The sequence below is a fragment of the Nylanderia fulva genome, unplaced genomic scaffold (assembly GCF_048542155.1).
Source record: "Nylanderia fulva isolate GAGA-0341 unplaced genomic scaffold, ASM4854215v1 Scaffold107, whole genome shotgun sequence".
In the NCBI taxonomy this organism is placed as follows: Eukaryota; Metazoa; Arthropoda; class Insecta; order Hymenoptera; family Formicidae; genus Nylanderia; species Nylanderia fulva.
Window position 1 is genome coordinate 59,333 of NW_028189269.1, and position 60,948 is coordinate 120,280.

Consider the following 60,948-nt stretch of genomic DNA (forward strand, 5'->3'; position numbering starts at 1 on the left):
AAAGATTCCTTAAAGAAATATAATTAATATTAAAATAAAATAAAAATAAAATATAAAAATAAAATAAAATAAAAAATAAAAATAAAATTAATATTAAAATGTTACATGCATTATATACTTCTCTTCCCTATAAAATTTAATCATAGAAAAATTTATAATATATATTTAACAAATAAAATTATACAGAATTATACAGAATTATTTACGCTGTTAAACTTTTGAATATTTTTGAACTTCACTTTGCACAGTTTTCATAATGACAACTATTTTTGAAGTATTTACAATTTAGTACGCACGTATATTTCGAATTTGCTTTCTCCACGTATTTAAAAAAATTTATTTGTATTAAAAAACGTTATATAAAGTATTCAGTGTAACGGTTTTTGAAACATTTTTGAACAATTTAAACAAATTATATTATAAAAATTAATCCATATTACGTATGCTATGCTTTACACATATTGATTCTCTATTAATACAATAAAATATTTAAAGAGAAGATCATCAGAAAATAAATATTTTATGAGATTTTTTATTGTTTATGTAAGATTATGTGTCATTTTAAAGTATAAAATATTTCGTAAATTATTCACTTTTGGACATTTCTACTTTTATAATTTTTTATACAAAGATTTATGAGGAATTAATTTATATTAAAAAAAATAGAACAGTTCTATTTAAAAATTCAAGATGTCATTGTTTTTATAAATTCTTTTCAAGTTACTGCTGCGATAGTTAATATAAAACGCATTAATTTTTACTATATAATTTGTTTTAATCATCAGAACGTCTTAAAAATTGTACAAACGTTACGCTGAATATATACCCTGTACATATATGTATATAGAGGATGTGTCAAAAGTCTGGATACGGTTAAATATTTCCTATACAATGCATATTAGAAAAAAATGTTTTAAATAAAAGTTGTATGGCTTAAAAAATGTATTAGCTGAGATGGTATTTATTTGACCTTGAGATGACCTTGAAAAACAATCCTTGTCAACATAAAAATTTTAAATGGAAATCCCCAATTTTTATTACATATTCTTGTAGCTTAACTCGAGAGCTTTTCAAAACACTGTAATAAAATATTTTTCTCTTACGTACTTTTCTACTTATAAAGGTTTGAAGTTGACAACTTTCTGACATAAAATGTAAAATATCTTGCAAAATATTCAGTTTTCGGTAATCATACCTTACTATTTTTATGCCCCGCATAATGAGACCAATCTATTGATGTAAAGAAAACACATAGTTGCTTTTAAAAAAATATGTTGCAAATTACATATATCTTTTTTAAAGAAACTATGTCTTTTGTTTACACGAATTGATTCGTCTTATTATTTAGCGCATAAAAATATTAAGATATGATTACCGAAAACTGAATATTTTGCAAGATAGTTTACATTTTATGTCAAAAAATTGTCAACTTCAATCCTTTATAAGTAGAAAAGTACATAAGAGAAAAATATTTTATTATAGTGTTTTGGAAAATTCTCGAGCTAAGCTACAAGAATATGTAATAAAAATTGGAGGTTTTCATTTAAAATTTTTATGTTGACGAGGATTTTGTTTTTCAAGATCATCCCAAGATCAAATGAATACCATCTCAGTTAATACATTTTTTTAAGCTATACAACTTTTATTTAAAACATTTTTTTCTAATATGCATTGTATAGGAAATATTCAACGTATTCAGACTTTTGGCACACCCTGTATAGAGCATTTTAAAAATCTAGAAACAGTCGCATATATCATATAGATAATACATTTAAAAAAAAAATATTTCAGACAAAACATTATAGGGTTTAAATATTTATTTACTACTTTGACCTTGGATGGGATTGCCGAATTCAGAGAGAACAAAATTAATTTAAATTTTTTAAATATAACCTCCATATTTTTTTATATAAATCGATTCTTCGCTATATTCTGTATTAAATATTATAAGAATAGTATAATAAAAAAATGAATAGTTTAGATATTTTATATTTTTATTAGATATATAATCTTACATAAATTATAAAATATATAAATCTCGTAAAATATTCATTTTTGAAATATCTTCTTATAATTTTTTAAACAGAATATAGTAAAGAATCGATTTATATTATAAAAATATGGTAATTTATTTTAAAAATTCAAGATGCTCTTGATGTTGGCAATATTATTCAAAGTCAAAATTATAAGATCTGTATAGATATTTTTAAATGCTACAATTTTTATCTAAAATATTTTTTTAAATGCATTGTTTATGAAATATTCAACTATTTTCAGACTTTAAACATTTTATATATACAGACTGATTTATTTTAATTTTTGCAAGCAAATATCTTTAAAATTAAGCGAAGTACGAAAAAAAATTTAGACAAAAGTTGTAAGATTTTATAGAAGAAATTTTTGGCGTTACTAATTTTTTCCTAAACGGCAATTTTCAAAGTTATTTGAAGATCAATTTTTTTTTAATTCAAGAGAAGGAGAAATGCAAATCACAGATAATCCTTCCGTTCCTTTTCAGATTTTACATGCGGATCATTTTGATCCAATCGTTGAAACATCTCAAAGTTTCAAGCACATATTGCTCATTGTGGATGCATTTACACGTTTTACGTGGCTCTGCATTAAAATCCACCGGATCTAAAGAATCGATTAAACATTTTCAATATTTATTTTATATTTTTGGGAGATATTTTATGTATTTATAGAACACAATTTTACATAAACTATGAAATATTTTAAAAAATATTCATTTTTTATCAATTTTACTTCAATATATTTATACACAAAATAACGAAATGAATCAATTCATGCAAAGAAAATACACATTAGTTGTTTTTAAGAAAAAGTACGTAGCTGCTACTTGAACAGTCCTTTTTTTTCTTAAAAAAACTGTTTTCTTTACATCAAGCGATTCTTTTTATTATTTTGTATACATATAAAAATATTAAAATAAGATCATCAGAAAATATTTTATGAGATATTCCATAGTTTATGTAAGATTATGTTAAAGTAAAGTATAAAATATTTCGTAAACTACATTATCTCATATACTATTTTGGCCATTTTACCTTTATAACTTTTATTTACAGTGAATATTGCGAGAAATCGAATCATATAAAAAACAATTAATGTAGTTCCATTTAAGAAAACATAAATAATCTTTAAATGACTTTGAAAATCGCTTTTTAAGAAAAGGTCAATACCACCAATTTTTTTCTTTCCTCGAAATTCTATAATATCTGTAACGGTTCACCTTTCCCGACGCCGCGGATCGGCTCGCCGGTTCCAGGATTCGGGAGGAAGGGGGAAATTCAGACTCGCTTATTCCTTAATATAAAAATAGTGGGTTTATTCAAATAAAAAGAACAACGAAAAGAATGTTTAATAGCAGAGTACAGGTCATCCTACGGGTTTAGCGGATCGCTGGTATACGTAGTGAACGGTGATCGCACGGAGCGTCCGGTGGCGTGAAGCCTGAACAAAGAACTTAAGAGCTACCCGGTATATGTACAAAGCGTGAGGATCGAACGGAGCGTCCGGTGGCGTAAAGCCTGAACAAAGAACTTACGAGCTACCCGGTATATGTACAAAGCGTGAGGCTCGAACGGAGCGTCCGATGTATTTACAAGCTCGGAGGCGTATAGCCTATAACGGTGTCCAGATGGGACTTACAAGTTACCCGGTATACGATACTGGAGATACAACAGGCGGAGGCGCATAGCCTATAGCGGTGTCCTGATGGGACTTACAAGTTACCCGGTATACGATACTGGAGATACAACAGGCGGAGGCGCATAGCCTATAGCGGTGTCCTGATGGGACTTACAAGTTACCCGGTATACGATACTGGAGATACAACAGGCGGAGGCGCATAGCCTATAGCGGTGTCCTGATGGGACTTACGAATTACCCGGTATACGATGCTGGAGATACTAGGTACGGGCGTAACGCCTTTATTCCAAACGGAGAGCGGTGGAGCCAACGTACGGCGGCATATAGCCTTATAAGGATGTCCGGAAACCGGGAAACCCGGTATAACGACGAGAAGCCCGTCGCCCGGATGTTAGCAGGATGAACCGGAAACTGGGAAACCCAGTGTAACGACGAGAAGCCCGTCGCCCGGCGTATTACAGGAGGAGACCGGAAACCGGGAAACCCGGTGTTACAACGAGAAACCCGTTGCCCGATACTAACGGTAGGAACCAGCGACCGAGAAACCCGGCACTTTCACAACGAGAAGCCCGTTGCCTGGTCTGGGAGATTTGGGAACGGGACTGGTGCCAGCTCGTCCGCCGAGCCGGCTTATATACCCGTCCGGCGGTCCCCCACTCCGCGTCGAATTCGTGGCGGGGGTACCGCGCCGGGATCGCGGTGGGGCGTCCCCGGGGTGGGGCGGCCCGTGTGGAACGATTAGGGGCGCCTTTAGGCGCCAAAGCCTCACGTGGCGGGCGGCTGATCGGCCCGCGAGGCGTTAGTAACGGCTGCGCCGTTACATTACCCCCTCTCAAGACGGCGGATCATACGCGGCCGACCGAAACGGTCGAGGTTGTTATGGAGGGCCGCGAGATGGCGGGGGGGGGCAGGGCGGTGTGCTGGAGCGGCTGCTGGTCCGGGGGCTAAGTCCCGCTAATGTCCTCGTCCCCTTCCTCCGGTGCCGTCTTGAGGTCCTGCACGTGGATGTGGCGGTGCCATCGTCCTCGGGCGTCCTTCAGGTCGACGATCACCGGGGATATAATCCGTCGAACCGTCATCGGCCCGCTATATTTCGGGGCTAACTTGGCGTTAAACGCGTCGGCCTTGTTGGATAGGGGGCGGTCCCGCTTCCATACGCGGTCGCCCAGCTGCGGTCGCCAGTCTCGTCGCCGCATGTTGTATGGTTTTTCTTGTCGGTGGAAGGTCCGTGCGAGGTGGATCCGGACCACTTCGTAGGCGTCCTCCAGCTGGGTCTGGCGGGTGCTGGGTCCTGGGGCCGGTGCGGTTCCCGGTCGGTCCTCCGGGTGCGGTCGGGCGAGCTCCCGGCCGTGTATTATGTAGGCCGGGGTGTATCCGGTGGCCTCGTGTCGGGCGGTGTTGACGGCGAATTGCAAGGCGGGAATTCGCTCGTCCCAATCCTTGTGCCGTCGGCCGACGTATTGGCTGATCATTGTTTTGATCGTGCGGTTGGCTCGTTCTACCGGGTTACATTGTGGCGTGTATACGGGGGATGTCCGATGCTGGATCCCATAGGCGGCTAGCAAGGACTCGACGCGTCGTGCGATGAATTGGGTCCCGTTATCGGACACGAGGGTGGTCGGGCATCCGTGTCGGTATATTAGCCGGTCGGTAAGCGCTCGGGCCACCGCGACGGCGGTGGCTTTCCGGAGTGGGACCATCTCGACCCACTTGCTAAATCGGTCCTGGATGGTTAACAGCCAGGTATGGCCGCTATTCGATCGAGGCAGGGGGCCGATCAGATCTACGGCGGCTTGTTCCCAAGGTGTTCGGACGGGGGTGGCCATCATCCGCCCAGCCGGTCGTTGTTGGCAGGCCTTATGCTGCGCACAATTAGTGCATCCTCGGACATACCGGGCAATCTCCCGAAACATGCCGGGCCAGTAATAGAGTTGGGCCACCCGAGCAAGTGTTTTAGAGATGCCCAGGTGTCCGGCGGCCGGGTCGTCGTGCATTCGTTGCAGTAGCGCAGGCCGTTGATCCGTAGGTACGCACCGCTTCCACTGTTCCTCAGCTGGCGTCTCCCGGAAGTCCAGATCATGGAGGATGTGCCGATATAACTGTCGGTTCTGTACCTTGTAGTCCGGGTGCTCGGTCGGGTGTCTTTGTACCTCGGTTAACTTTCGGTGGTACCATCGGCATTTCGGCCGGGTCACGGCTAAGGCTTCCGGGAGGCGAGAGAGAGCGTCCGCCACTTGGTTGAGCGTACCTCGCCGGTACTGGATGTTGAAGTCGTGCTGCTGCAACTCGAACATCCAGCGGGCCAGTCGCCCGGTAGGGGCCTCGATTCGTTGCAACCATTTTAGAGCTTGGTGGTCGGTCACGACGGTGAACCTGTAGCCCTCGAGGTAATCCCGCATTCGGCGTATGCCCCACACGACGGCCAAGCATTCCAGCTCGGTGGCGCTATAATTTCGCTCTGCCGCGTTGAGGGTTCGGCTGGCGTACGAGATGACTCGCTCTCCCTCGCCGAGGTGCTGAGTCAGCACGGCTCCTAACCCGTGGGTGCTGGCGTCGGTCTGGAGTACAAATGGTTGGGTAAAATCCGGACAGGCGAGGACGGGGGCGGTGGTTAGCGCCTGTTTTAATTTCTGGAACGCGGTTTCTTCTTCCACGGCCCAGTTCCAGCGTGCCCCCTTCTTGGTGAGGCGAGTGAGGGGGGCGGCGATGGTGGAGAAGTCGGCGATAAATCGGCGGTACCACGACGCTACCCCCAGGAACTGTCGTACCCTGCGGAGGGTCGTGGGGACGGGCCAATCGGTAATGGCCCTCACCTTCTCTGGGTCTGTCCGGATTCCGTGACGATCGATCACGTGCCCGAGGTACCGGAGACTTGGTCGGCAGAAATGGCACTTCTCCGGGTTGAGGCGCAGTCGGGCGTCTCGCAGGCGGCGAAAAACTTCGGCCAGATGGCCCAGGTGTTCCTCGAAGGTGCGTGATGCGACGACTATGTCATCCAGGTAAACGAGGACGTGGGGTTCCAAGGCAGGTCCCAGCACGGTATCGAGTAATCGCTGGAAGGTGGCTGGGGCTGAGTGCAGTCCGAACGGCATGACACGGAACTGCATCAGCCCTCTCCCTGGCACAGTAAAGGCGGTTGCGGGGCGGCTCTCCGGCGTCAGCGGTACCTGCCAATACCCGCTGCGTAAGTCCAACGTGGATAAATAGTGTGCGCCTCGCAGCTTATCCAACGTGGCGGTAATATGAGGCAGCGGGTAGGCATCTTTCTCGGAGGCCGCGTTTAGCCGACGGAAATCGATGCAAAACCGGTAGGTCCCGTCCTTTTTCTTGGCCAGTACTATCGGGGAGCTCCAGGCGCTGGTGGAGGGCTCAATGACCCCTTCGGCCTCCATCCTTCGGACCTCCTGGTCGATGACGGTCTGCATGGCCGGATTGCGGGGACGGTACCGCTGTTTGATAGGCGGCCCCGGCTTGAGCCGAATTTGGTGGACGGCTTTGTCAGTCGGGCCGCGGACTGCTTCGAATTTTGGGAGCTCGCTACTCAGGAAGGCTTGTAGCTTTAGCGCTTCACTGGCGGTGCCCGGCCTGATGCTGGCCGTGGCGGCCCCCTCCTTGGTCGTGGCAGGAGTGATGGACTTGGGCGGTGGGCGCAATTCTACCCCTAGTTTTGCCCAGAGGTCCACGCCTATCAACACGGCATTGTCCAGTTGCGGGAGCACGGAGAAGCGGTGTCGGTGCGATTTTCCTTGCAACTTAACCGTCGTCTCGATAGTCTCGACGATAGGGACCTGGGTCCCGTCGGCCAGGCGTATCTCTGCTGCCCTGGGGTCTGGACTCGATGATGTACGGCTAACTCGGCGGGCTGTGTTGGCATTAAGAAATGATATCTCCGAGCCGGAATCGAGGAGGCCCCAATACTGCTGCCCGGCGATCTGGATCAGGAGGTGCGGTCTTGGATTATAGTTTAAGCAGAGTCGGGCTGGACGACGGCCGCGACGTCTCCGGCCCGCGCCCCGTTTCCCGTCGGGGGGTGACAGTCGCGGGTAAGGACCCCGTCTTTGCCGCATTTGGAGCAGAATTTCTTAGGCGGTCTCTTACAATTTATGCGGGTATGCCCTCGTTGTTTACACCGCCAGCAGCATTCCTCCCGACTATAGGTCGCGGAAGCTACGACCGGGGTGTGACTCGGCAGGGTGTCCTTTCGCCGTTCTTGCCTGCGTCGGTCGACCTCCTCGTATTCGGCGGCTCGGAAGCTGAGGTCTCCGACGCTGAGCACGTCGGTTCGACGGATGTGCAGTTGGTACTCCGGGTCCATGTTCTCATATAACTGTTCTAATTGATCCAGGGGTGAATATCCCCCAGCCCGTCTCATCATTGTCAGGACCTCGGTAGCGTACCTCTGGAAGGACTCCTTCGGGCGCTGTTGTCGTCCCTGGATCGTCCTTTTCATTTGCCGTTCGTACCCGCTCGGCAAGTATTGCCGACGGATGGCTTGTCGAAAGTCGGCCCAGCTGGCTATGGTATCGCGGATGTTGCGATACCATAGCAGGGCATCTCCCCGTAGGAGTTCTGGTAGTCCCAGTAGCATCTGGGCGTCGGTGTATCCGTACCCCAGGCACAGCTCTTCTGTGCGTTCGAGGAATGCCAAGGGGTCTTTGCCATCAAAATGGCACCCCCATTTCCGGATCTGATTCATGACCTTAGCTGGTTCGATGAGTGTCGGGGAGGTAGGTCCTTCGTCCTTGGTTGGGCCTTCAGTGGCCATCCCGACGCGAATAGTGGGCACGGTCATACGAGTTTGGAATAACGCGGGGTTTTGCCCGACAAATCGGCGGAGGAGTCGGCGGATCTCGTCAAGAGTCCCCTGACTCTCGAGCCCGTGCCTCTCGGCCAAGGCAATGGCTTCGGATTTTGACAATCGGTTAATCCACGCGGGCATTTAAACAGGTCTAAGCGAGTCGGAAGATCCACTGGGCAGGTCCCTGTTCGGGCGCCATGTAACGGTTCACCTTTCCCGACGCCGCGGATCGGCTCGCCGGTTCCAGGATTCGGGAGGAAGGGGGAAATTCAGACTCGCTTATTCCTTAATATAAAAATAGTGGGTTTATTCAAATAAAAAGAACAACGAAAAGAATGTTTAATAGCAGAGTACAGGTCATCCTACGGGTTTAGCGGATCGCTGGTATACGTAGTGAACGGTGATCGCACGGAGCGTCCGGTGGCGTGAAGCCTGAACAAAGAACTTACGAGCTACCCGGTATATGTACAAAGCGTGAGGCTCGAACGGAGCGTCCGATGTATTTACAAGCTCGGAGGCGTATAGCCTATAACGGTGTCCAGATGGGACTTACAAGTTACCCGGTATACGATACTGGAGATACAACAGGCGGAGGCGCATAGCCTATAGCGGTGTCCTGATGGGACTTACAAGTTACCCGGTATACGATACTGGAGATACAACAGGCGGAGGCGCATAGCCTATAGCGGTGTCCTGATGGGACTTACAAGTTACCCGGTATACGATACTGGAGATACAACAGGCGGAGGCGCATAGCCTATAGCGGTGTCCTGATGGGACTTACGAATTACCCGGTATACGATGCTGGAGATACTAGGTACGGGCGTAACGCCTTTATTCCAAACGGAGAGCGGTGGAGCCAACGTACGGCGGCATATAGCCTTATAAGGATGTCCGGAAACCGGGAAACCCGGTATAACGACGAGAAGCCCGTCGCCCGGATGTTAGCAGGATGAACCGGAAACTGGGAAACCCAGTGTAACGACGAGAAGCCCGTCGCCCGGCGTATTACAGGAGGAGACCGGAAACCGGGAAACCCGGTGTTACAACGAGAAACCCGTTGCCCGATACTAACGGTAGGAACCAGCGACCGAGAAACCCGGCACTTTCACAACGAGAAGCCCGTTGCCTGGTCTGGGAGATTTGGAACGGGACTGGTGCCAGCTCGTCCGCCGAGCCGGCTTATATACCCGTCCGGCGGTCCCCCACTCCGCGTCGAATTCGTGGCGGGGGTACCGCGCCGGGATCGCGGTGGGGCGTCCCCGGGGTGGGGCGGCCCGTGTGGAACGATTAGGGGCGCCTTTAGGCGCCAAAGCCTCACGTGGCGGGCGGCTGATCGGCCCGCGAGGCGTTAGTAACGGCTGCGCCGTTACATATCTATCGAAATCTTCTTTGTATATATACAGGATGTTAAAAAAACATTCAGAAATTTATATGGTAGATAATACATATAATACTGAGTTGAAAAAAGTAACATTTAATAAAAATAGATTGAAAACCTAATTGTTTCAGTGATAAAATAATTTTATATATTACTATCATGATTAATTATTTTTTACGTGTCGCAAATGAAGGTTTACCTCTGTGTTTACAAACCTATATTTACAGAAGACGTTCTATATGTCCTCCTTTTATTACAATGCACGCTTGATAGTTTCTTCTTACAGAGTTACATATGCTTATCAAATAATTCGACATAGACTTCAAATTTTCGAGAATTCGCAACTTTCTAAAAAGAAGATGCATTGTAATGGATAAAGAATATAGGTATAGAACATCTCTTGTAAACAGTTTTGTCAGATATCACAAAATTGAAAGTAATATATAAAACAGTACTATATACAGGGTAGGCCATTTTAATCTTTCCACTAAAATTTCTCAAAATCCAAAAATTTAAGACAAAAATGTTTCAGATAAAAGTTGTATGGTTTCAAGGGGGACATGAGATGGTGTCATTGATTTGACCTTGAATAGCCATTTGAAGGTTACGTAAAGGTCAACTTCAATTTCTTAAATGGAACACTATATTTTTTCTTGCATACTTTTGTAGCTGACTTCGAGATCTTTCCAAAACACTACAATAAAATATTTTTTCATAAAGTATTTTTCGAGTTATTAAGGCTGCAAATTTGCAGTATTTTGACATAAAATACAAAATATCTTGGGAAATATTCATTTTTCGATTATCATACCTTAATACTTTTATGCACAGAATAATGAGACGAATCAATTGGTGTAAAGAAAACACATAGTTGTCTTAAAGAAAAATTATCTAACTGCTTATTGCAATTTTCATATTTTTTTTTAAAGGTAACTATGTGTTTTCTTTACATCAACTGATTTATCTCATTATTCTGTGCATAAAAGTATTAAGGTATGATAATCGAAAAATGAATATTTCCCAAGATATTTTGTATTTTATGTCAAAATACTGCAAATTTGCAGCCTTAATAACTCAAAAAATACTTCATGAAAAAAATATTTTATTGTAGTGTTTTGGAAAGATCTCGAAGTCAGCTACAAAAGCATGCAAGAAAAAATATAGTGTTCCATTTAAGAAATTGAAGTTGACCTTCACGTAACCTTCAAATGGCTATTCAAGGTCAAATCAATGACACCATCTCATGTCCCCCTTGAAACCATACAACTTTTATCTGAAACATTTTTGTCTTAAATTTTTGGATTTTGAGAAATTTTAGTGGAAAGATTAAAATGGCCTACCCTGTATGTATAAGACAGTACTAATAATATCTTATCGTTCATTTATATTATTTACACAATTGCACAATTATCTTTTTTTTGCATAAGTATTTTAATTATATAATTTTTCTATTTTTTTATTAGTTGTTATGTTCTTAAGAGAGAAAATTTTATTTTTAGAATAAATTAAATAAATTATTACTTTTATTATTACTATTATTTTAACATAAATTATTATTAATCAGATTTAAAAAGTAGAAAGTTAAATAAATATTTCCTTATATACATAATTTTTTACGTATCTATTATTATGTTGATTACCAAGGTAAACTTTTAACGCTTGCCAAGAACGAACTCGCGAAAAAGCAACATAAAGTTGCCCATGATTAAAAACATCTTTACGAAGATCTAGACCAATTCTATCAAATTCTACGTTTGTTCTTGTGATTTGTTAATTGTCATAGCAAAAACTAATTTTATCGGAAATTGTCTTCTAGAAAAAGTAAAGGGATATACATTTTCACAAGATAATGTTATACGATTCAAAAAAACAATATCTCCTGCTTTGTCACCTGTTAAAATCTTACACTTTAATAAATGATCTGCAAGCTCTATAATCATTACTATAGTACCATTACAAAGACCTTCATTGATACTAAGATTTCTAATCAGCATAATGATACAATTTGGCCTTAAACGCAATTCATGAGGAGGAAGAGATGATGGAGATAAACTATTCAAATATTCCGGTAACAAAGCTTCACCAATGTCACCATTGTCATCATTTACAGCACTGTCTATACTTGTATAAATTCATTCATCAGTTACATCTAATAATTCAACAACTTTTTGATTTATTTCGTCTACATCAACATTTCTTGCAGAAAGTATCGCACATTTAGCTACTTCAACAAACTCTTTTTTTTTAATTAATTCACCATATATATCTTCCACAATATCAGCATCAATAGGTGCTACACAACATTCAGGAATTTGTATGTTATCATTGAAATCATTTAATACGCCATCTCCCATATTTAATAAAAACTTTGCAAATTCAATTTCTTCTGGAAGAACTCGCATATTTTGTGTTAAAGAAAATTTTACAAAATATCTCTAAGTAGAACTAAATTTAATAGATAGATTCACAATTTCACTTCGAGTAGCATGTACTTTTATTGGCAAAAGTTGTCTAAAATCACCACCTAATAAAACAATTTTTCCGCCGAAAGGAAAATCATTATTCATAATATCACGCAATGTTCTATCCATAATCTCTAAAGCATATCGTGGTGTCATTGGTGCTTCATCCCAAATATAAATATCAGTTTCGTTCAAATATTGAGCTTCTTTAGTTTGTATTTTAATGGCAGATGATGAATCAGCAAATAATGGCACCGATAATTTAAATGTCTTATGAACTGTTTTTCCAGTAGGTAATAATGTCGCTGCAATACCTGTAAAAGCCATTGTGCACACGCGTTTCTTTCTAATTCTAGCTAAATGATAAATAGTTGTGTATATAAATGTTTTACCTGATCCACCCGGACAATCAATATAAAAACAATTATTATGATTATTATTATTATTATCTAATCTATTTAATAAAAGATCAACTATCTCTTTCTGCTTCTCATTTAATTGTTGGTATTGCTTGGTGTCTATTTCCATAGCTTCTTCAAGTGTCATATAATCCTCCTCTGCACTATTTTCTATTAACTGTTCCATTTGTGGGAAATCAGCAAAACTTTTACCTTCAGCACGAAGCATACTATTAATTTGCGCGTAAGCTTTATTTTGTCCTTGTAACATACCAAAATGTCGAACGTCATCCTCAGACATTGTTTCTTTAAAATTTTCCCACAACTCTTCAAGATGTAAGGGTTGACAATGTAATAATATGCGTACAAATAATCTACGAAGTTGTCGAGGCATCATCCATCTAACAGCTTCATTCATAGCTCGTTTCCATTCATCATCATCTTCGATTACACCTAACGCCAAACAAGCCGTTGAAAATGATTGATAAAATTCTCCATTTACAGTTCTCAAATCATTAAAACTTGTAGCACCCTTTACTGTGAGTAATAATAATCGTAAATGATATAATTCTGTTTGTGCTGGACTAACGGAATATATTCGTCCTAAACAATTATAATGACTTTTACGTTTAACCCAATGCGATACATTTCTGCCATTAATTGTTTCTTTTTTAAATGTATAATAGCGTGGAATTTCTATATATAAATACTCTCTTGCTTCTTTATCTCAAAAGTTTAATGAGAAATAATCTATTAACATAGTCACTTGATTTAAAGCAGAAGTCATTATGTCGTCAATGTTTTCATTTTCAATTATAATATTTTGTTCATTAGGAAGATGGACTGGCAAACGCATTATAAAATGACTTTTATCTTGTAATTTCTTACCAAGAATACGTCAACTGACTTCTACAGGTCCAATATAACGAGCTTCAATATAATTATGTATCTCATCATGATCAATAATTACATTTTCTGTTATTGGTTCAATGGTTATAGCAGCAATATCGTGTCCTTTATAAATATATTTATACAAATATTTAACCGATTTAATACTTGAAACTACCTCAACGTTAATATGACAATTAAATATAATCGATAAAATAGGGCAATATGGAACAACATAACGATTATTAACTATATATCGGCCAGGACGTTCAAAATTTCTACCATTATTTCGTCGACGATAATAAAGATAAGCATCTTCATCCATTTTAGTTTCTTCAAGAAAAGATTTCGGATAGTGTTTCGAACAACGTCCATCTACCAAACACCAATCACCACAAGGTCCATGAATCATATGTTTCATGATTATATCATGTAAAATACGATTTTCACATGGATCAGGAATTTCAGCAGAAATGTATTTATCAACAATTTGTGGAGTTGTTATTTTAAAATTATATTTTAAAGTAATTAACATATGAATATGTGGCAAACCACGTTTTTGAAATTCAATGACATACACAAACGCTGCTACTTCACCAAAACATTTTTGCTTAACGATTAAATCAATTAAATAATCTTTTTTAATATTAAAAACACGAGCACAAATGTCAGGTCTATCAGAAGCTTGTTGACCAGGCAATAGATTTTCCTCAATTTCACGCCATTTTGGATTGCAAGTCATTGTGATAAAAAGAGCTGGCTTACCAAATTTACTAACAATTGCCATTGCATCTTGATAATTTTGCAACATTACGCGGCGACCCAATAAATGTGGAAGGAAGTATAACCATTTTTCCAATACGTCCATTAAGTTATTCGCTGTAGTTTGTAAATAATCTCTTAAACCTTGATATGTTTCGATACGTAATTCTTTTTGATGATTTTTACAGTAATCAATTCTATCTTTTTCCATTTTTACATAACTATCTACAAGCCATTGCTGAAATAAGCGACGTCCTAATAAAAAAACATTAAATTCATCACGGATAGCCATACGATATTTAATATACTGTCCTCTAGTTATTCGTCTATGACTATTTAATTTTGTTAAATCGCGATGCCATCCTGAAGTACCATATGGATAAAGCAATGGATATATCCATGGCTCAACATTTGGATCCATAATACTAACTTTTTGTAAAGTTTTAGTATTTCTATTACGTATTGTAACGTACGATTCTGGAATTTCCCCATCAGTAGTTGTACAAAAAATAGCAGCAACTTCATTAGTTCTTTGAGCATTATATTGACGTCGATCCATACCTGGTTTTAAAGTAAATAATAATTGTAATTCCGATAATAATTCACCAGATTCCATTTCTAAACATCGTTGATTTTCTAATTCTTCACCCATCATTTGATAAGATTAAGAAAATACATTAAATTCTCGCATTATATGTTCAAGGTTTTGTACAATTTCAAAATCTAAACACGAATTTTGACTAAGACGATGATTAATCGCTTCATTTGAATCCACAATGAAAAGTTGACCATAAGTGGGACTTTCATTTTGCGCCGCATACAATGCTGTATTAATTTGATAATAAATTTGTCCTTGTATTTTAAAACAATATGGACCAGGACGTCTTCCTTGCAAATTAACCAAATTTGCATTAAATGAAGCAAATGAAAATAAACTATTATAACTACGAATATGTTGAAAAAAACGATTAGATTTTACATGACTTCCGTCAAATAAAGAATAAAGAAATTGAGGAAGTTCTGGCATTGGTTGCAAATACACTGCACCATGATTACAACAATTATGAAATGAATTTCCTCTATTAGATATTTTTTCAGATACAAAATGCTTTGCATTACAATGAACGCAAAACACATTCATAGAACCAATATAATATTCAACAACATTATTTACTGACATAGTATTATTTAAACAAGGTTGATATTTTTGTCGTGATCGATAACAAGATTGCCATTCTGCAAAACGTTCCTGGCATACTGATACAGTATTTCCCGAATTTTGTTCTATAACTTCATTATCTAATTCTATTACATGATTATCACGTATTGTACCAGAAGTACAAACAATTTGTTCGTGTAATATTATATTATTTGATGATTGTTCTTCAACATTATCATCTAATTCTATTACACGATTATCACGTATTGTACCAGCAATACAAATAGTATGATTTTTATTATCAACTGATTTTGGTATATTATTTATTACTTTTGCAATCTGACGACGACGATGTTGATTTTCTGCTTTTCTTTCACAACGTCGTCGTTGAAATTCTTCTTTTTCTTCTATAGTACGCTGTATTTTGCGTCTCGGCATTTTTATAAAAGTATTAATAATATATTAATAAATATACTAATTAACACAGATACGCTAATTAAAAAATATGCATACACACGTATTATAATTCCCGTCAAATATATTTATGTATTATACTATTAAAATTCACACAACTAAAATTTAATCTTTTACNCTTTACAAATATAAATATATACAAAAAAATATGTAAGTGTAATTCTTTGTTAATTAAAATACATAAATATATATTAACTATTAAACTTTAAACATATAAAAATTTAAATATACAATTCAAAATTTAATTTTTAAAATTTTAAACGACAAAAATAATATTAATATACTACACTAATAAAAACAAAATTGCATTAATTATTAAAATTTAAATAAACTACTGAACTACTAAAATTTTTTAGATTTTTAATAAAAATATGTACAAAGAAATAAATAGAAATACTATGTTAAAATGCAATTTATGAAATAAATATTGTTTATTAGAACTTAAACAAATAAATTAAATTATGCAAATTTAAATTATTAAAATTACAAATTAAAATAATTGAAATTGAATTTTTAGAAGTTTAAACGCAAATCTATAAAAAATCATCATCATCATTGTCATTATCATCATCATCATCATCATCATCATTATCATCATCATCATCATTGTCATCATCATCATTATTGTCATCATCATCATTGTCATCATCATCATTGTTATCATCATCATCATGTTATTAAAATATATATTAAATTATTTACAATTTATGTACAAAATCTATATTAATAATTCATACAAATACGAAAAAATATAACAGGAAAAAATATAAAACAAATACAAGTAATATAAATACAAACATGTAATATATATATATGTACAATTACAACTATAATACTTAATTTCTTATATAATACTTAATATAATATTATAATTGAATATTATTAGAAATAAGTCCGCGTTTTTACTCCATACCTGAAAATAAAATAATAAATATTAATGTTAAATAAATAATAAACAGTTATCTTTTATAAATTTATAAAAAAAAATATAATATTTTGTTATATTAATAAAATATTGTACGAAAATTATAAAACTACAATATATAGGATAATTCAAAACGAGTGTAAAAAGCTTTAAGAATATTTGATTTTGCTTTTGCATTCATAATAATCTCTTCCTTTTTAAATGAGAAAAGAATATATACCATATATATATATATATATATATATATATATATATATATAAAAAGCGACTATTACCAATAGGTTAGGCATGTCTAAAGATGAAACTGTGCCAAATATTAATTCCCACTGTGTACCAGGATTCGAGTAATCAAGTTGCAAAAACGGTGCTGTGATGGTACATTTTGGGGTATTGTTGCGCCTACTTTAGTGACAATAAACAATTTATACAATAACTTTATATATATATATATATATATATATATATATATATATGTATATATACACATACATACGTGACCCACATGATAACAATGTATTGAAATTATACTTTATTGCTGTCATATTTTTGGATGACATTAAAGTTAAAATAATTTTGAAAAAGAATTTAATTACATACATACCATACTGGCCATTATTATTTACAACGTGTAGCTATTTAATGGGCAGCTTATCAATTCCGGGCGCAAGACAATTTTTATTTTTTTAGTACGGTGGATCAACTGTAAATAATTATTACACAGTTATTATATATAAAAATAAAATATATATGTATTTTATTATACAAAAGTTCATGAAGATCAAAAAAATAATATATAATATATAATATAAATATATAAATATATATATATATATATATATAAATATATATATATATATATATATATATATATATATATACAGGATGGACCATTTAAGTTGATAATGTGAAATATTTCAAAAACGAAGCGTTGGAGAAAGAAATGTTTTAAATAAAAGTAAATTGACTTTAAGGGGGAAAGCGAATTGCATGATTTATGTTTTATTTGGAGGATATTTTCAAGGTCATTTAAGGTCAATCTAATTTTTTAAAATAAAAATCTATATTTTTTATTTTTTTATTTATTCCTCGTAAAAATATAAGCAACTTTTGTAGGAACCATTTTTCAATGTAGCACTGTAAATTTCACAAATATTTGAAAAGTGAAAATTGATAAAAGAAAGTAATACCGTACTGTACTGTACAATTTTATAAGCATCCGCTGTACATTTTATTATTATTAGTTGAAACAAAAAGACATTAACATAATTCAATTAGATTATAATAAATGTTCAAAGTGATGCCCTTCTACCTTAATGCATTTTACAATTCTTTGTAGAAAAAATTGATGTGTGCGTAAAAGTGCGTCTCTTTCAATATTTGCACAAGCATTTCGTATGCGCTCTTGCATGTTTTCTAGAGTCGTTAGTTCATCGATGTAAACTTTATCTTTGAGATAACCCCATAAGAAATAGTCTAGGGATGTAAGATCAGGAGATCGAGCTGGCCAATGTACTGGACCTCCGCGTCTTATCCAACGACCAATGTAATTCTGATTTAAAGTATCTCTAGCAATATGTGCATAATGAGCAGGGCATCCGTCGTGCTGGTACCACATGGTCTGCCTTTCTTCTAATGGTACATCTTCCAACAGTAACGGCAACTCTTCAGTTACAAAGATTGTGTACATTTCTCCTGTTAATGTGCCATCGATAAAAAAGGCCCAATTACTTTTTCTCCCAAAATTTTACACCACATATTAACAGACCAAGATCTCCGATGCTCCACTTTTTTTAACCAATGTGGATTTTCAACAGCCCAATAGTGCATGTTATGCCGATTTACTTCACCATGATTGGTGAAAGTACATTTGTCACTAAATAATACGGATAGAAAAAGTTATTATTATTCCGCATTATATCTTGTGCCCATTTACAAAATGTTATTCTATTCACAAAATCGTCACCATGTAGTTCTTGATGCAACGACACATGGTATAAATGGAATTTGTGCCGTTTTAATATTCTAAGAATACTGCTTTTAGAAATTCCTGAATTGGTAACTAATTTTCGGGAACTTATACGAGGATCGTAATTCACTGCAGCTAACACTGCAGTTTCCTTATTTTCGCCGATAGCGGTTCTTTTACGGCTCCTTTTTTTTGGCTGAACACTTCCTTCTTCTGAAAACTGCTTTATAACACGATAAAATGATATTTGTGATAGAGTTCTTCTATCAAGAAACAAGGTTCGGCATACAGGAGAATAGACTGTTGCACATTTCTCCTAGATTTTCCATAAATAAGAACCATTTTAACTTTTTCCTCTACAGATAAACACTCCATTGCTGAGTCTAAATAATGGCAATAATTACTAACAATCGAATTATTGAAATTGCCAAGAATTATAAATAATAAGTAAAACAATACTCTTCTATTCGACACTCTGGCATATAATTTTTATTAAATTGCTATGTTTCGACCTCAATTTTACGTCCTTTTCAAGCAGATCTAAAATAACAATAAAGAAATATAACAGCATAAGTTCATCTAAAATACAATCAAGTACGCAGAAAAAAGAAATAATACTCACATTATGTAGTAAATAATAACACGATTGGTCAATAGTGGAATAAATTATTAATAAATAAACACATAGACGCAAACAAATTTCGTTCAAAAATTAATAATAAATAAATTAAAAATGAGCTATTGCCGATGTCAAGAAACGTATTAGATCGTACGTTCGAACGGAATGGCAATACAAATAACTAATAACAATGATAAGCCCGATGTACACAAAATAAGTCATACCTTAGAAGAAACTTATACGCTGTGTCTAAATATTGTATAAAAGAACGACGTGGAGAATAAAACTCCTTATAATAATTACTAACACTACCAACAATCTAATTGAATTATGTTAATGTTTTTTGTTTTGACTAATAATAATAAAATGTACAGCGGATGCTTATAAAATTGTACTGTACAGTACGATATTACTTTCTTTTATCAATTTCCACTTTTCAAATATCTGTGAAACTTACAGTATGTGCTAAATTGAAAAATGGTTCCTACAAAAGTTGCTTATATTTTTACGAGAAATAAGAATAAAAAATAAAAAATATAAATTTCTATTTTAAAAAATTAGATTGACCTTTAAAGGCCTTGAAAATATCCTCCAAATAAAACATAAATTATGCAATTCGCTTTCCCCCTTAAAGTCAATTTACTTTTATTTAAAACATTTCTTTTTCCAACGCTTTGTTTTTGAGATATTTCACATTATCAACTTAAATGGTCCACCCTGTATATATATATATATATATGTGTGTATTTATTTATTTTTTATGTTCCTTTTGTATGTTTCTTTCGTAAAAAAATCGAAAATTTATATTATTTAAAAAATTCAAAATTTCATGAAAAATGATCACCGAACTTCATTAAATTTAATATCATTTTTTATTCTTTAATGATACTCTATTCAAGTAAAAGAATTTACCTCGATATGTCAAAATTTATAGAAGTTAGAACAATCACAAACATTTATCGAAAAATTAAAATTGCATTAAAATTTAAAATACTATATTAATTTTTATAAAAATGGTAATAAATAAAAGTATTGTACTATTTTACTTGTATGCCAAAGTGGAGTACTGTAGCTCAAACAATTCTTGAAACGTTTAAATTTTCGGAAAAGTGAGTCGGCAAACATATATACATACATACACACACATAGATATTTTTTAATGTGATTTTTTGATGGTTTGGAAAATTCTGAACACATAATATAATATGTAATTAAGTTTTATATAAAAGTATTATACTTACCGCGTATCTTTCGAAGTTTGCACTCTTAAAAATTCTTCTTCGTAATTATTTTCTCTTATTTTATTTTTGCATTGCACTGTCAATATAACCTTCGCGATGTCAAATGACAAATAATACTTAAATAACATGTAACACCGTAAAAACCAATCAGAGCGACGGAAAAGAGGCAACAATACACTTCGAGACTTTCGAGAGGCCTTCGATACATTCGAGAATCGACTTAACATGCCTTTTTTAAAGAAGGATTATTATCTGTTTTTATAGTAATTCGGCTTAACAAATAAATACAATATATATATATATTTGTATGTATGTCAGCTGAGACCCTACCACGATGTCTTTTGCGGCCACGAAAATTAATTTTTCGTTGATTAGGAATAGTATCTTTAGTTTGGATCCCTAATTCCTGTGTTACTCCATTTTAATTCCTCTGTAAAAGCTATAGGCGAGAAAAATATTGGTCCGAAAGTCGGCTGAATCGGGAATCGAACCCGACCTTTCGCTTGCCGGGTAACACAGAAATTAGGGATCCGAATTAAGGATACTATTCCTAATCAACGAAAAATTAATTTTCGTTGACGCAAAAGACATCGCGGTAGGCTCTCATCCGACATACATACAAATAAATATATATATATATATATATATATATATATATAAAAAGTAAAAATCTCTCGACCGTACTGGCAAATATTATTTATTCAATCACAACGTTTCGACCCTTCTTTGAGTCCTTATCAAGTGATCTAGATATACATAAACCGAGATTAATACATTAAAAAACAAAATTACTTCACTAACAATATTACAAAATTATAAAAAGAAAAAGAAGCGAGACTTACTTGTGAAATTAAAAATAAAATTATAATTCTAAGATGTCAAGAACGAACATAGTGTCGGTTTGACAACACGTCAAGCCTCTTAGACGAGTTATTGGAGACTAAACGATCTTTATTATTTTGTCGTAGATATTACTTAGATTGTCAGTATCCTTTTGTAAATTAATAGCGTTATTATTTCCCTTAATAAAGAACATTTCAGCGATTTCTCTTTTTCTTGCGTGTTTTTCACTATGCAAGATAACAGGTGAAGTCCAGTCCAATATTTTTAAAAATTCGATCGATATTGCCTAAGCTATTAACATAAGGTAGTGAAATGAAAGGAGACTTATCAACAATATTTCGCTCATTACTCGATTCATTCATGTTTCTGTGTTTTAAAAAATTAATCCTTTTTTTAACCCAACGATCGATTACATGTTTAGGAAAGCAGTTATTAAATAAAATCTGTTTCACGATATTAATATTCTCGTCGTGAAACTGGTCATTAGATAAAAGAATCGCGTGATCTACAAGATTAAAGATTGTGTTCATTTTATATTTAAAAGGGTGGTTGGAAAAGAAATTTATATATCTGTTCGAACACGTTTCCTTCCTGTACCAATTTGTTACAAGTTTTCCACTTGACCGAGAGATCGTTGTATTCAAAAAATTAAGACATCCGTCTGATTCCGTCTTAAATGTAAAGGTTAAACGGTGGTGATAGTTATTAAAAGTATCAATTATTTCATGGATTTTTGTCTTTGGAATAATAGCGAAAATATCGTCAACGTATTTATAATAAGTCGGAACATAAAAACTAAGTCGACTCAAACACTGCGTTTCAAGATCATCCATCATCATGTCTGCCAAGATGGGTGAGAGAGGAGATCCCATGGGACTGCCAAAGATTTGTTCATAATATTGTTCGTTAAAGCTAAAACTAGTAGAATCTAAAATAAATTCGACGGCATTGTGACGTGGTCTTTTTGAGCCCGTCACAAGGGCGGACGCGCCCGGCCGGGAAGCGTCTAAGAGCGCTATATTATTTTGTGTCTCGTGCGGGTGAGCAGCGACCTTTTCGCTAGCTCGCCCGCACTCTGTATCGGGATCGAGGTGGTAGGCCAGGAGAACGGCCATTGTTTTAGGGAGAAGAGGACCCGGACAGGCGACGGAGGAACGACCTCGAAAGGGGAGGAGCAGAGACTGAGCGACCGGCCCGGTGAGTATTACGAACGATAACCTATACACGGTACCGAGAAAATAAGGAAGCGATACTGCAGAGAAACTCGTTACAGCTTCGATGGGACGAACAGGAGCAGTCCAGATCAGGGAGTAAAAGGCGCCTACATCCCTCGACAAGGATGATGCCCTGAGGGGCCCGCCACCACGCCTCGAGAGAAACACGGAGATCTAACGGGATTGATCACCCCGGAACGACTTCCCTCAGCCAAGAAAGGTCGTTTGGAACATCAGCATACGGCCATACGAGGTGTGGACGGGACCGCCGAAAATGGACCTGCTACATCATCGCTCCCGAGGGCTGGAATTTGAATTTGGCGGCGGAAGTCCGCGACCAGCCGCGAGACACCGGAATCGATACGAGGATCGATTCCGGGTCCGGCGCGGGGCGCAACGCTGCCGCGAAACCTGGCAACCGGGCCGGGGTGGCGCGCATTGTCTTTCCCCCTCCCCACCAGCGTACCTGCCGAGGTCCCGCCGGCCCGAAAGGAGATCACTGTTCGGCAAGCCGGTGTCCTGCGAGCACACCCAGGGACAACGACCCACTACAGCCCACTGCGACGACGAAATATTGTAAGGCCACCTCCTCGATCGTCCGGTAAGCGCGGATTCGGCAGAGATCCGTGAGTCATTAGGGAAATATAACGATACCGAGCAATTATGCTGTAGATAATTTAGTACCGAGAATTAGTTGGGAGACTCACGGAACTCACGTCGATTTCCGCGTCATTAAGTTATTGCGTAAATCTTTGCCTTCTTCGCCTCTCCGAGGGGCACCGAAACGAGTCGACAGTCATATCGTAGTATATTATATTTGTAGCATTGTATCGAGTCATTAATTAACGAAATTTGAGAATAAGTTTCGCTGGATTGGTATATGATCCCTTCGATTCCGAGCCGGTTACAAAGGGAGGAGAGTAACGATAACTAAAGATTTCGATAACACCCAGCGATCTCCCAACGGCTCGATAATAAAATTATAGCTACTTTGATTCACACCATTTATATACTATTAACTGAAAATATATTCTTATTTTATCCTATTTCTGAGTACAATCAATATCGAGATTTCCTCTCTCTCTCCGGGACTGCGATTCCGAATCTCCTTACGGAAAGAACCACGACACTCTACCCCTTGTTGATACCGAGCTACCGAGGCCGAGCCGTCGTGTCCGCTGATTATTAGTTGAGCTATTGTTGAGTGGTGCGGCCTGACCGCACCTGGCGCCCAAAAAGATACGATACCGAGCAATCAGTGATACCGAGCAAGTATCGAGAGAACGGAGAGCGGCACGACGAGGTTGCGCAGCAGTCTCTCTCGCCCTCTCTCTCTTAGTTTGACGAGAGAGGACGGAGAGGCGGTCGCAAATTTGGCGCCCAACGTGGGGCCCTCTCGAAAGAGAGGATAATTAATAAAGGAGAATACGTGTCGTTTCGGGTAACGGAGAGACAGTAGGGTGAGAGAAATACTTCTCTTTTGTTTTTCTTTCCTTTTTCTTTGTCTATCGGGCGCTGACTTGAGTCTCGCCCGAGCCGGGGATCTCCGTCGGAGATTCTCCGAGTATTATTTGACTTAATACAGTCGATGACTTTTGTTTATTGCATGCATTTGTATTACTTTGTCCCCAATTATTATTGTTCCCGCGTTATTAAGATTGTTCCCATTGTGCTTGTCTCGATATCTCGAGACTTCCCGTCACAACGGGGGGGACCCGAATTTGAGGTGCCATCGCGTTAAGTGCACGTGTACGGAGGAGCGCTACGCGTATGACAGAGAGCGAGCACCGACACGTTTCTTTGTCGCGCGCGGCATCGTAAACCCGACCGCGTAGTATAGTATTACAAAGGTAGCGCGCTCATACGCCTTTTACGACTTTCTTTGATATATCGAGTGAATTATAGGCACCTGATTGATACCGAGTTTTTCGTCGGATACAAAGTCGGCGAATATTCTTGTCCCAATATAGGGAATAATATTGAAGAGCGACGAATTTTTTTTTTCTCTTCTTTCTTTCTTTCGACCTCTTCGCGGAAATATTTACCACTCGTCGAGCCGAGTCTAAAAGCGGGTAAACACGTATTGTTCTTGAAGGATTATCGCGTCCTCAAATATTATTGTCAAGATACCGAGAGCTAAGAACGAATATTGGTGAATAGATGTTTACGCGAATTCCCGAAATTCCTTAGCGAGACTCGACTCAATAACAGACTTCCGTGTATACAAAGGAACATTTTCTTTTTTTTTCTCGCTTCTCACTTTCTCGCATACGTCACCTTTCGCGAACTTGTTATTTTCTTTCTGTTTATCGAATTCGGAATAAGAGTTGAATTTTTTTTTCTCTCTCTCTTCTTCTCGTCCCTTCTTTATCTCCTCAAGAGATATTCGCGCCGAGTATTCACGCCTGTGAGTGACTTTCCTATTAACTAGGAATTTATAGAATATCGTTCGCAACATATTTTCGGGTTCTAGGAGGGGGGGTATCGAGACCGAGCGGCGTAATCAAGGATTGACGGTGTCTAATTTAGACAACGCTCACAAAGATACCGAGAAAGAGTTAGTTGGCAAGACAGTTGAGGGAGGGAGCGTACGTTTAGTCAATCCGGTCACGGTCCGCGTACTATCTATCTTCCCCTTCGAGATCTCATTTCCCTCACACCGTCACTAACCATAAAACGAAATGTCGACAAAAGAACAATTTCGGTGGATTCGAAAGTTATCAAAGGAGGAAGTGAGGTGTGCCCTCGCGGAGAGAAAGCTGTCCGTCAAAGGGATCCTCCCCACCCTTAGGGCTCGATTATTGAGATACGAGGCCGCGCAATTAATAGGGCGAGAGCATATGCCGACCCCTGAAATATCGGAAGCGTCAGACGAGGAGTCGGATACCGAGGAAGGTGCTGTCGGGGGCGAAGCCCTAGCGTGGTCCTCGAAACCGCGAATCAGGATACATCCCCCAGAGCCAACAGAGACGCACCCGGAGCCGCGGAGAAATCCCGAGCCGTATCGCCCTCGCGTAAAACCGAATTTCGCCGTGGACGCGTATAACGTAATGCGAAAGTGGAATTTAAATTTTTCCGGGGCACGCGACGGGGAGGCGGAGGCCTTCCTCATTCGTATAGAGCAGGGTCGGCAATTAATTCCCTTAGATGACGACGAAATTTTTAAATGTCTGCCGTTCTTTTTATCGGGCACCGCGGCCCATTGGTTTCGTCTGAATCAACATCTTTGGCGTACCTGGGGGCAATTCGAGGCCGCGTGGCGTGCGCGATTTGGATGCCCGAACTTCCAATTCACCTTGCGGGACGAGATAATGCGACGCAAGCAGGGGGAAGACGAACCCGTCGCCGATTATATAACCTGCATGCAGGCCTTGTTCGAACGATTGGACCCCCCATGGCAGCTAAACGAACAGCTAAATTACGCGCATAGAAACATGATACCGAGGTTGCGTATAGCTGTGAGGCGTAACGAAATTTATGATTTTCGGTCATTAGAAACCCTCGCGTCGCAGATCGAGGAATGTTACGATCTAGATAGACAGCCGACATCAACGCGGTCTATTTTTCCGGAACTCGCGTATAGGGGAGCATCGCGATCACCTAGACACCCGAAAACGGTCGCCGCGGCCGCAGTCCCCGCGACCGCGCCCAAGAAAAGGGGGAAAGCTACCGAGACGAAGAGGCCTCCGGTGGCCGCCGTGAATAACGCGGGTACGGACACGACACCCTCCTCATCCACCGCGAGTAGCCGATTAGCCGACATGAAATGTTGGAATTGTGGACAAAAGGGACACCGATCGCGAGAATGTACGCAGACGCGAAGTCTGCATTGTTATCGGTGCGGAAAGAAACAGCACACGACGCGAACGTGTCCAAATTGCGCGGGAAACGAGGGAGAGAGTCGGTAGATCGGGTCCTATCGGCTCAAAAGGAACGGACTCGAGAAATTACAGGCACCGGGGGTATAGAATCATACGTGACCTTAGACGATACCGAATTTCCCCCGTTGCAATATTTCGAAGTATACATAAAAGGACGACCGTTAAGAGCTCTTGTCGACTCAGGCTCGAGTAGAACGCTGATAGGGACGGAGGGAATTAAGCTCGTGCGATCTCTCAGATTACCAATATCGCGATACCGAGGCGGAAAAATCCGGACGGCGAATGGCCAAGTGGCAAAAATAGATGAGGTTAGCGAGGTACCACTCAAGTTAGGCGGCATAGAACACACCCTTTTCGTGGGATTATTACCCAATTTGGCAGTTTCGTGCATCCTAGGGATGGATTTTTTGTGCAAGTTTGGAATAGGGTTAGATCTAGCCAAATCCGAGTGGTTCTTCTCGCGAAGTCCCTCACATAGGTACCGTTTTACCGCTACCGAGCCGTCCGAACACGCCTGTAGCGGGCTACCCGAGCTTGACTTCTCCCAACGCGCACAGATAGAGAGCGTATTGAAAGAAGCGGTGATAGTTCCAAACGACAACCCGGGGGTAACCACCCTGACAGAACACCGCATTGACGTCGGGGCACAGAAACCGATCAAACAACGGTGTTACGTTGTATCCCCGAAAATACAAGACGCCGTGCGCGAGGAAGTTGATAGAATGCTAACAAGCGGAATAATCGAGCCCTCTTTCAGTGAATGGTCTAACCCAATTGTGATGGTGAAGAAACCTTCCGGAAAGTATAGGTTCTGTTTAGATTTCCGGAAGGTTAATGAGATCTCGAAGAAGGACGCGTATCCCCTTCCGAACATGAACGCTATCCTCGACAAATTAAGAGCCGCGAAATACATCTCCACTTTGGACCTCAGTCAGGCGTATTTTCAAATACCCCTGGCTAAGGAGAGCCGTGAAATAACAGCCTTCAGCGTAGCCGGCAAGGGACTTTTTCATTTTACGCGGATGCCGTACGGGCTCACGGGAGCCCCGGCCACATTTCAACGGCTGCTAGATAAATTAATAGGACCGGAAATGGAGCCTTTCGCATTCGCCTATTTAGACGACATTATTATCGCGACGCCGACATTCGAGGAACATTTGGCGTGGCTTAGGAGGGTCATGATTAGAATATCGTCCGCCGGGTTAACAATAAACCCGGAAAAATGCGAATTTTGTCAATCACAAGTAAAGTATCTCGGATTTATCGTGCAGAATGAAGGGCTTACAGTCGACCCGGATAAGACTCAACCAGTGATAGTTTCCGATACCGAGAAATATTAAACAGCTACGACGGTTTTTAGGCATGGCCTCGTGGTATAGACGATTCATACCGCGCTTAGCTACCGTTACCGAGCCCCTCACTAGATTGCTAAAGAAGAACAAGCGATGGGAGTGGGGGGAAGAGCAGTCGCGCGCGGTACGAATCGTAAAAGAGCATTTAACCACGGCACCGGTATTAGCATGCCCGGATTTCGAGAGACCCTTTGTACTCCAAACCGACGCGAGTTCGGTAGGTTTGGGCTCCGTGCTGACGCAAAATTTTGAGGAGGGGGAGAGAGTGATCGCGTTCGCGAGTCGCGCTCTGACGGACCCCGAGAAAAAATACACCGTTACCGAGCAGGAGTGTCTGGCCGTGGTGTGGTCCATTAAGAAATTTCGTCCCTATCTGGAGGGTTACAAATTCACCGTAATAACAGATCATAGTAGTTTGAGGTGGCTCCATAACTTGCGGAATCCCACGGGCAGATTAGCCAGGTGGGCCCTCGAGTTATTGGAATACGACTACGAAATTATTCATAGAAAGGGGGCCTTACACCACGTACCAGACGCTTTATCGAGAAGCTACGAGGGGGAAGTCGAGAGCGACGAAACGGTAGTTGCGGCCGCGGGCGCGATAGGAGAAGATCCCGATCCCGAGAGCACGGATAAATGGTATAAACATCGATTCAAACAGGTCGCGAGCGATCCGGATCGCTACAATCAATGGCGAATAATAGACGCCCAATTGTATTTTCTAAGATCTAAGCCGGTCGTTTCGGACATAGTAGAAGACCTGAACCGATGGAAATTAGTGCTACCGAGTGAGTCACGAAGGGAGGCGTTACGCGAAGCCCACGACGCTCCTCAATCCGGACACTTAGGTATCGAGAAGACATATCAGCGTCTCGCGGTCTCATACTACTGGCCGCGAATGTTCCGAGATGTAGTAGGTTATGTTAAGAAATGCGGCACGTGTCAACTGACAAAGGTCGAGCAGGCCTGTCCTGCGGGACTCATGGGTAGGCGAATAGCGGAAGCTCCATGGACGGTGGTTGCCGCCGATATTATGGGACCCTTACCGCGTAGTAAGTCCGGTTTCAAATACCTACTAGTGATTCAGGACTTATTCACAAAGTGGATAGAGTGTAAGACTCTCCGATCCGCGACAGGTCCAAAAATTAGGGAATCTTTAGTAGACCTAGTTATTTCGCGTTGGGGCACGCCCAAATGTTTACTGACGGACAACGGTACCGAGTTCGTGAATAGGGAGATAGAGGAATTCGCCCGCGAAAACGGGATACGGCACAATACCACCCCTCCATACCACCCTCAGGCGAACCCCGTAGAAAGGGTGAATAGGGTTTTAAAAACAATGATAGTCGCTTACATAGATAGGGATCATAGGGATTGGGACCGGAATATTGCGGACTTCCGGTTTGCATATAATACCGCGGAGCATTCCTCCCTGGGAACTTCGCCGGCATTCCTGAATCTGGGCCGAGAGTTGATACCGAGAGGGAGGCTGCGAGACCGAGGTAACGAGATGGCTCAGGTCGACGCAGCCGATCCCGCGGTTTGGTCGGATAGAATGGAGCGGCTGAAGTTGATTCGGGAATGGGTTGGCGAACGTTTAGAGGAGGCCCAGGAAAAACAGGCGACGTACTATAATCTGAGGCGTCGAACTCGCAGTTTTCGTACGAGTGCACTAGTCTTGCGAAGGCGGCACGTCCTTTCGTCGGCCGCCGATAACTTCGCGGCAAAGTTGGCACCCAAATTCGAAGGTCCCCTCCGAATCGGGAGGAAATTGTCCTCCGTAATTTACGAGCTGACTCGTCTAGATGGGTCAGCCGCCGGTAAAAGCCACCTACAATATTTAAAACCCTACTATTCCCCCGACCCTGACTAGGATACCGAGAGAAACACAGGAAAATCCTCCCGAGTAGAGGAGATGAATCCGGCAGAGGAGGAATGGAGAGAGTTCTGGGGGAGATATGCCGATCTCGTCCTCCAGATAGACGAGCACTACCCGGAGGTATGGGCGGATATGGCGGACACCGCGGAGACCGTCCGACGCCTCGTCAACACCACGCGGGGCGCGGTCGTTCGCGATTTCCCAGCAACGAGGGAAGCGGAGAGCCAGACGGCATTGTCGGCGGCCGACGGAGAGGTCCGTGTGCGTCCCCCGATGAGGGACGTCGGACAAACCGTGCGGGTGGTGTCGGCGAGGACGAACCGGGCGACCCAAACCTATTTTGTTGCGTTGGTCCCGTACGGCCCGGGAGACCGTCGATGCTGCGACGTCGCCGCCTCGCCCCGGAACGTTCTCGCCACCAAGGAACCGCGGTCGGACCCCCACGCCGCCAAGTACAAACACACGCACGCCATCCCACACCAGATCCCGAGCCGAGCAGCCCATAAGGGACCAGTTACCCCTGGGTTGCTGGAATTGCGGAGGGCGCCACCGCTACGCCGCCTGCCCCCAGCCGCGGAGGACGGATTTTTGCTACGGGTGCGGACAAAGGGGAACCACGGTGAGGACCTGCCCACGCTGCGGGCCCACCTACGAGAGAGACAACCCCTCGCAAGACGAAAGGGGACCACGCCGGGGACCACCGCCGGAGCGTAGCGGAAGACACAGGGGACCCCGTACCACCCCGTACCCCTAGCCCCTCCGAATGACGGGTTTTGTTTTGTTTTTTTGTGGGGGGCTGGCAGCCCCTATTAATCTTTTTTTTTGTTATTATTTATTTTTTTTATTATTTCGCCCCTAGGGAGCCCCTCACCTTTTTCTCTTTGTTCTCGGTGACCCCCCGACTTCCTCCCCGATGTTTTTTTTTTGGTTCTTTTATTATTGCTTGGCCCATACGGCCCGAAAGGAAGGAGATGGGAGACCAGATACCGAGGAGGGGCCACGAACACCCCGTAGGGCGTACACGAATTGTACCTGAGGAGGTCAATAAACGGACTTTCGTAGTAAGACATGTGAGACCCCGTTAATTACACCCTATTGTCTGTCCCATCCCGGAGCGACACCTTCGGAGTGGTGGTCTCGGGAGGTGAGACTCCCTTAAGATATCGCGGGAAGTAAAACCTAATCATGACTGCCGGCAGAATTCGGGACCTCGTGGGTGGAGGGCATGGCGAGAGAAAAGTTTGAGTTTGAGGCAGTGATCGAGTGGGTGGTCATCGATGTGGGTCGATGTCCAAGACCTTCTCGGTCCTCCCCAGGAAGGGGGGAGTTGTGACGTGGTCTTTTTGAGCCCGTCACAAGGGCGGACGCGCCCGGCCGGGAAGCGTCTGAGAGCGCTATATTATTTTGTGTCTCGTGCGGGTGAGCAGCGACCTTTTCGCTAGCTCGCCCGCACTCTGTATCGGGATCGAGGTGGTAGGCCAGGAGAACGGCCATTGTTTTAGGGAGAAGAGGACCCGGACAGGCGACGGAGGAACGACCTCGAAAGGGGAGGAGCAGAGACTGAGCGACCGGCCCGGTGAGTATTACGAACGATAACCTATACACGGTACCGAGAAAATAAGGAAGCGATACTGCAGAGAAACTCGTTACAGCTTCGATGGGACGAACAGGAGCAGTCCAGATCAGGGAGTAAAAGGCGCCTACATCCCTCGACAAGGATGATGCCCTGAGGGGCCCGCCACCACGCCTCGAGAGAAACACGGAGATCTAACGGGATTGATCACCCCGGAACGACTTCCCTCAGCCAAGAAAGGTCGTTTGGAACATCAGCATACGGCCATACGAGGTGTGGACGGGACCGCCGAAAATGGACCTGCTACATCATCGCTCCCGAGGGCTGGAATTTGAATTTGGCGGCGGAAGTCCGCGACCAGCCGCGAGACACCGGAATCGATACGAGGATCGATTCCGGGTCCGGCGCGGGGCGCAACGCTGCCGCGAAACCTGGCAACCGGGCCGGGGTGGCGCGCATTGTCTTTCCCCCTCCCCACCAGCGTACCTGCCGAGGTCCCGCCGGCCCGAAAGGAGATCACTGTTCGGCAAGCCGGTGTCCTGCGAGCACACCCAGGGACAACGACCCACTACAGCCCACTGCGACGACGAAATATTGTAAGGCCACCTCCTCGATCGTCCGGTAAGCGCGGATTCGGCAGAGATCCGTGAGTCATTAGGGAAATATAACGATACCGAGCAATTATGCTGTAGATAATTTAGTACCGAGAATTAGTTGGGAGACTCACGGAACTCACGTCGATTTCCGCGTCATTAAGTTATTGCGTAAATCTTTGCCTTCTTCGCCTCTCCGAGGGGCACCGAAACGAGTCGACAGTCATATCGTAGTATATTATATTTGTAGCATTGTATCGAGTCATTAATTAACGAAATTTGAGAATAAGTTTCGCTGGATTGGTATATGATCCCTTCGATTCCGAGCCGGTTACAAAGGGAGGAGAGTAACGATAACTAAAGATTTCGATAACACCCAGCGATCTCCCAACGGCTCGATAATAAAATTATAGCTACTTTGATTCACACCATTTATATACTATTAACTGAAAATATATTCTTATTTTATCCTATTTCTGAGTACAATCAATATCGAGATTTCCTCTCTCTCTCCGGGACTGCGATTCCGAATCTCCTTACGGAAAGAACCACGACACTCTACCCCTTGTTGATACCGAGCTACCGAGGCCGAGCCGTCGTGTCCGCTGATTATTAGTTGAGCTATTGTTGAGTGGTGCGGCCTGACCGCACCTGGCACCCAAAAAGATACGATACCGAGCAATCAGTGATACCGAGCAAGTATCGAGAGAACGGAGAGCGGCACGACGAGGTTGCGCAGCAGTCTCTCTCGCCCTCTCTCTCTTAGTTTGACGAGAGAGGACGGAGAGGCGGTCGCAGCATATAAGAACTGAGCACGACTGAAATTCGTGTTTTGAGAAATATCACTCCATCGTTTCTCAATAGCGCGTAAAACCAATTCTTTTGGAATATTAGTGTATAGGGCGGTCACATCTAAAGAAATCAAAGTATTATTGTCGTCATATTATTGTATCTTTTAAATTTTCGGAAAATGTCCAGTCGTCCTTAACGTAAGATTTCGGTAACAAATTAGAACTATGCAAAATATCATGAATATATTTAGCAACATTATATACCGGACTACCTAATGAAGATACAATGATGCGTAGAGGAAATTCTTTTTTGTGAACCTTTGGCAGACCATAACAACGTGGCAAATTACCATTAGTGATATTTAATGACTTATATGTGGAATCGTCAATCAAGTCGTTATCTCGCCAGGATTTTATTAAGGCGTTGGTCTTTGTAGTTAGTTGTTTGATCGGATTTTTCTTTAGTTTTCTGTAAGTGGATTTGTCAATATATATATATATTATATATATATATATATATATATATATATATATATTATAATTATCTGTTTTTTATACCAGTTGATAAGTCATAATTAAGGTGCTTTTCTTGCACATGTGCGATAAAATGAGTCATACATTGAATCGAGAAATAAGCCGTTTTTCACACACTAAAAACAGCAATCGAAAATCAAACTTACGTGACTGGCATTATAAAAAACAATTGCGTTGTCATAGTAAAAAAATAAATAGGAAATAAATGTGTAAATAATTAAAAATTATAAATAAATACATAAATAATTACTTTTGCATTTTTTCGCCATAACTTTAAAACAATCGACTTTAGGGCATATGTGTATTAAGACTTTTTAACTTAGAATGACACTAAGAATACATATAGTTTCAGTGTGAACATCACGTTGCGGAACATGTATACATATGTATATGCACAATAGTAAAATTATATATATTCTTTAGAGTTTAGAAATAATGATTTATAAAGTAACAAAAAAGTGAACTATTCAGTTATTAATTGGAAATAAATTTAAATAAAATATTTAAATTTTGAGTACAAAACTATTAATTTTGCTAATATTATACAAAATCCTATATACATATATATTATTAAAAAATTACTTTTATTATCATATATTACAATTTCATAATTTTTTGTTTATTATAGTTTTCATTTTTTTATGAAAAATTTGTACAATAGGAAAAGGTTTTTACACGAGCAAATATAGATGACTAAGAAAAATTACTGTATTTAAATATAAAATTTACAAAATTCGTGCAAGATGTTTCGTCACTTACTTGTGACTTCTCAATCGCAAAGTTCAATACAATTACATATAATAACGGTCTAAAGATTTCATCCTAAAGCTATAGTTGTCTTTTTAGCATTATAAAATATACTATGTCCATGTTCTTCGTATTAATTTCGGTGCTCAGAAATAATTAATGTTCGATCTATGTTAACAATAGCGTACAATTAAACTTTTATACGGAATTTAATAGAAACGTCTTGCACGAATTTTGTAAATTTTATATTTAAATACAATAATTTTTCTTAGTCATCCATATTTGCTCGTGTAAAAGCCTTTTCCTAGTGTATTAATTTTCATTAGATATGAGCTTGATTATCACATTGTTTAATGTAAAATTTGATTAATAAATTACTTTATATAATTTTTGTACTGTAAATGTTAAAGAAATTGACAAGTTTCTTGTATTAAAAATAATTTTTTTTTAATTCTATTTGTTTTTAAATAACAGAGTCCAATAGTTTCAGAAAATTCTAATTGTCAGCCAAATATAAAAAGGTTAAACAAAATTTCTTAAGATTCTACATATTCATTCTATATATTCATAAATATTTATGAATCTTTATCATAAATATTGTGTGCTGTCTGAGTATTTATTATTATTATCATTTTTATCATAATTTATTTAATTATGAAAAATAAAAATTAATTTTTTAAAAGTATAAATATCGAAATAATTCATGGAACAGTGATGGATTTATAATATATCTTGATATATGTAGATACAGATACATGTGAAAAATGTATCTAGATACAGATAGTCAGATACTTTAAGGCTGCTGCATATTCACCACAGCCATCTTGGATTGATGACGTCAGAAGAGAAAAAATATACCATGAAAATTCTTACGATTTACGTTAAAATGAAAATGTTTTTCAATAAAATAGCGTTTGAAATTGATAGAACGACTGACATGTAAAAGACACATATACCGAAAACTTTTTTGTGTAATCAATAACTAATATAGATGTCGAATTGAATTGAACCTATTCGCAAGAACGAAAATCAGCTGTTTAACAGGTAATTAAATAAATTAAATAAATATTTACTTTCACATATTAAATTAAGCCAAAATAAAAGTCTTCAGTATATTTTAACACCACAATTATTCTAAACATAAAAACACTGCATAGTAAACGAAAAATAACGCTATATAAGTTGCAAAAATAATTTAGTTTGTTTAAATGACATTTATGTTTATTATTAATAAACAAAATCATATTATTTACTAATTACATTATTTTTGTTCATTATTTCATATCTTTTGTCGATAAAACACTATAGAGATTTCTTATTTCCACGGTTTTGAATTAAGTCATCATTGTCAACGCAGACTTGGCAATCGAGTATATACGGGAGTCTTTATTTTATCATAATTGTAATATGCTCAAAATATACTAAATAAATTTTGTGTTATTATTTTTTGTTTACAATTTTATTCGTTTAGTCTTAACGCATAGAAATGCTTCAAAGATATCGTCACTAAACTCTTTTTCCATGATACTAAAATTTGATCAATGATAAATAATCGCTCAACTGATGTTGATGCGATGATATATAATTGTGTTGCACTTCAAAAACAAATGTTTCATATAAGAAAAATGCGTTATATATTTATGCGATCTTTTTGTTTTTCTGACAAATAAGAAAGAACTTCCACGCACGGTCAGCTGTTTCTACTTGTGGTCTTGGTCTTTTAAAAATTTGAAAAGTTGAGCAATTTAAAGAAATATGTGAAAAATATATTTGAGAGAAATAGTTCAGATACTATGTTTTATATATCTAGACACAGATACAGATACTTTAATTGGAACATCTCAGATACTGGTTTAGATACACAAAATGTACCTAGATACTGTATCTGTAATAGATACTACCCAACACTGTTGACCACTGTAACACTGTAAATATCCTTAAACTAATTATAAGTAAAGACTCTTTAGTGCATAATAAATAATAAATTAAAACATTGAACAAAAAGGAATAGTGAATATTTAAAAGATATCTATTTTTACACAAAATAACTTTACTAACAATATTTTTAAAAAATATTTATTATTGCACAAAATAATTTTATCAGTATCATAAGGATCTAACAAATATGTTTTGATCAGTTTCAATTTACTAAAACTCCACATGAAATTACAATGTCAAAAATATTGTTAAAGTTATATCGATAACTGTTATATCGACATTTAAATATATGTATAAATATATTTTTTCACAATTTAAATAAAATTTTGTTAAACTTTTATTTTATCACCTTGACTGCCCCTCTAAAACTTGCGTCCAATATGGGACATTGACGACATTTCTCTAATTACGGCAGTGATTAGCACTCATGACTAATAAATTCAAATTTGAATTTCTAGCGTGGGCATGCTGAACATTTTTATATTGAGCTATTATATATTTTGCACATGATTAATAGTATATACAATGATTTCAATGGTAATTAAAATAAAATTGATACATCTCTAGTTCACGAAATAATACATGCAAATGTACTTAAAACAGAGAAGAAATAACAGTTTAGTTTCAGCATTTTCAACTTATTTGTCACTGTGTATTATATATTATAGATACTTGATTTTTATTCATTCAATTTCAGTACTCCAATTACTTGCAGCATACATAATAATGTGTATCTCTATGATTTATATCTGTCATATTTTTATTTATCCTTACAGATGGTGCAATTAGAATAAAAATAATTCTCATTCATAAAAGTATTGGTATATATTGTATATCTGCATTACAAAATAATTATGAAGAACAAATTATTACTAACATCTACTGTTTATAAAATTACTGTATGTATAACAATTTAAATATTATAGCAATTAGATAACCAATATATTTTCTGTTGTATTTATTCATTAGCTCTATATGTTCATATGTGGTGATTTGTAAAATGCACGGCACTTTTCATAATAAACTTGTACTGTACGTTTTTTAAGAACTTCCTCTATATTAAGCTCAGCTTGTAATAATCTTAATGTAGTCTGTTCTCTTCTCAAATTTCTTATTAATGATGGACGCTCATCACCATTATCTCTCAAATTTTTTAATTGTATTATTTTTTCCTTAGCGATGTTCAAGCATTTTGTAATTGCTTGTTCTCTTTGTGTATGAACAGATTCTATTTGCTGGAATAAGTCTTTACATTGTGTAGTAGGATCCATTTGGCCTTTGAAGGATTCAGTTGGAACTGTAGTGTTCAACATATAAATTATTTTGTCATCTAACAATCGCATTTTTTTTAATGTATCCTGAAATAGAATATAATTTTACTATAGTCATCTCTAAATAATTATTTATTTATATATTATATATTTTAAATAATATAAAAATGTAATATACTGTGTTATATTACATTATATACATACATACATATATATATATATATATATATATATATATATATATGCAACTTTATTTAAAAGTTAGGAAAGTAAAATTAAGTAATTGTAAATGCAAATGTATATATAAATATGCAATTTTACACACACACACACACACACACACATACACACACTGTCGCTCAAAAATTTGAGGTATTCTATGAAATTTTTATTATGATAAATAAACTTATATTTCTCTCACATAGATACAATGATTTTATGAAATATTGATACTTAATTATGAATATATACTATAAAATTTTATAGTATATAGTATATAATTATACTATAAAATTTTTATTCACAAAAGTATTTATTCACAAAAGTATCATATCTTTATTTTGATCACATAATACAATTTTAGCATTCTGATTAATTTTTGATAGTTTCAGTTTTTTTTCGAAAAATTAACTGTACCAAGGTTTTGTAAATCTTTTGTAGAATTTTCCAAAAATCTTCTTTAGTAGTAGGACTATAGTGTTCTACTTCTTACATATAATTCAGTTAAGCATATGCTATGATGTTATATATTTTAAATGCATAATTATTTTAATTTTAAATTTTATAAAAATAATGCACGTTTATAAATATAAACAGGTATTTTTAACAAAATAGTTATCTTTATAAAAAAAAATATAAATTATATTTTCTAAAACTGTAGTGTTTCAAACTTTTGAGCTGCATATATACATGAGACAATTTTATGCTAAATAGAGATTCTATTTATTTAATATCTTAGTTATCTTTTTATGTTATATACTTATAATATTTACTTAATATATATTTCTTCCATATAATATATAATAAATATAAAATTATCAGCTAAAAATTTTTATGCTAGTATTTTTATAATTTGTACTTATGATATTTTGAATATTACAAAATATATATACATTTGCTATCTTCGTATAATGCAGTGTAAAAATATACGAGTTATTTCTATACTTTCGGAAATACCTGAAATTCTAAAAAATCGCCGCACTCCACGTTCGCGGCTGCCATTTTTAGGTTAGAAATGGTAGAAACATCGACATATAAGAATGGACTGAGCATCGCGACACAGATTAATAGACAGATCGCCAAAGGTCTGGATGAAGGAGAGACCAGCATTTCTCACTGATTTCAGCGCCATATCGTAGTAGTGGTCAATGCAGTAACTATTAATACGTTCTCAAGATAAGAGCGTCTCATGCTCATGAACTCGTCCGGCGGCATGTACGAAATTTATATTTTCGTAGCGTTCGCGTATTTCGGAAAGGACAGAATTTTATGATGTTATAAATAAATAAAATATTAACCTGACCTATTATAATTATTTTTTAATAAATGTTTCATTATTATTATCATCTAAGTCTAAGTCGTTTAATTAATTTTTAGTTTTTTAATAATTAATTTAATTTATTCTAATCATTTTAATATGTGAAAAATACTAATACATATACGTTTTATAATGAATTAATATATTTCGAGAGTCGAATTATATATTTTTAATAATATAAAAGTGTTCAAAAATTATATTTGACTTTTAATTTTAATTATTTTAGCAAAGAGTTCCGAAATCTCTTACACACATAATAGGGATTTTGTTCATCCATATAATTCGCAATTAAGTATATATGTTAATTATTAATTTCAATAAAATACAAAATTAAAATTAAAGGTCAAATATAATTTTTGAACATAAATATATTTAATTCGTTATAAAACGTATACCCGTAATAGTATTTTTCTCGTACAAAAATAACTAGAATAAATTAAATTACTCATAAAAAAATAAAAAAATAATTAAATAATTTATATTATATATGATAATAATAAAACATTTTATAAAAAAAACAGATTCAATAAATATAAGTATATATATAACATGTACTTATATTTATTGAATCTATTTTTTAATAAAATGTTTTATAAGCTTAGAAAACTTGACTTTGACGTAACTAGCAAATTTTATTTAATTATTTCACGACGGTTTGACGTAATAAAATGTTTTATTATTATTATATAAAATATAAGTTTAAATTCTTTAATTAATTTTTAATCTTTTATGATTAATTTAATTTACTCTAATTATTTTTGTACGAGAAAAATACTATCATGGGTATACGTTTTATAATTAATTTAATATATTTGTGTTTAAAAATTATATTTGACCTTTAATTTTAATTTTTATTTTATTAAAATTAATAATTAACATATATACTTAATTGCGAATTATATGGATGAAAAAAATCCCCATTATGTGTGTAAGAGATTTCGGAACTCTTTGCTAAAAAATAATTAAAATTAAAAGTCAAATATAATTTTTGAACACTTTTATATTATTAAGAATATATAATTCGGTTCCCGAAATATATTAATTCATTATAAAACGTATACGTGATATTATTTTTCTCATATAAAAATGACTAGAATAAATTAAATTAATTATTAAAAAACTAAAAAGTAATTAAACGACTTAGACTTAGATGATAATAATAATGAAACATTTTATTAAAAAAAGATTCAATAACTAGTAGGTCAGGTTATAATTTTTTATTTATTTATTTATAACATTATGAGCTATTAAGCTCATCATCTTGTTCGCTCTCTGTCTTGCTTTCATTCGGCAAGTCACAAACGATATATGATACTCGTATGTTCCTACTTCAACTCTCGAGAATCTGAAACAAACGAAACTCGTGTCCAATATGCAGGGTGTCCGGTAACTAACAGACCAATGATTACAAATGGATTCTTTGGTCAATTTGGGAACGATTTTTCCTCAGCGAAAATGTCGAAAAAGGTCATCATTTTTTACAACTTTCCAATCTTTGTCATTATGTATCTTTATAACTAAGCCTTAAATTAAAATTTTATTATAGTAAACTCTACCTGAAATTAACTGAAGAATGTAATTATGTTAGACTTTTAACTCCAAAACGTTTAGTTTTCAAAAAACCTATTTTTTTCAATCGCTTATAACTCGAAAATTATTGACTTCTCAACATTTTTGCTAAGGAAAAATCGTCTCCAAATTGGCCAGAGAATCCGCCCTTAATCATTGGTCCGTTAGTTACCGGACACCCTGTATATATTATATAAAAGTGTATAGCACGTCAGAAGCTTGTGAGCTTACAGCGATAAGTAAAAACAATTGCGTATCTATTTCATTGCGTTTATCTGTTTAAACGCGCGCTTTAATTTTTCCAACGTTTTTGCCTGTTTATATTTTAAAGGTCCTCTCTTCTAAAAATCTTGTTTTAAAGATCCTCTCCGCGAGCAAAATTCGAAAACATAAATTATTTAATATTTTTACTTTATTATTTGTAAATCCTCGGTAATTTCAAAATTTTTCTATTTGAAAATTATTAATTTTCTATTGCCAATTAATTTTATCACAGACTTTACTCTTACTCCCATTGCACCTTCGTTTGCGGTTTTCAGTATACGATTTTTTATCGTAGTTACTGAAAATTATTATTGTGAATTATACTTGTGCAATGATATGAAGAATTTACAATTTCGTTGAAATTGTTGATTTTTCAAAAAAATTACGAGATTCGCGGAAATTGCGTGCTTTCTTGGCATTTTCCGTTCGCGGCAGGCGGTTTATTTTTGATTGTTGCAAATGTTTTTTTTTTTTTTTTATTAAAATAGATAATAATAATGTGAAATAAATCACGATATTTGACAGATGTGCATATATATAGAAATTGTAATAATAATATATCATAAAATTGTAAATTGTTTCAATTTTTTATAGACTGCGATAAAAGATTTTACATTTGGATAAGAAACTGCGGTAAGTAAAAATATAAAATTCTTGAAAACGTACCAAAAATATTTGATAACGTAAAAAGGTGAACTTTGAAAAATAAGGAACTTAAAAATTGCACTAATAAATGGGCTATATGTGAGCCGTGCGCGGATGTAAGGTGTGTTATATCGAAATTTAATTAATAGAATTGAGAATTAATCCCAATTTTAAGTCTTACAAATGTCCAAGCTAATTTTTTGTACCTCGTGTACATTTTTGAAAGTTATATCGAAAAATTAAATTTTAATATGCGTCTTACATCTCACATTTCGCATACGGCTCACATATAGCCTATTTATCTCTTATACTTTATTTCAACCCTTATAGAAATTTATTACTAGTAACGCCAATTTATCACTTATTTTGAGTAATTAATCACTTTTATTTCGAATACTTAAATTACTGTATATTATAGTATTTTAAATACTCGAAATAAGTGATTAATTGGCGTAGTGATAAATTTCTACAAGAGAATAAGGAGCCTTTAAATTCTTAATGTAAAAAATTTCAAGTAATTTTCTTTAATAAAATTTAATTAAAAAATTTAATTAAAAAATTTTTGAACACTGTCCCAGCAAACGAAAAAAAATTTAAAAATATTGATAATAATTCATTGAACCGATATCGAATCAAATTTTTGGATTTGTTGAATCCATTTTCTATCCGTAATTCGTTTGAATCAGTAATTACGGATTGGCTATTTGCTTTCGGTATTTCACCCAATGTGCATAGAAATTAAACGTGCGACCAATCCGTTTGAATCCATAAGTACGGATTGGTCATTTACTTTTTGTATATTATTCAATGAACATCGAAAGAAACTTGCTATCAATCTGTTTGAATCCATAATTGTAAATTAACCATTTGCTTTTGGTATCACATTCAATGTACAACGCAATAAACGTACGATCAATTTGTTTGAATCTATAATTGTGAATTGGCCATTTGCTTTTGGTATCACACTTAATGCACAACGCAATGAACGTGACCAATGCGTTTGAATTTATTGTATGATATTGAAACGAGAACATTTAAATTCACTGAAATAATAGTTGGACGTCAAATACTGTCAATTCGTGTAAATTCGACAAAAAAGCCAACTTTTGATTTAAAAAATTAATATTCAAATACACATATAGAATTTTCGATTTAAAAATATTTCAAGGTGATATAGAACAGTGACATAAAAATTACAAAATATATAACGTTATGTTATTACTAGATAGTGTATTTTATTAACATTTTATAAGACATCATGTAATTAAAATCATATAATTATAATAATAATCCATTATATATGGAATAAAAGTGTACATAATATAATAGTTCATTATTATTTAGTATACATTATACACATAATTTATTATAATAATCCTTGTGCTAAACTATCGATTTATATTATATATATAAAAAGAAACACAAAATATAGGAAATTGCGAACTTTTATTTAGTCAATCTCGAATATATTTGGCATAGCGCAAATAAATTGCTCAGTTCCTACGTCCATGACAACCATTTTCGAACAAACATCATGAATTGAAATTACAAATCGTTGGCCCGTCTCTTCTACAAATTTCCACATATGTGGCATATCAATGTCACCAATTCTTGCTAATGTCTCATCTGGAGACGTTGTTTCATCGACAGTGCATTAATTTGCACGTAAAATTACTTTTTCGGCAACGAATGTGGTAACTAAGAAGTGGCATCCTGTTTCAGGTACATTAATTATATCATCGATTCTAACAATTTTTCCGCATTTTAACTGTACAATAGTGTCGTTCCATTTTTTTGATCGTTTATAATTTTTACTATGGTACACCTGATTATTATATATACATTTGTTATATATCCGTTTTGTTGTAACTGGAGCGCTATCTGAGATATATACATGTTGTGAATCATAAAATACTACTCCATCATTTACTTCAACATTTACAGTCGACTGATTTTTCATGAACAATTGCTCACAAAACGCTTTTACATGATTCGGCGATGAACTACTTGACATTCCTACTTTATATGACAAAATCTGTAATGACTTTTTAGCTATTTGCTGCTCAACGCCCTTTGGTCCATTAACTAGCTGCTTTAACAAATAAATATTACATTCAAAAGGGAAGGTTGATGTAGCCCATAAAGGTCCACACTTCCGAACAGATTGAACAGCATGGAGCAACAAATGCACATTAAACCGCATTGATTCTTTTCCATATAGGACCTCAAACAAAGCAACAAAGATCATTAAATCTTGTTCGCACTTATTAAGTTCAGCATTTGTAATATTTGATTTTAACAAAATATAAGTACACTTTACAAGTAAAGCATAATGGTGTAAATACTTTTTGGGGATATAGTCTAAACATATTGGAATGCTATAATATAATAGCCATAATTTCCAATCTTTTGCTTTGTAATTACTTTGATCGGATATTACATGTGGTAATTTTTTCACGTCATGAGGTGGTTTGATTTTAAGTAAGCTTTCATCAATATTCTTAATTTTAGCAGCAGTTAAATGTATCGACAATGTTTTTACCCATAATTCCCAAATATGCTTAACAACCCCTAACAGAATTGTATGCATGTAGTCGAAAGGAAAGCCCCATACCATATCAAAATTTAAAATTGAGTTCAATACTGAATTGCCTTTTACTCCTCGAGATTGTATTAAAGATTGGCTTGAATGAAACTGTTGTATATCTCGCATATGGGATTCATGAGTTCTTAATTCCGGATTTTCATTTACAAAAGGATATCGCATAGTCGATATATATGTTCCTTTTTGATAACAATAACTACAACCAAAATAACCATTATATTTTACTCGATATTGTGTCAACGCTCGAGCAACAGAATCTGTTGAAAAGCATAACGTTGTTGATGTGAATGTGGTTTGACCACTATCAAGAGTCATAGAAATACCTTTTTCTCTTAAAGCATCTGCTTGTTCTACAAACACTGTAAGATATAAATTCATCAGTTTAGGAGTCGGTTCTTGCTTTACAACCATAATACCTGCTAATAAAACATTTTCAAATCTAATCTTGGGTGGCAAATCGTTCAAAATTACTGACAAAGGCCAAATACTACGTTTAGTTTTATGTCCTAAAGGTGCTCCATCTGTGCTGATATTATAACTTACAATGTGTGCTGAATTAGCAATTACTTTTTTATGTAATTCACCGTCATGTATGTCATTAATATAATTATATTGCTGTGTACCTTTTCTTGAATTAATACTCTGCATATATGCTGTGCGAATACTTTTAGCCTTTAAAAGTAACTCTATTTGATAACGTAAATCAATAGATAAAAAAAAGTTCTCGCACGACAAATTTAAGTTATACTCTTTATCACAAAGTTCGCATAATTTAGTTATATTAACAAAATCTTCTTTTCTAGTACGGTATATTTCACAATAGCAATCTGTACAATAGTAATGAAACAGTATTTTGTCATTAGGTGGGTCAAATGTTTTGTCAAAATAATAATTCGAAACATTAAGTTGTGTAAAATTAGGCCCTGCACAAAATTTAAGGACATTAATTAAACTTTTTCTCGCGTTATTCGACAGTCCAAACCGCAATGAATACCCTGCAACCATACGCATAACACTATTGACTGTTAAATCAGATTCTTTAAACATTATTTTACTTTTATCACGTTCTGAATTGCTTCTTTCTGTAAAATCATCAGTGATTGTCCTCGGATTTATTTCTTCCGAATCCTCGCCATCATTGTTACTATCTTCATCTTCAGATTGTATTTCTTCTGAATCGTCGTTATTATTGTTGCAGCTATCTTCGTCTTCTGGTTGCACATTCTCAGGTTCATTTTCAGCATAATCATTCATATGACCTACATAGAGCCATTGTATTGCAGTATTGAAATATTTTCTGAACTTATTCTTTTTTTATTTTTTTATAGTTAGAAGAACAATAAATATGTAATATACAGCTTTTTGTAACAATAGTTTGTGGAACCGAGCCCATGTTTTTAAAATGAGTGCCATTAAGCCATCAATAAAAGACGAAAAAATTACAAGAAAAAAATTATTGATAAGTTTAAATTACATTAGCAATGGTATAATAATATGTAATATATATAATATATATATAATAATATATATAAAAATTATTTGGCTTGAATAGCTTAATCAAAATGGAGGCGTTATGCCAAGTTTAGAAAAAAAGGTAAAGTGATTCAATATTTGCAAATGTTTTTCTGCATATAAGCATAAGAAATCTGTATAGAGTGAAAAGTATTACCTTTTTTGTTTGCATTAAGTAGTATCCTTGGTAAAACTGTGTTAAGTATTTTATTCCATTTACGACGAGTTGATATTGATAACAATCTTCTGTCGTACGTTGGATCCAGATGAAGCTTCTTTCGTTTTCTGTGCGATTGATTCATTTTCACTCTGCAAGTGATAAATATATTGAAAATGCAGTTTGTATATTATAAATAAATACTTGCAATGAACAACACATGTGTGAAAAACAAATTTGTTTAACGAAAGATGTTCTTTATATTGCATGCAAAAATCAATGTCTTGTTACAAAAGATAAACGATGCTTTTAACTTGTAAATACTGGAACGCGGTTTCAGTTTTTTTGCAGCAATACAATCTCTGTTCTTTTTAAAAGAAAGTTCATGCAATAAATTTAAAATAAAGTTTTTGCAATAAATTTTAGGTTAGGTTTTGCACGTTTATTTTATATTCATGTATTTCGAAAAAAAATGCAGAAAGTACAAGACCTTTTCTGCAAAACAAACAGCTAATGTGTGCGTAACGTGTAAACAGATAATTTATAAAGCATAATAGCACAAAAACATATACTGTGCACTTACACTACTTTGCATTTATCAATTCAGAAAATCGCACGTACATACCTAATCCTCGATTACATTTTTTCTTCTATTCTCTTTCACTTTTAATAAATATCCTATTACAATTATGTAGGACAATTATGTAGGCTGAAGTCGTTTTAGATATGAGACACATGCGTTCACCACACTACAACCAGACTTTGGCTGTGAATATCGGAACACAGCCAAAGTTCGCATTCGCAGTTCGGTGTCCGAATAACTACCGATTGTTGCCGAATCTACTCGAATGTGACGTCGCGCTTTCGCTGCGCATTGTGTGTGGACAAATGACGCGCGATTTGAATCTATACTTTTCTTCGTAAAGTCCGAGCGTTTTTATACCATGTATCACCGTGTATTCGTTAAACATTCCAAAATACCGTTTGATATTATATTAATTGTTATAATTATAATTGTTGTAAATAAGTTCCAAATGTTTGCTTATGTGAAATTCGCGAGTTTCGGCGCTTCCTCGTGTATGAAGGTAGTTGCCATTGAAGACATTAAAGTGAAAAGGTCAGACGTGAAAAACATTGATAAAAATAAACTTTATAAAGTGAAACATCCAGTGACAGGAAAATATTCGCATGCACAAGTGATTCTTGTGAATGGTAATAATTCCAATAAAAAATTGTACAATATTTATGAGTCTCAGCAAATAAAAATCGAAATAAATTTTTATTTACATATATCCTTTGCAGAGTCATTGGAAGAACTATCTAAAATAATTCAATCCAAAAGACCGGTAGTGAAGCCCATTAAACATCTTGCATCACCATCAGACAGTTTTAATTCATCAGCTGAAGAAACACCAGCAAAAAAGAAGGTAATAAATTCTATTTTACGTCTCTGCAAATGTGCACGTTTCTATCAATTAACTTAAATAATGTTTTAAATAATATTTGTAGAATGATAAGCTTGATACCAATGTTGACACTAATTTGCAAAACCGTTTGCAAATTTTGCGGGATGAGCAAATTGAGCGAGAGATGATGATGACAACATCGCAACTGAACAATAAAGTGACATCAACACCTATTACATCATTAGTACGTTTGTTTTACATTTTTGTGTAAAATATATAATATAACGAACTAAAAGAGTTCCTTTTAATCTTATTCTCCATCGACAAGTAAAGCTAGCCTTCATATTGATTTGAAAAGTTTCAATTTACCTCAGCATTTATAGACTAATATGATTATCATACAATATATTTTGTACAATATCATAATATATATAAAATATGATTTACAGGTGACAGATTCAAGGAAAAAGCGAGATGCCATAACTCCTGTACAATCAAACAAATGTGTTTTGCTCAAGAAACAAAAGCTTACGGAGGTAAAATATTATTATTTTGCAATTATGTAGCAAAATGTTGATAAGATATTTTCAAGCGTAAATTCAAGTATGAGCTTCACTGCTTATGCTGATAAGCTACAGATATATTATATGTAAATATAATTTGGGCATCTCATGCCTTTTGTTATAATTTGTTCAATCTTAGAGTTCAGTTTTAGAGTTTTTTAAATATCGTAACAATGAGTATGCATTGATACATTTATTTATTTTATATCTATGTATTAATATATGTATTTTTTTGTACTTTTTTAGATAAGTGAATGTAGTGTCAAATCGCATAAAGCAGCAGCAGAAGCGTACAAAAATCAAGTAGACTTCTTCAAGAAGGAATTGCAATCCGTGAAAGATGACTTAAACGTAAAACAAATAATATGGACAGAGGAGAAAACGGCATTGTCAAGAGAAATTTTACAGAAAGAAGAGAAAATTGAAAAACTCACAAATGAATTAAATGAGATACGAAATCTCAACAAAGAATTGCAAAAATCTGCAATCCAACATTTCGGCCAAATAAAAGGTTCGTGTTTAACTAGCTTCCCAGACAAAACATAATGTTTTAAATCAAGACATATACTCGTATAAGACGTCTTTAATACGTCTTATGTCTTGATTTAAGACATTATGTTGTCTGGGTTATATTTAATGAAATGTAACACATGGTTAACATAAAGTTATAACAGCATGTTCTCATTCCTCTGGTGCAGCAACATTACAAGAGTTAAAAAATGCTGAAACTACAGACGTCTTAAATCCGATTAAAATAGCGGTTGGATATATTGAAGCAGATACTGAGAAGGTAAATTGCTTAACGAAATATGCATATATATTTTTATAATCTCGTTATTGATGTACTGTGAATGTGTTCTAGTATTTGCAACGAGTACCTAATAGCATTTTGTTATCTTTGTCAGATGCATTCTATTAAAATATGATAAACGTTTTCAGTACTTACAGCAAATACTGGAACATCCTGCATAATTACAAAGGAATAAAATATGTATATAATTTAGAAATATGTACTGAATTTCTGAATTTACTTATATCTTATAATAATTATATTTACTAGTTGTTTGTTTTTTTAGATATATCTGGGGCATAACGTATGGATATCGACAGAAAGTTATGCCTTAGTAATTGGTACTGCTACGACACCCAGCATGTTTGTAGCCGAAATGATGCTAGTTCTGTTTCCTTATAAGACATTACTGAACAGTACCTTGTCAGGAAAACCAAGCAACAGGACGAAAGCGGACATTCGAAAAGCGTACAAGAAATTGGATCCAATAAAAGTGTTGGCGATAAAAGGTTAATAATAATTACTTTGGTTTTGTAATATTAATCGTTGCTGTACATAACTACGAAAATTTCAAATTAATTATGTAATATACTTGTATATATATAATTCACAGCAATATTTCGCCATTGGTTACTGACCGAAAAGAGAATGAGTGAAATTGAGGCAGATGAAGAGGTAGATAAAGCAAAAGAATATATGAGAAGGAAACTGGCAAGTATGAAAAGTAAATATATGTGCTTATATGTATTTGCGATAGTGATAATGTAATATTGAAACATAAGTATATTATTAAATTAATAATATTAATAATATTAATAATATTAATAATATTTATAAATTAATATTTTTAGAATCGAGGCAATTGCAAACAAAGAAAAAATTAAGCCAATCGAACGTGGATGAATTAAACAAACAATTGCAAGAGATGAACGCTATAATAGAAAATAATGCAGATTTTCAACATGACGATTTCACTACAGGTAAACATTACAGTTGCAAATTTGTCACATATTTACATTATGCTATTTGAAGGTTTTGCGCTTTGTATAAACAATAAGCCGCTATTGATTAATTTAATATATACTTTTCAGAATTAACAAATAATGAATAGCATTAAAGCAAATACTCAAGCAGAACAACAAGTCCTGACGAAGTCAAAATGACATTAAAATGAATCCTGATTTATAAAAAAGTGACTTTTAAAATCATTTTAGAGTCATTTTGATGTCATAACTTCTTGTTCTTGGATATAAATTAGATAAATGTAAATTAAAATGCATGTATAGTTTCAGATTCGCAATCATCTATCGAGACTGAATTAATAAATGAAACAGATAATAATAATGTATTATTATCGGATATCGGCAATTGTGCATTAGAAAGTGTCGAGAATGTTGATACAGATGACGACGAGAATGACTACAATAATAATGGCAATAATGACAGCAAGAATAACTACGAGAATAACGGCAAAAATAATAGCGATGAGAATGACAGCCAGAATGAAAGCGAGAATGATGGCGAGAATGACGGAAAGAATGACGGCGAAAATGACGGCGAGAATGACAACGAAAATTGTGACGAATATATGGAGGAGATTGTGGAGTTCGTGGAGTTTCAAAACAATAGCCCAAATTAAAATAATAAAAAGACCAAACTGTGTTTAATCTATTGGTAATATTTATTGAAATACTTTACGAATATTCATATAAAATAAATAAATATGATATTAACAATTTTTACCTTGCACTATTTTATTTAAAATTATAATGTTAATTTTAGTTATGTTTTTTGTGATTTTCAGTGTTAGTTATTAGTATTGGTAATATTTTTTCCAGAAAAAGATTATTAGCCTATTCGTCTTGCTCGCTTTCATGCTGAAAGTATCAGTCTATCTTTCTTGCTCATTAATACATCGAAGAAAGATAGAATGGATGCTTTCAGCACGAAAGCGAGCAAGACGAATTTAACCTAGCTATATATATATCAATAAAAGTCAAATCTTTTGAATCCGTCTTTAAGGATTCATATCTGCTGAACTAGATCCACCTCTATTCACTTGAATTCACAATTTTGTAATAGGGAATCGATTCATATTTTCATTTTTGAATCTAAATAAATCCACTAGAATTTACAGGATTGTATGTAACGAGACGTATAGAAAACGGATTCAATGTGTTCAGTATCTATTAAATTCAATACTTTTTCGCGTATTCAAAAACTTTATTCATACAAATTTATCCAATCCAATCATTTCTCGTTTGCTGGGGTGTTAAATCACATTTAAAATCGTGATTATTTCAATAAAAAAACATTTTATGTGTAAAAAATATATTTTTTATATTTAATAAATTTTATATATATGTATATATATGCATATGTAAAATATTCTCTCTCTCTCTCTCTCTCTCTCTCTCTCACACACACACAACGGGGGCCAAATCTCTCAAATTGGTCTCATGATCAATTAGCCTGGATTCGCACCAGGGGCAAAGTCTGTTGGTAATGTCAAACAAATTTAGCCTGGACTTGCACCAGGGGCAAAGTCTTTTGGTCGAGTCTACGAAATTTAGCACGGACTCGAACCAGGGGCAAAGTCTTTTGGTTCAAGTCTACGAAATTTAGCACGGACTCGAACCAGGGGCAAAGTGTGTCGGTAAGGGGCAAAGTCTATCGCACGAAGATGGCGGTCTCTTCTTTAGGCAGGCCTTTGGCGATCTGTCTATTAATCTGTGATCGCGATGGGTAAGCGCGCGCCTGCTTTAGAGTGAGAAGTACTACATCTGAGGCCTATGTTTGTCTCTCTTTTTGCAGGGCCGTCTAAAAAAATTGCGGACCATGTGCATTTTTCTATGAAATGTGTAGTCAATAGATTTTTTTAGAATTTATTTTAAAATTTGTTTTAATATATTTAATATATTTATAAATAAACAATAAATTTGCTTTAATTTATATTATATTTATATTAATATTTTATTAATTATAAAGTTTTATAAATAGATATATGTTTACAAATTTTATTATAAATATTATTATTATTTACACACTATACTAATATTTGTGAAATCCTGTTCATTAAAATGTTTTGAACACACTCTTGCATTTGGACTAATCTGCTTAATGTTTAATGCAGATAACCACAATTTCTTTATGTGTTCTTTTTCTGGAACTCTGAAAATAATGATAATGTATTACTAGCTTTATATTGTATAATTCAATTATTATTATATTACAAAATATTTAAAATAATGTTCTAAATATCTCTTATTTGTAAAACGCATAATCTAACCTAACTTTTTATAATTTTACTTTACACAATTTTTATTACATACTATTACATATCTTAATTTTATTATATAATATATAATTTTAATATATATTTAACAAAACTATGCAAGTTACGTATATATAATATAATTATATACAGCTTTAAAACAATATGTTTAAAGAATGTGTTACAATAATGTCCTATAAAAAATACTTTTAATGTACTTACTTATGCATCTGTATATCCTTTTTATTTTTATCATACGTAATTTTGCACACAAAACACCTTAAAACCATTTTTTAATTTTTAAAGATAAAGATAAACGTTTTACGTTATTCCAAAGCGAGTAGGCGAAGGTGAGGTGTCAAAAATTTAATGCTATGTTACTGCTAGAATTCTGGAGGGGGACGAAATAACAAATCAGAAGCTTGCAAGAGAGACAAACATAGGCCTCAGATGTAGTACCTCTCACTCTAAAGCAGGCGCGCGTTTACATATCGCAATGCTCAGTCCATTCTATATGTCGATGGGTAGAAATATAAGAACCAGAGAGAAACCTGAGAGTGGCCACCAGGATTCAGCGGCCGCGTGTACTAATGCGCCCCCTGAGACAGTAGACGTGAACTACGTCGTGACACTCGGTAAAAAGAACGATAAATGGTTCGATTCCGTAATATGGTTCATATTTGAACTATTCAGTGTCACGTCCGAGTGACCTTCTTTTCTCTTCTATTATTCTAGATCTAGGAAGAAAAGGTTAGCTCTCTATTTATTTAGGGCAATCTGCATGCACCGACTATACCCTAGGTGCGCCGAAAGCTGAAACTGACTTTGCGGATCTGGGAAATTTTAGGAATAGGGAATGTTTCATAGGAACGTATGATAGCATCTAGGAAAATTAAAATTAATTCGAAATCATATTTTCTATTTAGGCTATAAGATAGGAAATTAAAATATATTGTTATTAAAATAAAGTAATATTCTATTATCAAGGATTTGAACATTTAGAATAACCGGTAAATAATTACGAGTTGAGATTACTAAAGATTTAAATATGTCGGATAGTCGTCGATTTCAAAGTGAGACTCTAGCGGTTTTGAGCTTACTAATTCTGATAGGGAGTGTGACGTCTCGCCATTGGTCGAAACCCAAAATTTTTTGCTTTTACATCATTTCTTGCGAGAACCCATATAATTAATTATTTTGAGAATGATTTAATTTAGAATTAGACGTTTTTATTATTTATCGTTAGTAATACCAGCATAGGGAATCTTCTAGTTGTAACTAGTCTAGGGACTAGCAACGCGACCAATCCAACACAACAAGCGTATACCTATAAATTACTAGACGTCGCCATCTCTTACAACCCTAACGGTATGAACGATAAATGCGAAATATAATCAATGTGTGCAAACCTATTAATCAATGTGTGAACTCTATAATCGACATGTTTGAAATTGTATAATCTTATTTATGGAATAATTAGAATGATAAATCGTCTGAATAAATATTTTAATCACACAATGGTGAATGAATTATAAAAATTGATAAATTCTAATGACCGACTATTTGTCATAAAATATTCCATAAAATCTTTTCTTTAAATTATAAGATAACGAAAACGATGCGCCTCAATTGTAATTATATTTATGGAACCTTACTATCTTTATCACTATTATTAATGATTGAAACTACTCAGATTCTTGCAACTTAGTATCAGAGATGTTATTCTCCTTTTTCAATATATTTACATAAATAAGGATTCCATGAATATAACAACATTTCACCGTAACTATATAAGAATATACCACGTTCCGAAATCATAACTATATAATTTAGCAATCATAACTTATTTCATTATATCAAAATTGCAACAACTAGAATATAGCAGAGAATTATATAGAGGACGATTTCAGAAACGTATAGAAGCTAGCAAGCGAACAATAGAACCCCAACGTGCGGCTACCGCTTAAACTTTCTTTGTCGGCCGGACCACCCCCGATCTTGATACGATAAGCAACCCCGCGTCTTTCGGGATGCTAACACCTGCACGTCACGAACCTCGAGAATCAACAATCATAGACTTTTACGACTTATTCTCTCTTAGATTTTCTCGTCGTCTATCACCTTATATGGTCATGATAGACTCTTGACCATATTTGGTCATAAGAAGAGCTCAATTGTTGCCTTCTCAGGACCCCCAAACCACCCCTTCTTTTATAAGAAAATTTATTATGATATCTTCCTGGAAAAGCGTTTTCATGGGAATTCTCCCACCCAAAAATTCGCACTCGACACCAAGATTTTTCGGTTTCGAGGGGTATATAAACCCTAGAAAATCTGGCCGGAGAACGGCATTTCATCATAGAAAGTTACAGTGTACATTTTAAATTGTCGCTAGCCGAAGAGTGCAGCAACAATTTCGTACCATCCTAAAATCATCATAACTATCTGCAACGCGAATCTCGGAACATATAATTTTGTCAACGACACCTAATCGCTGTAACCCTGCGTAAATTTGTAACTTAGTACATTGTTCAAGTCACGGGTTAGCCGTCAAACTCGCTGACTTCTTAATTCTTAATCGCGCATAATTTGTAACATGATTAAAAGACGAATAAAGAACTTCAGAGCATCGCACGATCGAGCGTTTGATTTCGCCATAAGCACCCCACGACCGAGGTCCTTACGAGAGAGCGAAGCTGGCCAAACACATCACGGGTCTACGAAGAATTTGTCGTCTTAAAGGTAGGACTCTGTTAATCACACAGATCATCCGACATTCCGACATTACATAAAAATTCGAACGAGTTTCGAAGGTCGCGTAAATTTCTTTTAATCATTATCCAATCACCTTCCAAATATCCTATCAATAAGAAAATACATAAATGATAGATAATCGATTCTAGCATAAAGACAGAATTCTTGTTATTATTCTAATAATTCCCTTCATTCTCATTCTCATATTTCCATTTCCTCGAGCACTGAATAACGCACTAAAAATCATTTTCCCACCAACACCCTTATCTCCTAAAAATTCCATTGTCTATGTCGCGCGTCTTGCCGCAATGATATAGCTTCTTCCTCTATCTCCTAAAAATTTCATTGTCTATGTCGCGCGCCTTGCCGCAATGATATAGCTTCTTCCTCTATCTCCTAAAAATTCCATTGTCTATGTCGCGCGCCTTGCCGCAATAATATAGTTTCTTTCTCTATCTCCTAAAAATTCCATTGTCTATGTCGCGCGCCTTGCCGCAATGATATAGCCTTTTTCTTCCTCAACCCTCCCTTTCCTAATAGAACAATACCAGGAGTCAATAATTTAACAAATGTTATAAGCTCTTTAGTAAATGGGATTTGATTCAATTAACGCGATCCCCCTCGGTGCATTCTCCTTATTAGTATCCTCATATTAAATTGATAACCACTTCCTTAATATTCCATAACGTATTATAAATGAAAACATTAAAACAAAAGATCAAAAATCATAAGAAGCGCAAGAACAGAGCAGGTAAGAAGGCTCGTCATAACCGCGCCGCGTCTACTCTACGTTGGCTCAGGCGACGGTCACCAGATAATAGACCTAGTGTCAAATCGTGTGAAAAAGTTACCTTTCCTTCGGAGACTATAAAAAGATTGAAGACTTCATCTATTCAGCTAAATCTTGACAATAAGCCCGTAGCGAACAAAGGAACTCCCTCTCATATTGAGACCAAACCTTCGACCAACCAACCTCCTAATTCCCTTGAATTCACAACTCCTGAATTACCAGGTTCAATTGATTCTTTAATAGAAGAAGCACTTAATTATTTTGATCTCAGAACTAACTTCTCAGAGTTATCACCACTCTCAGACAAAAGAATCCTCCCTGACTCCGGAATAGAATTCTTCCCAAACGAACCATCTAACATATTCAGTTCAGAAACCGATTCTTCAGAGCAGTTACTAATCACGGAATTGCACGAATTAGTATCTCAAGTAGAAAGAAATAATTTACCGGAACAATTTTTCCCTACTGACAAAGTACAAACAATAAAAGACCAATTTTCGGAACAATTACTAATTGCAGAACTTTGTGATTTAGTATCACAAATAGAAGAAAATACTTCTCAGAAACAAATTTATTGTAAGGATTTGATACAATCATTAAAAGATCAGTGTCCAGACAAATTATTTGAAATCGATCAATATGCTAATTATTTAGATATTTAATTATTTTCTTAATGTCTAAATACAATTGATGTCGGAATCCAACGATAAATTAACGAGGGTATTAATACAACGTCGATCAAATCTCCATCTGTACATTTTCCTTATTAATATCCCCCTGACAATATCCCCTTATTAAATTACATTCTTCATTACTATCCTATCTCCCATGAAGACATTAATACAGAAGATCGCACGTCGGAATAAAAGAAATCATAGAGCAGGTAAAAAAACTCGTGCTAACCGCGCCGCGTCTACTTTACGTTGGCTCCAGCGACAAGCCCTTGACAAAATCCTCTTTACGGACGAAAGAACCGTCCCCGATACAAAGATTGAACCTTCAATTGACGAACTACCTAATTCTTTTAATTTCAACGACGACATTTTCGAGTCATCATTATTTACAGAACTGTGCGATTTAGTATCTGAAATAGAGGAAGAAATCTCTCAGGATCTAATAAAATTCTTAAAAGAACAGTGTCCGGATATCTCATTTAAAATCAATCAATACGCTAGTTATTTGAATATTTGAATCATTTCTTAAATGTCATCAGAATTTATTATTAAAGAAAATCGGAAATTAATTAACGAAGAAATTCATACGATAATAAGTATAATTATCGCCCTACTAACAGACGTTTTAGAGGAAAACATCAATCTAGACCAACTTCTCGTCTGTTTAGATAACATTCTTGATCCATTACATACGATAAACGCGAGACTTCATGAAAACCGATAATTGTGTAATTTAAATAATTGTCTAATAATAGGACCCCATGAGGGATTCTCAAGACCTTAGATTTGAGAGTTATATTATATTTTCGCTATTGAATCTATTAATTAACAACTATTTAAACGGGGAAATTACAGTCGACCAATTGATAAATTCATTAGATAGTTTAGAAAGAATTGCTAGTAGAAATCCTTTTTTCACTAATAACTAGAATTCCCCATCCCCAACATCCCGATACTCGGTCCCTAGTTCCACAGTATAGTCCGTGCTCTCGGCGTCCCTAAGGTATAGCCGGTGTAAGCAGGTTGCCTCATAAAAAATAGAGAGCGCCCCATTCTTTCTAGTTTAGGAATAGAGAGAGTAGGAAGGTCACTAGGACGTGACAGGAGACAGCAGGAAAATTGTATTCCTCGAAAGGTGTAAAGTCTTGATAGGAATTCTTAGTCAATTCTACTAATTCGTTAATTATATTATCAATCTCCTCAAGGGTGATTGGTGATAAAGGTTCTACAATATTTTATATTGAAAATTGTCAATTGATCCGGAACCTTGAGATAGGTCAGGAGAGATTACCTCTTGAGACTCGGGTAATTGTTTATCTCCGAATAATCTCTCTTGAGAATTTAATAAAGTAGTCGCAATTGATCTATATTTCTTAATTAATGACGGGCGCGTACGCTTTTTCTTACGTACAAAGTTGCGTTTTCAGTTGGCCATCTACAAGGGTATGTTCATCCTTATTGTATTAATTAATTAGTTATTAGGAAATTATAAAGTTGGATTGAGAGTTAAAAAGGATTAGTTCTCACTTGATTCCACACGGAGATGAAAATCTGCTCTGTTGTTCCTGGTGACTATGCCTATAGCTGTAGTTCTCCTGGGGACCTCGATCTCAGGATGGAGTTGGAAGAACAGACGTGCACTGATTTTATGTTATTTTTAGTTTTTTATTCCTTTATTTATGAACAATTCTAAGTCTGTGACTTATAATTGTACAATTAGAGTTTACGAATTTAAACTATCAGATGAGTTAACTAGAATGATAACTAACATAGGAATCGCAGAAAGATCTAAATACTAATTGACACGAAAACTAGATTAACCGTAATCGACTAAGTGTAGACTTTGGAAAATAGTAATACGAAGTGCTCTATTCTAGAAGTTGACACGAAGTGCCCGCAGGACGCAAAATCCGCGGTTTATATACCCTTTGGAGGACCAGGCGTGCTTAGATTTTGATAGGTTTATGGTTCCGTAGGAATTCGGTTTGCGTCATCGAAGAGGGGGCGAAGAGGGTGGGCCATTAGCAAAGATGATTCGTTGGCGCAGTATAATTATAATTCTTAATAGTCAAATGGGAATCTTTACAATAGTTTCTAAATTGCTTATTTATAAAACGTTAATATTTATCATTATAATTTGTACTAAAGGTTTAAATTGCGTGCCCTAGAAGCCATTACAAAATGTGGAGATTGTAATTCCTTAGGTATTCATTATGATAATAATTGAGAGGTTTTTATTGTTAAAAAGCGTGCAACGTTATTCTGTAAAGGATTCAAGCTAGCTTTTGATAGTTTGAGTTGTAGCTTATAATGATAAAGATAATATTTCGCTTTCTAAATCTTTGGTTCGGCGTAGGGCATTGGTTTCTTTCCTAAAGTTCAGGAATGCGGCAGAGGGGTCATACTGAGGTCAAATTACAAGCCATCGTGTCGCCAAGTCGATCTCTACGAATACTTATGACTAGTGGTACATTTATTGCTCCTTGTTTGGTCCTTTTACGCATATTGATCAATCAATTATGGCATACTTTATTTGTAATATATGATATTTATAGTTAATAAAAAAGTCTATAATTATTTATGAATCCATAATTCATTAATGCAATATTGAAAGGCTTACATATTCAAATGTGTACTCGGGTAATTCTTAGTCGTACTTACAGAATCGTGTTTCGTTTTAGGTATGAATTATGGAAGAATTAGTGTTTTTCTTTTAGTTATCATATAAATTTTGATGTGAGTAGGATTCTGTAAATCTGACTAAAGAATGGGTTGTTTTGGAATTAATAATACATCGCGTTGTATTGTAATTTACTTTAGGAGGGAGTTGATTAACATTTTTAGTCCTTATATCTTGTGCCTAATTATATTAATATTTATCATACCTATTATTTATTGTTTAACGTTATTGTAATAGATGTATTGTAGAAGTCTGCGTTTCTATTTTCAAATGACTCGAGAGTTAGGCGTTAGTCTCTTTCCTTTGGATCCTCGTCTGGAAACTTCTCGAATGTTCTCTGTATCTCGAGTAACCGATGTTTAAGACTAAATTTTAAAGGCGAATTGGATGCCACAGGAGCCCGTACGCACTGCAAAATGTTCTCGCCAGGATTGGAGCGTTGTTAGGTGAAATTCAACGGACACTGATTTTAAGAATAAAGATTTAATAAAGATCGAAATGCTTCTACAATTTGATACTTCTCGAAAGTACTCTCATGCGCACGATTTAATAATACGTCTGCTCGTTCGCACTTCTCAAAGGAGAGTCGTTCTCCTCGACTTCGAATCTAACGGCCTACGGCCCGCGGTCGCGCTCGCATGCGCGCGCATATCTTCTGGCCACCCTATATGCTACGGTGGCAGCACCGCACGGGTGTCGGAAACGACGCTAACGCCGGACATTGCGTTTCGCGGCAATTATTTACGCGCCGCTTACAGTTCGGCCAGCCTGCATTAACTTCGACTCGAAGTTTTATTGTTTGCTATTTAAACAATGTTTACAGCCATATTCTAAGCTAATTTGTGTTACTGAGGCCAGCACGCAACAGGTACATATTTTCAGCTATATATACATACTACAGACGAAGTGAGTTGTAACTCTATTATTAAATATGACGTTAAATATTAACAACAATTGAATATAAATTTAACTATAATTTCGATACTAACATATATACTAAAACTATACTACAATATTTACAGTATTTTCGGTATCTGTCTCAGGTGCCACTATCCATGGTTTCAGTCGATCTGAGGACAGGATAGTGTCCATCGGCTTCTGCTTTAAATTGAAACCAGGTATGTCTTGCACCACGTATCTGTTATTACCGAGTGCTTTTGTTATTAGATAAGGTCCTTTATACCGTGGCTTCAATTTAGAGCTGACACCTATCACGCTTCTATCGTCTCTAATCAGGACATATGATCCCTCTTTGTACAGCGATGGCTTTCTGCTGTGCACATCCCTATATATTTTGTTGTACCCCCTAATTATTTCAGTTGCTTCTAAAGCGGTATCTCTATTATTAATTCTTTCTTTTTCCAGATCGCAGTCTACCTGAGCTAAGGCCTTTGTGAGCTGTGATATTCTACTGTCAGCGTGATTACGTTGTTCATATCCTAACATGAGCTTAGACGGACTGGATTTTGTACTTGAATGATAAGTATTATTTATCACATATTGTATCGAGCCTAATTCCTTTTGCCAATCCTCTTGACTATCTAATAATTTGGTTAAGGAAGTTTTTAAAAATCTGTTGACTCGCTCAACCATACCATTGGCCCACGGGGCCGCTACTGCTACCTTCCTATGTTTAATCTGTAAATTCATCGTAAAGTTCTCTATTTCTTTGGATGTGAAGGCAGACCCCCTGTCCGATACTAATTCTAATGGTTTGCCAAAAGTCGAAAAAATAGTATTCAGACATTTTATTACTTCCTTCGCCTTTGTCGATCTGTTTAGCGACAACCATGTGAACCTAGTAAACGCATCTACTATAATTATAACATATCGATAATTTTCAGGAGACTCCTGAAGAGGACCAAAGTGGTCAATATGCAGAATCTCGAGAGGTGCCTTCGGCAAGGGATATAAATGTGTCTCCCCTTCTTTACTGCACATTGAGCTATTGGCTGTGAGGCAAGTTAAACAATTTTCAATATATTGTTGGACTCGTTTCCTCATTTGTGGGAACCAATAATTTGATTTGACACCTTCAATTGTCTTATTAAATCCTACATGTGCCATGTCATCGTGGTGTGCCCTCAATATATTTATTATCATTGATTCCGGGACTACAAATTTCAACCCGTTGTCTAGTTTTTTATATACCAGTCCATTCACTAACGCGAACTTTTCGCTATCACGTGTCTCTAATTCCTTACTAATTTTTTGTATCGCAGGATCTGTCAATTGCAGAAATTCGAGACGGCGTTCTAAAGGAAGCTCATCAACCATGGCCACGCTGCGGCTCAAGGCATCAGCATGTGCCATACGATTTCCTGGCCGATGAGTGATGTCGAAATCGTAATTCTGAATCGCTAGAGT

General features: G+C 36.1%; 3 protein-coding genes and 2 long non-coding RNA genes across 7 annotated transcripts; 2 read left to right on the top strand and 3 right to left on the bottom strand.

The window, feature by feature from the left end:
- Nucleotides 1–34,981: 34,981 nt before the first annotated feature.
- Nucleotides 34,982–37,447, top strand: LOC146725033 (uncharacterized). The gene is made up of 2 exons (XR_014925244.1): nucleotides 34,982–35,196; nucleotides 36,867–37,447. It is a non-coding gene; the product is annotated as an uncharacterized LOC146725033 (long non-coding RNA).
- On the bottom strand, nucleotides 36,897–38,667 carry Ccdc58 (Coiled-coil domain-containing 58). Its single transcript, XM_085485102.1, has 2 exons — nucleotides 38,538–38,667; nucleotides 36,897–37,448 (listed from the first exon to the last, which is right to left on the bottom strand). The coding sequence occupies exons 1-2, from the start codon at nucleotides 38,631–38,633 to the stop codon at nucleotides 37,062–37,064; spliced, it is 483 nt and encodes a 160-aa protein (XP_085341228.1). The 5' UTR covers nucleotides 38,634–38,667; the 3' UTR covers nucleotides 36,897–37,061.
- A 3,919-nt stretch (nucleotides 38,668–42,586) lies between these two features.
- LOC146725035 (uncharacterized) lies at nucleotides 42,587–46,493 on the bottom strand. 2 transcript variants are annotated; one of them, XM_085485174.1, is made up of 3 exons: nucleotides 46,272–46,493; nucleotides 45,651–45,802; nucleotides 42,587–45,240 (listed from the first exon to the last, which is right to left on the bottom strand). In XM_085485174.1, the coding sequence occupies exons 2-3, from the start codon at nucleotides 45,793–45,795 to the stop codon at nucleotides 43,031–43,033; spliced, it is 2,355 nt and encodes a 784-aa protein (XP_085341300.1). In that variant the 5' UTR covers nucleotides 45,796–45,802; nucleotides 46,272–46,493; the 3' UTR covers nucleotides 42,587–43,030. The 2 variants fall into 2 exon arrangements, with proteins under 2 accessions (XP_085341300.1, XP_085341295.1); XM_085485169.1 differs by having other exon boundaries at nucleotides 46,276–46,492.
- On the top strand, nucleotides 45,688–50,147 carry LOC114929801 (uncharacterized). 2 transcript variants are annotated; one of them, XM_085485181.1, is made up of 10 exons: nucleotides 45,688–46,862; nucleotides 46,953–47,077; nucleotides 47,160–47,300; nucleotides 47,506–47,592; nucleotides 47,866–48,130; nucleotides 48,294–48,409; nucleotides 48,696–48,918; nucleotides 49,023–49,133; nucleotides 49,261–49,389; nucleotides 49,696–50,147. In XM_085485181.1, exons 1-10 carry the CDS (start codon nucleotides 46,595–46,597, stop codon nucleotides 50,046–50,048), a joined length of 1,818 nt encoding a protein of 605 aa, XP_085341307.1. In that variant the 5' UTR covers nucleotides 45,688–46,594; the 3' UTR covers nucleotides 50,049–50,147. The 2 variants fall into 2 exon arrangements, with proteins under 2 accessions (XP_085341307.1, XP_085341315.1); XM_085485189.1 differs by having other exon boundaries at nucleotides 45,695–46,862; nucleotides 48,318–48,409.
- A 1,265-nt stretch (nucleotides 50,148–51,412) lies between these two features.
- LOC146725036 (uncharacterized) lies at nucleotides 51,413–52,211 on the bottom strand. Its single transcript, XR_014925272.1, has 2 exons — nucleotides 51,906–52,211; nucleotides 51,413–51,580 (listed from the first exon to the last, which is right to left on the bottom strand). It is a non-coding gene; the product is annotated as an uncharacterized LOC146725036 (long non-coding RNA).
- Nucleotides 52,212–60,948: the final 8,737 nt, after the last annotated feature.

Bases quoted from the DNA above. Each gene is read 5' to 3' on its own strand.
- Ccdc58 (XM_085485102.1), bottom strand. From the start codon at position 38,633: ATGCTCAGTCCATTCTTATATGTCGATGTTTCTACCATTTCTAACCTA. The intron at 37,449-38,537 runs GTATTTCCGAAA...ATTCTATTTCAG, and splicing joins GCGATTTTTTAGAATTTCAG to GATACATTAAAAAAAATGCG.
- LOC146725035 (XM_085485174.1), bottom strand. From the start codon at position 45,795: ATGAATCAATCGCACAGAAAACGAAAGAAGCTTCATCTGGATCCAACG. The intron at 45,241-45,650 runs GTAATACTTTTC...GGCTCTATGTAG, and splicing joins ACTTAATGCAAACAAAAAAG to GTCATATGAATGATTATGCT.
- LOC114929801 (XM_085485181.1), top strand. From the start codon at position 46,595: ATGTATCACCGTGTATTCGTTAAACATTCCAAAATACCGTTTGATATT. The intron at 47,593-47,865 runs GTAAAATATTAT...GTACTTTTTTAG, and splicing joins AGAAACAAAAGCTTACGGAG to ATAAGTGAATGTAGTGTCAA. The intron at 48,131-48,293 runs GTTCGTGTTTAA...AAGTTATAACAG, and splicing joins ACATTTCGGCCAAATAAAAG to CATGTTCTCATTCCTCTGGT.